The sequence below is a fragment of the Medicago truncatula genome, chromosome 7, assembly GCF_003473485.1.
Source record: "Medicago truncatula cultivar Jemalong A17 chromosome 7, MtrunA17r5.0-ANR, whole genome shotgun sequence".
Lineage (NCBI taxonomy): Eukaryota > Viridiplantae > Streptophyta > Magnoliopsida > Fabales > Fabaceae > Medicago > Medicago truncatula.
The window spans coordinates 49462912-49530998 of NC_053048.1; the positions used below are offsets into that span (position 1 = coordinate 49462912).

The 68087-nt window shown below is 34.6% G+C and overlaps 7 protein-coding genes, 1 long non-coding RNA gene and 1 pseudogene across 11 annotated transcripts in view; 5 read left to right on the forward strand and 4 right to left on the reverse strand.

The window, feature by feature from the left end:
- LOC11442020 (sm-like protein LSM2) overlaps positions 1–3210 on the forward strand; it is a 4284-nt gene extending 1074 nt beyond the window's left edge. Inside the window, exon 3 of the mRNA XM_003625783.4 lies at positions 2885–3210. Coding sequence (XP_003625831.1) covers positions 2885–3004 — 120 coding nt within the window. The 3' untranslated portion in view covers positions 3005–3210. The remainder of the gene's footprint in view (positions 1–2884) is intronic.
- Positions 3211–3880: 670 nt separating this feature from the next.
- LOC11434776 (uncharacterized) lies at positions 3881–6586 on the forward strand. The gene is made up of 2 exons (XR_003006800.2): positions 3881–5406; positions 6312–6586. It is a non-coding gene; the product is annotated as an uncharacterized lncRNA (long non-coding RNA).
- Positions 6587–8279: 1693 nt separating this feature from the next.
- On the forward strand, positions 8280–9845 carry LOC11436365 (uncharacterized protein At3g28850). Its single transcript, XM_003625785.4, has one exon. The coding sequence runs from the start codon at positions 8364–8366 to the stop codon at positions 9579–9581; it is 1218 nt and encodes a 405-aa protein (XP_003625833.1). The 5' UTR covers positions 8280–8363; the 3' UTR covers positions 9582–9845.
- Positions 9846–16646: 6801 nt separating this feature from the next.
- LOC25499396 (uncharacterized) lies at positions 16647–17992 on the reverse strand. The gene has a single exon (XM_013594656.3). It carries the CDS (start codon positions 17819–17821, stop codon positions 16952–16954), a length of 870 nt encoding a protein of 289 aa, XP_013450110.1. The 5' UTR covers positions 17822–17992; the 3' UTR covers positions 16647–16951.
- Positions 17993–31601: 13609 nt separating this feature from the next.
- LOC25499398 (F-box/kelch-repeat protein At1g57790-like) lies at positions 31602–34905 on the forward strand (annotated as a pseudogene).
- A 2144-nt stretch (positions 34906–37049) lies between these two features.
- LOC11433562 (F-box/kelch-repeat protein At1g57790) lies at positions 37050–40166 on the forward strand. Of its 3 annotated transcripts, none has more exons than XM_039828119.1 (3): positions 37050–37197; positions 37714–38560; positions 39870–40166. In XM_039828119.1, the coding sequence occupies exons 1-3, from the start codon at positions 37160–37162 to the stop codon at positions 39957–39959; spliced, it is 975 nt and encodes a 324-aa protein (XP_039684053.1). In that variant the 5' UTR covers positions 37050–37159; the 3' UTR covers positions 39960–40166. The 3 variants fall into 3 exon arrangements, with proteins under 3 accessions (XP_039684053.1, XP_024625252.1, XP_013450113.1); XM_024769484.2 differs by having other exon boundaries at positions 37051–37197; positions 37714–38833; positions 39823–40166; XM_013594659.3 differs by having other exon boundaries at positions 37051–37197; positions 37714–38833.
- A 1583-nt stretch (positions 40167–41749) lies between these two features.
- On the reverse strand, positions 41750–47876 carry LOC11433563 (heterogeneous nuclear ribonucleoprotein Q). 2 transcript variants are annotated; one of them, XM_003625790.4, is made up of 9 exons: positions 47625–47876; positions 45851–46271; positions 45669–45776; positions 45335–45475; positions 45011–45184; positions 43270–43477; positions 43000–43175; positions 42369–42454; positions 41750–42253 (listed from the first exon to the last, which is right to left on the reverse strand). In XM_003625790.4, the coding sequence occupies exons 2-9, from the start codon at positions 46235–46237 to the stop codon at positions 42100–42102; spliced, it is 1434 nt and encodes a 477-aa protein (XP_003625838.1). In that variant the 5' UTR covers positions 46238–46271; positions 47625–47876; the 3' UTR covers positions 41750–42099. The 2 variants fall into 2 exon arrangements, with proteins under 2 accessions (XP_003625838.1, XP_024625496.1); XM_024769728.2 differs by having other exon boundaries at positions 45851–46386.
- A 2512-nt stretch (positions 47877–50388) lies between these two features.
- Positions 50389–58028, reverse strand: LOC11433564 (DNA-directed RNA polymerase I subunit rpa49). The gene is made up of 5 exons (XM_003625791.4): positions 57863–58028; positions 56849–57251; positions 56605–56757; positions 52781–53095; positions 50389–51150 (listed from the first exon to the last, which is right to left on the reverse strand). The coding sequence occupies exons 2-5, from the start codon at positions 57245–57247 to the stop codon at positions 50728–50730; spliced, it is 1290 nt and encodes a 429-aa protein (XP_003625839.2). The 5' UTR covers positions 57248–57251; positions 57863–58028; the 3' UTR covers positions 50389–50727.
- A 5948-nt stretch (positions 58029–63976) lies between these two features.
- Positions 63977–66015, reverse strand: LOC120577118 (protein MAIN-LIKE 2-like). Its single transcript, XM_039828135.1, has 3 exons — positions 65582–66015; positions 64320–65051; positions 63977–64204 (listed from the first exon to the last, which is right to left on the reverse strand). The coding sequence occupies exons 1-3, from the start codon at positions 65984–65986 to the stop codon at positions 64040–64042; spliced, it is 1302 nt and encodes a 433-aa protein (XP_039684069.1). The 5' UTR covers positions 65987–66015; the 3' UTR covers positions 63977–64039.
- Between the last annotated feature and the right edge of the window lie 2072 nt (positions 66016–68087).

The window sequence follows — 68087 nt, forward strand, 5'->3', positions numbered from 1 at the left end:
ATCAATTTTAAAATTATGTTCGAATATCATTGAGGATAAAACTGAGCTCAAAGATGAAAAACGTAGCTCAAAGCTTCGGTTCAGCCAAACTCAAAATTTAAACATGAAATGGTTATGAAAAGTGATATTCAGATCATCTCTACATTCAAAAACTCATATTCTGCTAATTACTAATGGATTAAGAAAGATGGGTTTTCCATTATTTAAAGCATTGCTGTTGAAATATTCCAAAAATGCTATTTTGAACTGTTCATTTCTAATTAAGTATGCTACTAGGCAAGGACAACCACACGTGCACAATAAGCAAGGACACCATTATTGATTTCTATTGAAGTTTTTGCTATTGTTAAAGGTTGTAGATATGCTGATATTGTTTGATAACCTTTACTTTTGTGCATTAATTTTGCTGGCCAAATCCGTTGATGCATGATTTCCCTTTCTAGCATGTCAATCAAGCAAATTTATATTTTGAAGAACAAATATTCAAAATTTAAATTTGGATATTTGGTATTTGTGTCATTTTGTCAGCTTTCTCTATAGCTCAATAAAATAGGTTTTTTATTTTTTGTATTCTTAAATTTAATTTTGTTTTAGGGTTGTTTGTTGTTTGAGAAGGTGTTAGGAGGTAGGAATACAAGAGGCTAAGATGATAGTAAGAGCATAAGACTGAGATGTAACCACCAGAAAATTTTGTTTTGGTGCACCTTATGTGCTTATTTATTGGTTAATTTTGAAATTTTAATGTTGCTGTAGATCTTGGTTATATTGTGAATTGAGAAAAAAAAATACTTAATAAAGTATGCTAGTGTTTGAAGAAAGAAAAACTGCAGAGGAAGGAAAGGGGATTTTTCTGTTTAAAAATCTAGGGGATTTTTAAATGCCATTTTTTCATAAAGCTAAAAATAAGCAGAACTATGTCTCTCATGGTACCATGCTGTTTGGAATTATTGTTTTTGTAGGAATTTTGCCTTGACCTTCACATGAATCAGATTGTGTTATTTTTACTATTCTTCAATTCCTAACACTAGTAATGACTTTTAGAGATATTTAGCTTATGATCTGCATTAGGTTTCTGTTTCCATGTGAGCAAGAGGAGGGGTTCAGGGTTCTTGTTTAAAATCTGCATTAGGTTTTTGGGGTCAACATTAGGTTTCTCGTTTTCATGTTTGGTATGTTGCTTTATTACTCTTCTTCTACATGTATGTTCATCTGTTAATATGAAATGGATGTAGATTGAATGTATATGTGAGAATGTTTGCCACTGACAAGTTGCTTTCGTTATTTTTATCTGTGCTAAATGTTACTCTATGTCTTAAAAGTTTTATTCAAGGAGGCGATATTTTTTACTTCATCCACATTTAAACAGAGTTGGATAATCAGTAAATCGGTACAATTATAGCAATAATAGTAGGGGAAATTTGTGGTCCTGAGTGAGCCTACTAATGTTCATCTTTCCTATTTCTGTTATCCTAATTGTTCATGAATAGGGAGACATTGAAACGGTCATTATAACTTATTTCTTGAAGAGAATTTGAAATTGAGAAGTATATTTGGATTTTGGAGTAAGGCTTTCCAAATTCTGGTTTTCATCTTATGTAGGATCGTAATGAAGGTAAAATATCAAATGAAAGGAGCATATCATGAATAGTAAGATCATATAAAAAATTATGATAATATAACTAATTAATACCTATAATTATATAAACAAAATTTAAGAATTTTGATATTTATTTATTTATAGTTATGGTATGATGAATATTATATTATATATTTGATAGTCTTCATGAAAAGAAAAAATGTGCATTACAATAAAAGTTTAGTTCCTTAAAAAAAAAAAAAAATAGTTCAAATAGGAGCCTGAGAAGGAATGTGTTTGAAAGGTCTGGAACAAAGTCTCAACAATTGCGTCTAAAATAAAGAACTTCAGTTAAAAAAGAAGAAAAACAAAAGTTTCAGGTAGATGAGACAGAGTAAGAGAGGTTCAGAGAGGAGAGAAAGACAATGGGTTGGGAGACATGGATAGAGGTTGATGGACAGAGATAGGCAGATAGAAGTTGATAAATGAGAAACAGAGTCAGATGAAGCAATGTTGTCACTGGCTTTGTGTCATTATCACGAGTTGTACTGCAGCTTAACCTGTCACTTGTCTCACAAAACTATAACGATCTCACTGTTCCTACAAGTCTCCATGGAGATTCCACCCAATCTTTTCTATGTAACAATCCTCTATGTGGGATTGCACGACCCTACAAGTAAACAAGGAATCTTGACAGCCTTGTTTGAGCTTGTTTATATTCAATTAATGGCTTTGTGTTTGAATGGAATGCCCCACAATTTTTAAGTCTTATGGCCCTGAACTATAGGTTATTTTGGAATGCCATTAAAAGGAGATATCAACAATCCCCGTGAGCTTAGCTCAGTTGGTAGGGATATTGCATATTATATGCAGGAGCCGGGGTTCGAATCCCGGACACTCCACTTCTCCACAATTAAGTTGTGTGAGCTCTAGCCACTAGGCTACTTGACCAAAAAAAAAAAAAAGGAGATATCAACATCGTGAGTTTGATATGTACATAGAGTAAAGGATAAAAACCTAGGTATGCTGCTATCATAGAATAGATAAACAAGGGATGTTACAAGGATATTTGCAAAAGGTTTGTAGAAATGATCTTGGAGTTTGAGAGAGCTGAACAGTAGAATTAGCTAAAATATACCCAAATTTATCAAACCCTCGTATTACCTTATGCACTTATAAAGGGCAAACTGTATGTTATTTTCCGGTTGATTTTATTATATTTGACTCTTAATTTGATTGACCTAACTAGCTTCAGATTTGATTCTATTTTTGTTATGGATTAGTCAGTAACGTATTGTTTGATGTCAGCTTTCTGTAAGGAACTGCTTCATCAGAGGATCGGTGGTGAGATACGTGCAATTGCCGCCAGAAGGGGTGGACATCGAACTATTGCACGATGCCACAAGGAGAGAAGCCCGGGGTGGTTGATTTTGCTATTGTTGTAATGTATCTTCTGTATGAGAATTCATTAGGCTGGAATATCATATACGATATCGTTCCTGCTTAAGAAAGAAACTATTATGAACTGTCATGAATTTTATTGCGTCTATGTATAAGAGATTATATTTGATGTGCGTACACAGAAATACTGGATGATAAAAAATTCCATTGTGCAAGAAGAATATATTCCAACATGTGAATATTGAAGACATTACAAAAATGAGGTTTTTTTTTTACGCAAAAAACGAGGTCCTTTGAAATTGAATGTCTTAGTTCATTTATTTTACTGGAAATCACTTAATTCATTCCACAAAAAGAGACATAGTAGTACATATGATTGATGATGATACCAGTGGCATTTCTGAACCAGCAAATGCTGAACGGTGACGAAAGTTCACGAATTCAAAATCTCAATGCCTCCCGCAAAAAATAAAAAGGGGTTAAATGGACCTACCAAACAAATTATCCCTATCAATAACAACAAGAAATTTGTTTCAAATGGAGGGGGAAAAAATTGTGTTGTATTTTTTTTTTTTTAACAATACGTTAATCTATATTGCAATACATTTTTATTAGTATTTTACTATATTGCATGTTTAATGCTAATGAAAAAAAGTCGAAACATATATCGGGACTTTTTATGGTTAATATACAATATTCATAATTATATGTGTGAGTATAACTTACTTAACAAGGACGCTAGTAACCTATCGATAAGAAATTTGTCTTTTTTTTAAAATGAATAAAAGGGGTGCTCTAGAATTAAGCTTAAGAAGACATCCAAACTGTTTATTACTTTATCTTAAAATCAATGATGAGATTATTTTATACAAAAATAGAGTATCACAATTGAAAATTTTAAAAGTTAAAAAATATGTAAAATTTATTCGTGTAACACGCGAGACAATCGCTACCGACCTACTCGAGGAAGAAAATACGCAAAAATGAATCTGAAGTTCTAAACCCTTTCTTCCCTCTCTCAAAATTTCTCATTCCCTCGCAGGTTAGTGGTTATTTTCACTCTCTCATTCTACCGCATCTTTGTGGTTCGATGGAGAACACAACAGCGATTGCAACTAATGAAAATGTGAGCAATTATATTCACGATGATATAACATTCTCCATTATATCAAAATTACCTCTTAAATCTTTTAAGCGATTTGAATGTGTTCGTAAATTGTGGTCTCTCTTATCTGAAAACCATCATTTCATGAACATGTTCCGAGATAATTTCTTTTCTAATTTGCATTCTTGTTCTTATTATGACCAATCATCTCTAATCCTAAAGGTTTATGAACCCCATCAGGAAGTTTTATATTTTCTTTCTGGTCAGAGGTTCGAGAATAAGGTCAAATTAGATTACTCAAATCCATCTGCACATCCATTTGATTTTCGTATTTTTGGTTTTGGTAGTATTAATGGCACACTCTGTCTCCATGAATATGATAATTATGGCAAAATTGTATTGTGGAATCCATCTACCCAAGCAATCAAATTCATTCCTCTCAGTCTTGTTGAGTTAGTTGAGTCGTCTATCTCGGATGCTGGTGAGGATTTAGTTAGTATATTGATGTTTTGTCTTATCTTCATGGATTTGGTTATGACAGTGTTACAGATGACTATAAGGTCATTCGTTATGTATGTTTTGTATGTAACACCCATGGACGAGTGAACAATATATTTTTAGACTCTTTATTGAAAGATATCTCTTTAGACTCCTTATGGGAGATATATAGTCTAAGAAGTAACCCGTGGAGGAAACTTGATGTTGACATGCCTTATTCTTTGGAATGTATTGAGGGCACCCAAGTCTACATGGATGGAGTGTGTCATTGGTTGTGTGAAGATGACTATGAATCTTTGCAAGGGCATGATAGTCCATCTGGACCATGTTTGGTATCATTTGACTTGAGCAATGATGTATTCTTCACCACACCTATACCCTCAGACTTAGATGGTTGTTTCTATGTTGGAGAATCGTGGATAAACTTGGTTGTGTTAAACGAGTCCATTGCCTTGATCTCATTTCATGAAAAGACGGCTTTTTTCACATATCAATTTTGGGTGAACTTGCTATCAAGGAATCATGGACCAAACTCGTCATTGTTGGACCGTTGCATTGTGTTGAGCGTCCTATCGAAGTGGGGATGAAAGGAGAAATATTCTTCATTAGAAAAGATGGAGAACTAGCTTGGCTTGATTTAAGTACCAAGATGATTGAGGGGCTTGGTTATAAAGGAGGGGGTCCTACTGCTCGGGTAATAATATACAAGGAAAACATTCTTCCAATTGGAGGAATAATTAATTAATTGTTTTTCTTGTTTTCACCAAGAGGTATATGATTGTGGTTCTTGAGATATTACCTTGTATACAAAGTCCCTTGTCAAGAGGTATTTGCACAATTATTGTTAAGTAAATTAAGAAATCATTTGATCTTGCTTTATGAATTTTACTTCGAATGTTTAGTCTCTTTTCATTTGCAAACGAATCTGATTTCTATATCAATGAAAAGAATGATCTTTGGTTTACTTTATAATCTGATGAGCAACAGATCTATATTTGATCTGTCATTACATTCTGCCAGCAATATGCATACCATTTTGTTTAGTTTCCTGGTTTATTGTCTTTTGCATCCAAAATCCAAATTAATAAACTGATCTTGTTACATTCTGCCAGCAATAGCATACCATTTTGTTCAGTTTCCTGGTTTATTTTGTCTTTTGCATCCAAAATCCAAATTAATAAACTGATCTTGTTCAAGCTTGATGACTTAGTTCAAATCAATTAATATTCGTCATAACCCCTTTATTATTAAAAATCTTACCAATTTCAGTAAAATAGCCAAAGACCACTAGTTAATTTGAGTTCCACTCTGATTTATGTGATGTAAAATATCCGGGTTCATACGAGGTCTTGGACTGGATGGCCTGTATGAATTCCCCAATCTACTTCACCAGTCTCCCAATGTAGTTTCCTCATAACTCTATTGTGTTGTGCCTTATATTGTTCTTTTCAAATAACCACCTGACTCTAACTTCCAACGAGTTTTTGGTTGTGTCTGTAAACGGCCTATAGTAAGCGTAAGTGTTTTTCTTCAGATGATAGACTAGACTCTTTATTTCAAATGATGTCACTGTTACTAAATTCGATTTTTCTTACAAGTATCATCTCCCCTCTATACTGCCCCTATGCCACTTTGGAATTCAAATAAGAAGGATGCTACTCATTTATGTTGTGTCGTTTCTTTATTGAGTCGCTTGATTGATAAACTGAATCTTTACCTGTCCTTTAACAGGCAGCATTTTGTGCATGTGATGTTGATGATTTTCGGCATGCTGGACCACTTAAGTTGGTATTTTCTAATTCTATGCAGTGGTTGGGCAATCAAGGCTTGGAATAGCCTGTTACTTGGTCTGGTTTTTCGCATCTTATGCTTTTATATGGTCGTGATACATTGTAATTTTAGTGTTTTTGGACTTTCGGTGATATGGAACAGAGATTTTCATAGATAATGTTAGAGAGAACTGAATTTTGTTCTATGATGGATTTGGGAGTTTTTACTTTTTGCTATCTCATTGATATAGTACAATATCATCGTTTTGAAACCCTCCTTTTGATTGAAAGAAACCTCCTAAATCATGTGGTTTAATTTTAAATTGTTCATTTGATCACTATAGAAAAGTTGGACTAAGAAAGAATATAGATGCTCACTTGAGTCATTGAACAAACCAGTAAGGGCCGAAAATGAACTGTGTAATATATTTGTCTATTATAATTGCTACATTAATGTGTTTGGTTCACTAATTTGCAAAATTTGACAGCACAGTGGCAAAGAGACAACACTACTTTGCGGAATTCGGAACTGATAGAAAATTTGTAAAGTAGTACTAGTATTAAGACTGTAAAATTGATAAATAATGAATTGTTGTTTCAGTGTGAAATGTTTTCTTTTTTATTCTAGTTTGTAACTCTTTTTGGGCATAAGAAATTGAGGCTCTAACCTTATGATGGAAAGTCAAAATTGCACCAATTTGATATAAAGAGATAAAAACACATTTAGAACCACAAGCTCTGCTACTATATTCACTCTGCAGCAATCTCTTTCAACACCAAGTTGTCATGCCATGAACACAATACTTAGAGCAACAAAGTGCTTCCTGTTTGGAAGTTATGCAGCTTAACACATTACTGGATTTCTTATTTATTACCATATAGTACATGAAATCATCCACCGTTTCATGTTGGCTCGAAAATAAGAAGAGTAGTGGCAAAAGATATCATTGAGATAATTAGAAGTTCAACAGATACGGGATTTGATTGAAATCATCCACTAGTTCTCCATATTTCTTCCTCCGAACATCATTTCCTGGGTTGTAGTCCCAGCGGTACATAGTTTCTTTAGAATTGCATATTTTGCTTAAGAGTAAAATATGACCGGGTGCGCTATTCGCATAACGGTAAAACTATGACACTTATTTTACTTAAATTCAAAATTTGACTTAAATTCGATACAAACCTCTTCTTTAGCTTAAGTTTGATTCCTTTCATGTTTACGAGCAATTCGATCGAGCTTGTTAGATTTGGCTTGTTTGCTCGAATCTATAATTCAAAAGTCAATTTTTATTTTATAAAAAAAAGTCAAAGTGTTTATAATTTTGTTTATCTAATTGACCTAGTAGCCACACATACTAAATAAATAACACATCGAGGAGGGCAAAATGTGGTAACCCAGATTCAAACTTGGAATTCCACATAAAATATTTCAATAGTCAAACTAAGTTGTAACAACTAGGACTAAATATTGTCTCAATAGTCAAACTAAGTTGTAACAAATAGGATTAAATATTTGTCACGAACAAGAACAAGAAGTGTTTAAAGGATAGAGACAAATATAGAGTTCAAACTTGCATATATTGTATATCATTCCTAAATTATTACAATAGTTAATTAAATATTATGTTTAAAGCATTTTTTAAATATTTTATTTGATAAATTAAAGGTTAAGGCATATAATATTTAGATCCCAATTCTCGATCACTTTGAATGGTGTTTCAAGGGCAATATGGAGTGGAGTACTTGTTGAGATCTCAAAGTGTTTAACTGACAAAAGAAACAAGACACAAAACAACATTTCACGAGGACTTTTTTGTTTAACCGAAAAAATTCATTTCACTTTAGAAAAGATTCGAATTTTTTCGACCGTTGGGGCCCGTTGCAAACAAGGTAACGGTTAGGACATAGGTAAGAATAGCCGTTGTCAAAATCAACCTTAATAAAAGTAACAAACAAACATTAAGACACAGTTTTAGAGAGAGAAAGAACACAACACAAGAGAGTTTGTTCATCCATGGGTTGCGTTTCCTCTAAACACATCAAAAAAGAAATCAACCAAGAAAAAAATCCTTACATTAACCATGTTGTTTCTCTCACTTCCTCAACCTATGGAGCACTCAAGTTAGACAACAACAGCAACAACAATGACTCATCCAATTCCATTGTTTCAGAAACAGAGACACAAACAGAGTCAAAAACAGAACCCAAATCAAACCCATCACCACCCCACAAAGACCCAGAAACTGTCTTCAACATCAATGCTTGGGAACTCATGGAGGGTCTTGAAGAAGGGGTACCCATTTCAAATTTTCCCAAGAAAAGCCCAAAGTCCGCACCTTTTCTTCGTGGGTTTATGGCTTCTGACACAAGAAGTCCATTGAAGTTTCTTAGTCAATATGGGTCTCCAAAATCTACACTTAAGAAGCCATTGGGGAAAGAGAATAAGGTTCAAGTTACTAATATGGTAAGAGGTGGTGTTAGACGTTTGGATTATAGTCCTAAGGGAATTTTGAAATCTACCACAAATTCTTCTCCTAAGAATTTGAAAGGGTCTCCATTTTCTGCAAGAAGAAACAGTTTTGGGAATGAGAGTGTGAGAAAAAGTCCTGGTTCTGTTCCTAGTCCTTTGTTTGATCCAGAGATTATTGCATCCTATGAAAAGGAACTTTCAGAAGAGGAAGAACAAATCAAGAGAATTGTTTTTGCAACACCGAAAACACGAAGAGCGAGAAAATCTCTCGATTCAATTGCCCTTTTGAACTTGTTTGAGAACAAGTGTCCTCCGGGAGGAGAAAATTCTGTTGTAATCTACACAACCACATTGAGAGGAATCAGAAAGACATTTGAGGATTGTAACAAAGTTCGATCGATCATTGAATCGTATTGTGTGTGTTTGCGTGAGCGCGATGTGTCAATGGATTCTGGGTTTAAGGAGGAATTAAGGAAGCTTATGGGAATGAAACAAGTTCAAGTTCCTGTTGTGTTTGTGAAGGGAAGGTTTGTTGGAGGAGTGGATGAAATTATGAAATTGGAAGATGAAGAAAAATTAGGTGTTCTTTTGGAAGGGATTCCAAGGGCATTAGGAGTTTGTGAAGGGTGTGGAAGTTTGAGGTTTGTGATGTGTAAGGAATGTAATGGAAGTTGTAAGGTTTTGGATGAGAAGCAAAAGAAAACGGTTAAGTGTGGTTATTGCAATGAAAATGGAATAATTAGATGCTCTTTGTGTTGTTGAAGAAAACTGATTTGATGTGTGGTTTGTTAGTTTGGATTTTTAGGTTGATTTCTGATTCTTAATTTCTAGGAAGAGATGGAACAAGCATGTTGCTTGATCCTTTACATTGTTCCTAGGAGTAGGGTTCTAAAGCGTGTTTTAGTCCCTTATTTATTGTTGATTCTTTTCTGTCTTGTATTTGGGACACTAGATGATGTTCCTTCACGTATCATTAGCTTAATTTGTGATTTCACTAATCCAAAAGTTTAATTTATGCTTGCTGTGTATTTGGCTAAGATTTTGATTTAATTGTATAATTTACTTATCAGCTTCTATCATTACTTTAGTACTGTGTGCTGGCTGCTATGAAATGGATTGTGCATATTTTTCTCCACTAGTTATTCCTTTTTGGTGAACCATGTTTCCAAATGTCCAAGCAAAAAACAAAAGGAATATACAAAATTTTACCATGAAACATATATAATATTTTATTTCTTAAAGCATAAAAGACATTGTAAGCATTAACTGATTTTCTCATTTTAAATATTGATAAAAAAATATATCTTTATATATAAGTAGCTAAATAATAAATAATGACCAACTCTGTTTATATTACTAATTTAATATATCAGTAATATAAACAATACCTCTAATAATACATATATCAACAAATATAAATCAACGTTTTTTGCAAGGCAACTAGCTCAAGGGAAATCGGGATGGAGATCCAATGTTTGATACTAACTCTGGTTCAACGTTAACAAACACGTTCAGCAAAGGTTTATTTCATTCTCTTTTGTTCTTCCACATGTGCCTTTGGCAGCAAAGTGCATTTTTGGACAGTGAGTTTGACGGAACTAATGTGAGCCATCGTAATTTTGACAAACACTACACTTGAATCTTTAACAAAATGTTATTGTAATTTCGTCAAATTTAATGTGATTTTAAACATTTATTAAGTGATGAAAATTATTGGAGTGTGGCTATTAGGAGCGGCGGAGGCTTGTATGGGCTGAGATGGGCCATGGCCCACCCCCAAATATAGTGAAATTACAAAAATACCATCAGTTAATTACAAAAGTTACAAAAATACCACCCAACATTCCCAAACTTTTCCCCTCCCTCTGTTACACATTACACACAACTTGTTCCCCCTCTTTGAAAATGCGACCTAACAAACCACCATCAACCCAAATCACAGTGTCACCTCACGCCGATTTTCACCGACTTTTCGACCGCGAGACCTCCGGCGCCGACCACTCACTCCGGCACTCCCTTCTCTCTCTCTCTCTCTCTCTCTCTCTCTCTCTCTCTCTCTCTCTCTCATTCATAGAATATCTAACAAAAACCCTTTTTCTTGTTCACTCTCTGTTTTTCCAATCCAAATGGAAAGGTAATTGCTTGACTATTGTTGATTTTCTTTTTTATTTTAGAATTTAAAGGTGTTTGTTTGTTGTTGTTTTCTGCTAAAATTGTTGTTTTCTGGAGAACTTATAGTTCTTTCTTTATTTAGATAAACAGATGAGGACCCCAAAGCCAGCGACTATTCTTTAAACCATGAATAAATTCATAGGGGTAACTTGGATTTCAAAGGAAAATGTTAAGACAGAAGTGGTAACTTCTAAATAAACCGAATTTCAAGAATCAAGAGTATGTAGCCGAAAGATTAATTGTAAATATTGTTGACGTTTGAAGAATGGTATTATTGTTAGCCTCAGTCCTTAGTACCTTGATTAAATGACAGTAAACCAACTCTCCAAAAAGCCCCTTAAACTTAGTTATGTTATATTGATAAAGTTATCAATAATTTTTCTTATGTATCAGTAAATTAAATTAGGTTAGTTTTATAATTTACATTGCATATGGAATTATGGACTTATGAAATTATTAGTTTTTTTGAGAACAGAAAAGTTAAGAAGAAGAGTATAACACTTAATCATTTTTATAAGAGGAAACTTTGTGAGAGTGACAGAGATGAACAAGGAATGACTCTTCCATCTCATCCTGTTAAAGTTCTCAGAATTGAAGAAGTGATAACTTCTACATCTCAACCTGTTGATGTTCAAAAAATTGAAGAAGACATATGTTCAAAGAATTGAAGAAGACATATGTTCCCCGTCCCCATACCCTATTTGTGCTTAGCGTTTATTACAACTGAATAAATTATGTTTACATATTAGAGTATATTTTGTTGGCCCACCCTCGATATTTTTTCTAGCTCTGCCACTTGCTATTAGTCACAAATAAGTGAACATAGGTTTGATGGTAGTAAAAACTACAACCGGTCACTTTTATGAAAGACGTAAAACAATTGGTTAAATCTGACAATAACTTATGCGTTAGTGGTTGTGGTTTTATTGAGACGGTAGATCACTTGTTTGTTGTTTGTAATTTTTTGGGAGAGTTTGGGCATTGATATGTAATTGGCTCGGGATTTCTTTTGTTTCTCCTGGTTCAATTAATGACCATTTCTTCCAATTCACTCATTTGGCGGGTATGCCGAGATCTTCATTTGTTTTTTTCAAAATAATTTGGCTAGCTTCTTCTTGGGCAATGTGGAAGGAGAGGAACAACCGTGTCTTTACAAATGCGGTCATCGATCCTCACAACATCCTTGAAAAAGTAAAGTGTAATTCTTTTCTATGGCTTTCTACAAATGTTGTTCCTATTGCTTTTAGTTTCCATGACTGGTGGAGGCATCCGTTGTTATGTATGGGTGTCCTGTAATGTTTTATTTTTGGTGGAGGCAACCTTTGGTTTTTGGTGTCATTTTCTTGTAACAGATATTGTATGATTCATCACTTTTAGCACACCTTATGCGGGGTGAATCACTGTTCGTTTGAGCAATATATTCCATTTTTATTTGTTCAAAAAAAAATTTGGTTAAACTATATGATTAGTCCTTCATATTCTTGTTAGTACATTTTATTCATTTGTTTTATTTCGAGTCAAATTTATTGTTCTAACAAAAATAATTAAAAAATAAAGATATAGACACGCCAAATTATGTTTTCAATTGTTATGTTGGGACGGATTGAATTCTCTTTTGTGCATGCTTAAAGGAAATGTGTTGTGAAGTTGATCTAATTTGTATAGTGAAGAATTCTAATCTCTCTACGTATTTTAGAGGGAGATTCTTCTACAAACAATCAAGGGTTAAAACTCATGATTTTTTTAACAAAACATGAATTTAATATGAATTTTTATATTTTGTACGGTTAAAAATTCATATTTAATTTATGTTTTGTTAAAAAATTAATTTTTTTTTAGAATTGTTTTTACAATATTATACAATTTCTGCACTATTTCATTAAAAAAAAATACAAAAATTAAAGTAAAAATAGGAACCAAATGTAATGATTGAAAATTTTATAGGACTAAAAGTTGAAAGAAAATTTTAGAGGGACTAAAACGAAAAGTTGATGTATTTATAGAGCCCAAAAACATATTTAACCCTTTAATCATCATCTTATTTTATCCCCATCTCTCTTTTTATATCACATCAACAACTTATCATATTTTTTTTTTTTTTTTGAATCAGCAAATATTATTAAACATCATCCCCGCAAGACGCAAGATATAGACGAAACAAGGTACAAATGGTGCCGCATATAGACAGTACACCATAACCACCTAAAAAAATCCTTGAAGATAAACCCACCAAAACACATCCTTACCTAAAACAGACTAAAAAAAAAAAAAACAAACACGGTATCCACCACTACCCATCGTCAGTGTTCACCCCCAAACAACAATTTATCATATCTATCGCATCAACATCTTAATTTGACAAAAACATTAACTCGTTAACATGTTTTTTTTACGAGAGTAGCAGTTAGCTTGTTTTGTAAAGCTGTTTCTTTAACTGAAAAAATGAAAATAGATAATGCTTGTTTTAGAAAATATTTTTTCCAAAATATTTATAAAATGGTTCTTAAAAGCCATACCACAGTCAAACAAGTTCTAATATTTTTTATTTATTTTTTCATATAATCACTTCTGTTTTTTTTCTCTCTCCATAAAATACAAAGACAAGTAAAATTTAGTTTCTTGTTCATGAGTTATTAATTATCTCAAGTTTTCAATTTTTAAATTTCTTCTTTTCGGAATTAAATAGGGTGGAAGATGGGTAATATGTAGTTACCTTTTGGGTTGATGTCGAATAACATTTAGTTCTTGTGCTTTCAGTGACATTTAATTTGGGAAAGGAGACTTCTTTTCTACCATGGGAAAGTATTTTTTTGACCATTAGATCAAATATAGACCATAATGTTATCATAGACACTCACCATAATATTTTATTCACTCTCATCCATATCTCTCTCACTCACCACTCACCTCCCATATAAGACAAAAAATCAAACTTGAAAATATTCATCTTCTTTGCCCGTCCCTGCAAATGGGTTAAACAACCCGGATTTTGACCCGATTCGATCACTATGTACATGCAACCGTTTAATTAGGGATGAGTGTGGCACCTCTTTATTTATTTTTATCCATTAAATTACAAGCATATATATATATCTCTCTCTCTCTCTTTAATCTAATCTACAATACGTCATTTATGTTTTTATTTTTTAATTTTCAATTCTGAATTTTTAATTGGATGAAGATGATATGATGTTGAAGATGATAATACTGTGTTGTTGATATGATGTTCAGAAAAATTTAATTCCTTGGCCATCTCACAAAGCCCAGCAAAAATAGCAATAGAATAATGCTTGCAATTATCATAGACAATCATTTTTCTGATTTCACTAAATTCCACTTTTAAAATAAGATCTGGTTTTTAGGAAGATGAGTTTGTTCTTCAAATTAAGAAATTTGGGATCCCACTTTTTTATTCCACTTTCAATTGATATGGAAATTGCAAGCATGATTTGAGTTTGATAGAGCTGGAGGAGTAATGAGATGAAGATTGCTCCTGGTGCTTTGAGGGAAAAATAATGAATATGGTCCATAATAAAGATGTGTTCTACACTCGATTCAATGGTCAGAAAAAGTTTTTCCATAGTGGAAAAAACTAGCCTTTCCCAAATTAAATGCCACCTGTGCTTGATGGTTAATCTTGTGGTGGCATTTCACATGGGAAAGGTTAATCCTTTCCCACCACGGGAAAATTGGATTCAATGATTAAATTAAGTGAAGAACATATTCTTAACATGCTCTCTCAACACTAGATTTTTCTTCACACTATCTTCCAATAATTTAAAAATTTTGAAATTTAATTTTCAGAAATTAAAAAAATCGTAAAAAATTCTGTAATTCATTTATTGAATGTTAGAATTTTTTTTTTTGAAAAAAAATATTTCCAGAATTTTATTTTCTTAGAAAAATAAAAAACTTCAATTTCAAAATATTTTTTTAGGATTTTTATTTTATTTTTCAGAATATCTTATTTTATTATGAAATTAAAAAATATATTCTTTTTAGAAAAATAAAAACTTATCTTAGTTTCCAAAATTTTATTTTTATTGAAATAATTTTATTTTTTCAAAAAAAAAATTCTAACATTCAATAAATGAATTACAGAATTTTAAAAAAAAAATATCTGATTTTTTTTTTTATATTTTTTCGATTTTTTTAATTTCTGAAAATTAATTTTCAGGAATCTTTAAATTGTTGGAAGATAGTGTGAAGAAAAATCTTGTGTTGAGAGAACATGTTAAAAATATGTTCTTCACTTAATGTAATCATTGAATCCAACTTTCCCATGGTGGGAAAGGATTAACCTTTCCCATGTGAACACACACCTAATCGTGTTAGTTTGTTTTGTTTAAAAAATAATAATCTTGTGAATTATGTGGTGTTACAGCGAACTTTGTTTGTTAGAATTAGAGTGAACCAATAATTTTTGCAAAGGAGCAATGCTATTTCTAAGAATTGTTTGTCATGAAATTTCAAGAAGATTACATGTTGGATTTACAAGACACACAAAAGTGGTGACACTTCCTTATATGGTGGAGAAAACATGAGCAAGAAGAGGTGATAAAAAGTCTATCAACAGCATTCATGATCTATTCAGGATAACAAGTCTCGCGATATTCAGCATTTTTCTTTGTAAAATTATATTTTTTGAAGGATGGATGTATTGACTCATTTGTGATCTCAATAAACCTAACAAGATAGTACTCCCTCCGAAAACTATATATAAGAAACGATTTACTTTTTTGATTCATTGAATAGTTGATGTATTTGGTCTATTTCTAAGCTAGGTACATCAATTATTGAATAAATCTAAAAAGTTAATTTTTTTTTTTTTATAAATAAAATCGGAGGGAGTACAAGGGTAAACTAATTAAGATGTTGATATTCAACTTTTCTAGTCGCATTAAATATTGAAATTGAAATATAGATGCAAGCTTTGACACTTTGATTTAAATTTATTTTAATATCGATCAAGTTTGATTTTTGATGATGATAACAATTTTTTTTTTAGACTTTGTTTACCTTCTCTTCCGTTTGGAAGTTCAAAAATAAAAAGACTTAATTGCGGTTATGATTCCCTTATTTTCTCTTTTTTGTAGAATTGGTACTTCTATTTTAAAATTCAACAGTTTTGATCCATCCATCATATTTTTTAACTATAAAAATATGATGTGATAAATTTTAAATGTTATAAAATATGGTATGGAGATAGAAAAAGATCAACATCAATAAAATTGTAATAAAATTTCATTTTAAACATATCATATCTCAATATTTTATACAAAATATATGATAGAAGAACCAAAATTGTCGAAGTTTAAAATTGAGACAACAATTTCGCAAAATAATAAAAATAGAGAGACTCTCAATTTCGCAAAATAATAAAAATAGAGAGACCAAAGCTAAGCTGTAATTAAGCCAATAAAAAAATAGTGTCATTTCCGCATAACTTAATACTTTAGCCTATGGGCTCCGCTCTTATTTCCTTCAGGTAGATACAATACAAGTAAAACAAAATCATATCGTTACTTGCTTTTATTTTATTTTTGACAAAATCGTTCCATTATTTTGTTTAATTAAAAGGTACATGTTAGTTGAAACTACTCCACCAAAAACTATATAATTATTGAAACTAGCATTTGAAAATTATCAACTGTATGTTAAAAAAACACTCAATGGCTCTTGTATATTCACAAAACTTGTATTCAATCACAATATACAAAACAAAAATAAAATGAAAAAGAAAAAGAAAATTGTTTCCCATTAGAACGGTAATAACAGTCGCACAAATCTGATATATTCAACGCGCCACTTCACCCTTCCACACGCTTGGGCCCCACGAAATTGACTCGCGAGTCGCGTGATGTTTATCAGCTACTTACTCCATTCACATCCAGAGACAATGGGTCCCACTTCGTATTAGCCGTCGCGTAACGTAACGGAACGGTTACCAACTACGAATACTATCTCGACACGTGGATTTCAGAATCATCCACCCACGACTCAGACCGTCTTCCTGACGTGAACCGCATCATCACACCCAAACCGGGCGGTTCACCCTCCGATACGCTGTTTCTCGTCACCGACTCCACAAACGACACGTCGTTTAAGCTCGCCGTGCTGTCACGCGCTTTTGAATCACTTACGCTGTTCGTGTTCTTCGTGATTGAACTTGAATCCAACGCCGAAGAATCGTTCATCCGGTCATGTTTATTCCTTCCACCGGAGCGGAAAATAGCACGAAAACTTTTAAAGAAACTGTGTTTTGATTGTTTTCTCTCGGTTCTCGCTGTTTTTTCTTTCACGGCGGCTTTGGCTGCGGCGGTGACGGTGGAAGTTTTACCGCGTTTAGATCTGACTTTTCCCATGCAAGACACTTTTGGTGACGAAGGTTCAACAAACGATTTCCCAACGGAGGCGCTTCGCTTCGGAAACAACTTGATGTTACTCGGCTTGTGATTACGAAGATTCTTAGCGTCGAAGGAAGGTTTCTGAGGTTTAGGCAAACCAATCATCGACGTCTTCGATTTGAGATTTGCGAATCGCTGAGAGTTGGAAGTCGAATTGGAATTGGAGTTGGAATTAGGGTTTAAGTTTGTTGAACTTGAATTTCCTTTGGTTGATTCTTTGCGTTCGTAGATGAAATTGCGATCCAACCACTCGTTTTCTTCATCTCTAGATAGCCAGAATGATTCCGGTGGAGAATCGGGATGATGATGAGAGGATTCCGGTGGAGGATCCGTTTTGAGATCGTCAGCTTGTGTCTCGCAGGCGATTTTCCGATCGGTTGAACCACCGGCACAGGCTGAAACCAGCGTTTCCACTTGTAGCATATCCTTGAGAATTGAGTTGGTCAACAAGCTATAGTAACAGAAAAGAATGAAAATATCAAGTTTCTAGAGAGAGAGAGAGAAATATAGGTTTTATGTGTGTTATGGTGAGAAGTGTGAAGAGGAGAGAGAATATATATAATTTGGAGGGAGAGAGATTTCAACTTGCTTGCGCATTAGTCATCATGCTATAGCGGTGATTTTGTTTCGTTTTGAATTTTTTGCATATGCCAACTATTCGTGTTCAATGATCATATATTAAATTATATTTTTTTCTATATTTTCTTGTCTTATGTGTATAACTTAATGTATATTAGTATATACTATATATGTTTTTATTAACAAAAAAAAAAGAGAGCATATACAGCATATACTAAGTGATTTCCCTTTACTGGTTTAATTAATGGTGAGAAAAGGAGGAAGAAAAGCATCTTCTATTATTTTCTTCTCTTCAAAAAGTATACGAAAGCAACCGCGAAACGCATAATTTACTCCGTAGTTTGCATAATTATTCATTTAACACGGTGACCTAAAAAATTACTCTATCTGTATTGACCAAAAAAAAAAAATTACTCTATCTGTATATGAAATAAACAATAATAATAAACTAGAACAATTCTTATCTTTTTTGGAATAAAATATAAGCCATAGTTCAATTATCTCCATATTTATAAGAGAAATAAATAGGATGAGAAAAATAATAATAGTGAAAGTTTTTTTTTTTTTTGAATCGTCAAATATATTAAACCCCACGCATCAGAAGTGCTAAATGGGTACAGCAAAAAAACAACAGAAAGTCTACTGATACACAGAAGCCAGAGGCAATACAGAACTAGCACAACCCAAAAAATCATAGGGAAAGGTAAAAAAAGCCAAAAAAACACACTATACAAAACCCAATCCTATAGCCTAAACAATAAACCAGCTGCACCAGAGAACAGAAAAACCAAGCCACTCAAGCCTCTGTAGCAGATTCAAAAAAAGGCAGCACCTTTCATCTTCTATTTAGGCACTCTCTAGGATTCCAAGTCTACTCATAAAAGAGGAACGATGCTATCTTTAGCCTGCTCAGTATCCACACCCAAGACACCGCTTTAATCTCATCCACTAACTCCCCAACATCCTTCTCTTTTTGATTGAAAATCCGGGCATTTCTTTCCTTCCAAATCAACCAAATAGTGGCATGCCAAATCAACAAAAAACCTTTCCTAATCCTTCTCGAGACCACCTCATTATTCCAACACTCAAAATGCGCAAACAAATTATGAGGGGTAATAAAATTCATTCCGAGCCAATTTAAATACCACGCCAAATTAAAGAGGAGAAATCACAATGCAAAAAGAGGTGGGTAGAAGTCTCAACACACATTCCACACAAAACACAAAGTAAGGACGCACTCGAATCCAAAATGTGACGAAATGCGAGATTATCCTTCGTAGGAATGCAATCAAGGAGTAGTGCCCAAGAGAACGTCACTACTTTGGAAGGAGCCGGACTCTTCCAAATCGAGGAGAACACCCCCTCATACATAGCACTCACCTCGTCTATTACAAGAAATTGATTTTCCAAAATGGGATAAGTTGATTTGACCGAAAACACGCCATTATCCTCCGGATTCCACACCCACTTATCTTCCTCACCTCCAAAATCTACCTCCGCCGACAAAATCAAAATCTTCATATTATGGATAAGATCAAGCTCCCACAAGAACGGATCCCTCCGCCACGTAATATTCCACACACGCCCCCCTTCTTGGACCGCCGCCACCTCCCCCACCTTGGCCTCCTTTTGATTTGATAAAGCGAAAAGTCTAGGGAATGACAGGTAGAGAGGAGCTCCCCCAACCCATCTATCCATCCAAAAGCTAGTACCACTCCCGTTTCCTACTTTCCTCGTCACCCTATTTGAGAACCAATATCCACCTTCCTCACCCTCTATCGACCTTAAATTTCTCCACCAAAGAGAAGTGAACCTCGGCCATCTAACAACCTCACTATGTACCAACCATCCAACTTGATTGTAACACCTCGTTTTCCCAACATAAAAATTTCACATATAATCAGAGTATTCAACACATAAACAGAATGTCACACTTCATTTCATAAAATCGTAAATGGAAATAAATAGTCATTTATCCTTCAAAATTCAATAACATAATATTTAATACTTCGCAGCGGAATTATTCAACATCTAAAACAGTCTTTGGCACGAAGGCCTCATCATAAACATCTCGTAAATCCAATCTAAAACATAGTCATGAAACTTCATAAAGTAATACGTAAGGAATAGAAAGCAACAACAAAATCCCGTTACGTATCAGAGCACCTAAGACACACGTGAGAGAGAAACCACTCACGACAGCAACTAACAACAACTATTCTCGATCACCTGCAAATTACCCATACGAAGAGCAACATTTCCAAGCAGAAGGGGTGAAATTTCACAAACAATAATATTAAGCATATAATTCATCAATTATATTTAACAACATAAATATCATCAACACATCATAATAATAATTCTTCATTAAACACTTCATTAAAACATATCAACTTAATAACTTGACTCGACAATGAAACTTCGACTTGACTATGCAACTTTATCTTCTTAATCATGCATGTGGTACCAATCTAGGGCATCAAGCCCCCATCTTATTTGAGCATAAATACACTCCCAGGGCATCAAGCCCTCAACTTATTTGAGCAAAAGCTCACAGAGCATCAAACCCCCAACGTGTTGAGCAAAGGCTCCCAGGCATCAAGCCCTCAACTTAAATGAGTATACATGGACTCAACAACGTGTACAACTTGGATAACATCAACAACTTAAGACTCCAATACATTGGAACGACATCTTACATCTTAGACCGACACATGCATCTTAATTAATATACAACAGCAACATAGGCAACACATAAACATCTCAAGATATAACAATATCAAATGATAATCAACATCAACTTAAACATCTTATATAATCCACATAATGAATATACAACTATATCACATTACTAACAACATCAAATTATATTATATCAGACTCATTGAACATCAACAGTACTATAATCAACCTTCATTCCTACCCCAAGGGTCAACTCATAACCTCATGTGCGACAAAGATTGCAAGAACCCTAAACAAGGCTGACTGGCACTGTGCAGCTCGCGAGGCGAGGCACTCTACTCGCTATGGCGAGTTCAGGAAAAAGGCTACTCGCCTTGGCGAACAGAAACTGGGTGCTCTCGAGAACTTGACATTTTTCACCCAAAAATCCCATTTTTAACTTCCCAATGTTCAATTTCAATCTAAAAACTTGCCTAATCATTCTTATACATGTTCAGGCACCCAAAAATATCTAAAGCTCGACTAAAGGAGTTAATTCTCAAAATCAGGTTTTCTTCACTGGTCAACTCACTATGGCGAGTGATCTGCTCGCTATAGCGAGCTACAAGGTGCAACTCGCGAGGCGGGGGGGATTTGCTCGCTAGGCGAGCGATGAACTTCATCCCTCGCGAGGCAAGACTTGCTGCTCACTGAGGCGAGCGATGAATGTCAGCTCGGGCAGAATGCAGTTTTTCACGAAAATGCATCAAATCACATGGTTCTAAGCTTAAAACTGATTCTAAACATCACCCTATGGATTATCTAAGGTCTATACACACTTTCAACATCAATTCTACAAGTTTCCATCATCTAATCCTCAATTATCACTCTTAACCTTAATTTCCAATTCTAAAAAACTAACCCTACAACATGTTAAATCTAATCATCAGAATCATAGGCTTAAGAAGATTGAATGTTAGTCCCACCCTTACCTTAGTATTTCGATTGGGCAGCCTCTTCTCTTGGTTCTCCTCTCCTCTTGTTCTCCCTTTTCTCCAAAACTGATTGTACGTGAAAATAATTCTAAACCTATTTTCTCCTATTTATCTCTTCTCATCTATTTTATCTTATTTCCTCTTTTCTCATAAAACTCTCTAAATTCCCAAAACAACCCCTCATCTCAATATTTATTTTATTTTCAAATCTTATTCTATCAAATAATAAAATAAGGCCTCTTAAATAAAATAACACACATCGCATAATCACTTGAATCACATCAATCATATAAATCATATAGTAAACTCTAAACTCTATAAAAATAATCAAATAATTAAAGAGGGCATTACATTGATCACCATATTTATCTTCCAACACCCTCTTCCAAAGAGGTTGATCTTCTTGGAGCAAACGCCATTTCCATTTTGCCAAGAGGCTCAAGTTGACCAACTTCACATTTTGAACTCCTAGTCCACCCTTGTTCCTCGGGTGACACACCTTATTCCATTTAACCCAACAAACTTTCCTCCCTCCACCAACCCCTCCCCAAAGAAATTCTCTTTGGATTTGATTAAGCATAATGAGGTGGTTCCCCAACAACTATTCCAACCATCCGAAATAAAGGCTCTATCAATCCGACTCATAGATCTACCATTTGTATGATACCAAGTATACCTCCTACCAAGGGGATTAAGATCTAGGAACTCAACCTCCACGATAAAAGATTTAAAGAAGTCCATCTCTGACACCCTCCAAGAGAGCACCTCCTCATTAGTCCCTCTTCTTTCATCCGCATAGCGCATAAAATTAAAATCACCAATACAGCACCACACACCGTCTCCAAAAGTATTTCTTAACAAAGCTAAATTCTCCCACAACCTTCTCTTGCCCGCAAGGTCGCATTTAAAGTACACATTAACCACAAAGCATCTCTTCTTAAGAGCACCCCACTCCAAACAATCACACACAAAACCTTCCCCCATGCACGAGAAAAGTATAGTAGACTTAGACTTCCTCCAAATAGAGAGAATGCTCCCACTATTTCCAACGGACGGGAGATAACTCCAATCACAATCATCCCCTCCCCAAATGTTAAGACATACCTCATTTGAAACAACTTCAAGTTTAGTCCCTTGAATAGCCAAAAAATCAACATTATTATTTTTCACAAGTTCCCCAATCATATTCTTCTTCACCCTACCCCATAGTCCACACACATTATAGGACAACACAATCATGGATCACCATTAGCTCTCCCCGTTACTTCATCTTTTGCAACTTCTAAGACTTCAAGCTCGGCCAATCTTGTCACTATATCTTGGTCCACCACATTAAAGGAAAAACCATCCTTTTTTTGCAAGCTATAAATACGTGACGCATCTAGCACATTTTTGCTTGGGCCATCCCCCACCACAGGTGACTCCGGTACCCATGTGCCAAACTCCTCCACAATCAACCTAAGCCCAGATGAAGGCATAGAACTACCCTTAAGGCGTAGAACGCAAACAGAGATGCTCATCTTCACCCTTCTTGTGTTCCAACAACTTCGTCCTACTAGAAGTTCCCCCAACACCTACCTCCTTACATTCACCTCCCTGCAATTTGCCTTTGTGCTTCAGAGCCTCCACAAATTGGAAGCACTTTGGTGTACCGTAATCAAAGGGAAGTTTCTTTTTAATGCTTTTCTTATATAGCCTCCTTTTATTAACTACCCCTTCCAGCAAAGAGGAGTCTAAAATAATCTCCTCAGAATCCAGGCCCACTTCTGAGCCCAATCCAGCTAAACATAAGTTATGTCCAACCTTTTCCACCTCTAATGGCACACGTGGAGGATCCACTAGCAGCACAGGACCCACCACAAGGTTAACAGGGGCCTGTAAGTCCCGCGCCTCACTAGTTGAAGAAGACTTTTCTCTCTGTTGGGTCCCACCAAAAAGCCTCCACCTTTCAACATATGATACCTTTCTGCTAAGTCAACTTCAATCTGCACCAAATCCTGACCAATTAAGATCTTATTCACCAAAAGGTTGTCTTGTGCCTGCTCCTCCAAAAATAGATGTTCCATCCTACCCTCCGCCCCCTTTCACCCAGTACCAACTTAGGGGCCCCATCTCCCACAGCTAACCCTTCTGACCCGTCACTATCCATGTCCTCCTCGTCTTCGTCGAAAAAGTGTTCTCCCATCGGTACCTCTTCCCCACTCCTAACCGCTGCCGACTATACCCTTTTGTCCCCTTCCTCCTCTTCCGTTGATCTAAACCCTCCATCAACCTCCTCATATTCCACTGGTAAATCCATCTCCACCATCCAAACCTTATACACCGACCCCATCACCCTAACACAACAACACTCATCAATCCTCCCCATCCTCTTTGTAGAGATAAAGAGGTTAGTGTCTTCTTAACAGTTCCTCGTCGCCGTTGGCTCATCATAATCAATTAATTCTCCAAATAGAGAACATAGTTTTTTGAAATTAGATTCTTCCCAAGAATGCAAAGGTAAGCCTCTAACCTGGATCCAAACCTTCCTTGAATCTGATACCAGTTGTGGTGCCCACGGCCTGATGTTAGCAAAGGTTGAGTCCCACCATAACTTCTTCTCCTTCATCGCATCCAGCACAATTCCAGGAGCCTCGCCTCTCAAAAGAAAACGTTTGTCCCCGATTGAAGCCACAGAAATCCCCCTCCACCCTTCCATGAACAATCTTGTTTGTAGAGACTTGACATCCATAAACAGTTTTAAAACTCCGACGAAGGTCCGTTTGAGATCCTCCAAGACCTCCTCAGACGACAGAAGTTCTAGCACCGGTTTAACTCCCTCCTTCACCGAGTCTTGGATAACATTGTAGTTCCTCTGCAGAGCCTCTTTGAAAGATAAACCTTCCTCCACCTTCCTCTTCTCTACATAAGGTCTAGCATTTCCCTGCTGTTCCTTCCTTCCTCTACCCTCCTCAGACACCTCCACCCTACCGAACCTTGCGATGTTAACCTTCAGCTTCTTGTCGCCCCACCACACATCCTGCAACTCAGCCTCCAACGCTTCCAAATCCACCTTCTGGAAAGTTACTAACAAAAAACGAAGAAGTTACCTTATCAATGTGCCGACCACCGCTAGTAGACGGTGGCACCACCCTATCTCTCCTCTCTAGATCTGTGTCCCTTTTTGCCCCTGACGGTCCCTTTCCCTCTCTCCTCACACCCTCTCTCTCTTCTTTCTCACTCATCACTTATTAGCGAATCTTTTTTAGTGAAAGTTTAATAACTCACTTTTCAATAGGATGAGAGTAGTCTCAACGAAAAAGATGAATACTAGCAACTCACTTTTCAACATTCTCTATCACTCACTTTTTCATTGGATGAAATCAATGTGTATGTCCCACTATTTTGTATGAGCTTTATTTCCAATGTGTAGACCCACTATTTTGGACATAGGCTAATTGTTATTTATTTTGTTTTGTTTTGTTTTTGTATAGCTTCTAGCTTGTAAAATTGGTTGGACACTGTTTGGACTCTTTTGTTTCTTCCTTTGCACACCTTATGCTACGAAAGACTTTTTGATGGAGTAATATATTTCATTTTACCTTCTTAAAAAAAAAATCACATTTCCCTTTTATCTAATCGTATTTTACTTATATGTTGATTCAGAATCTAAAGATATGCTTAACAGGCAGGTCTTAAATTAAATTAACTCATCACACTCCCTCCTTATTAACTAATTTGTCTAATTACCTTCTCATAATGCTCACCCTGCCCATCCTAAATTTAAAAACAAGGGAAAGAAGAAACACATGCTATGGGTAAATTTTACCTTTCCTTTGATGTGCACATCAGGATAAATATTGAGTTAAAATGGTCTGGAGAGCTATGGGTCGATTTTGGACTCACAAAACGAAAGAAGAATTAAGACTGTGTATTCCTATACTTATAAATACGAATCCAATATATACGTACCTAACCAATCCGGTAGATATATACCAGACGCTCAAATTAAGGGTAGATAGGGAAATTCAGAAGGCATTAAAGATTTTTTATTTTTTTTGGGGAGATAGGGGTTGATAAAGAAGTGTTTCATATCGATTTATAGTCCAAAATGGAAAATTGGGCTTCGAAACAATGGCAGGCCCATAATATAAGATCTGGTGTTGCTCACTTGCACGTGACATTTTATTATAGAAGAATCTCTCTAGTCTCTCCTAACGTCATCGATCGCACGATGTCGGGGAATAGAAGAAGGAAGTCGAAATTATTGTAAGTTTTCTTCATTCCTAAATTATAATTATAGAGAAATGATATTTGTACAACCATTTTTTAATAATTTTTAGACAGCTTTCTCCCTCATACTCACATTATATTTTTACTCTCTCTCTTCATTTTTCTCTCTCTATTGTTTTTTTACCAATAAGAAGAGAGAAAAAAGAGGTTGTCATTGAAGTTATTAGCAAATGGTTGTTCAAATATCATTGTTCATAATTATAATTCAACTTTCTAATGGGTTATTTTATTGTTTAAGCCACACTGGTTGTCTACGGGTGTTTGACCCAATTGAATATACTTGGAGCGTTCTCGTTGTACCTCCGCCCAAATGCCTATTAGAGAGTTCTACTGCCAAAAACTCGGCGAAAGAGAGCTTTATGATAGATCACAAAGGAAATATATTTGTCATTCATATATGTTGTGGTGAGGACCCAATAATTTTCAAATTAGATCGGACACTAATGGAATGAAAAGAGGTGAGAACACTAGATGGAGTGACACTTTTTGCTAGTTTTTTGTCATCTCATTCTAGGACTTACGTCACTGGAATTATGAGAAACAGCGTCTACTTCCCTAAAGCCCATTTCTATGGAAAGCGTTGCATATCATTCTCTCTCGATGACCATAGATATTATCCCACTAAACAGTGTCTTGACTTGTAGAACCAAATGCTTTTGAGAACTTATGATTGAACCACCAAAAGACTTTGCTGGCTGGATGTAAAAAAAATTAGCGGAGCAAGTAAAGCATTTATATAATCAGTTTTGTGTAGACATTTCTTTGTCATTTGAAGCTTTAGACTACATACAAGTTATTCCATGATACACTTATAGAGCATTTCATTTTGTCATTGAAGCTTTCGAGCATTATAGGATATATTCTTTTGTAGGCTGTAAACATTTATGGAGCTACTGGTCTATGCTTTTCTTGTGATTTTATTTATAAATGTTCAATTTTTTCATAGATTTTCTTAGTCTTTTCTTAGCTGCGTGCAAATTATTCCATGATGCATGCAATCTTATTCTTGTTGAGTCATGCAAATCTTAAGGTTTTTCCAATGGTTACATGTGCTTTAGTACGTAGCATCTCGTATATGGAGAAAGATCATTGTCTAACAAGATATCTATATTTGAATGCAGCATTTTGATTCGTAAGTGGATATTTCATCTCACAGGTTTAGAGTTAATCGTTACCGCTCTTTGGCTGTAGGAGTAAATGAGTAAAACTTATTTGCAAGTTCTACATATAGGAGGTTAATATATTTGCATGAAAATAGATATATGTGAAGGAATGGATATCTGTAAGGAGGAGACAAAAAGATTTTCTCCAACATTGTTTAGCTGGAAATTAGTGTTTATACTACTAATCTATAGATTTAATCTTTGATTTTGAGCACGGTCGGTCAATTTAGTATTTCATTTATTATTTGTCTTCCAGTTTTGTTCATTTACCAACTTCGTTTGAATGGTGAACATATGTCATGGTGGACTTCAGTTGGAACCTATGTGTGGTACATGTTCGAATCTTCTGGGCACATTTTCTTGTGAAGTATAGAGGACAAGATTTGCCAATAAAGACTTGAGTTCATCATATGAGTAAAACAAGGGGAAGAGTTTTCTATTTCTTTTTGGTTATAAGAGTATTCTATTTGTGTTTTTATTCTTGAAGGTTAGCAATAATTAACATTTTGACTCAATCAATGGTCTTTAATTTCTTAAGGGTCATCTTAACCGGTACCCTAGGACACGGGTTAAGGAAACTAAAAAGGTAAATTTTAAAATGAAAACAACACTTTTTATGTTATTAAAGAGTGGACATCACAAGTTTCAATTTAATACTTACTACATTTGATTCCTTAAACAGTACCTCGGAGGCACCAGTTAACATTTTCATTTGTTAACCCTGATCTAATAATGAATTTATGGTGGTCTCAAATTCAAACCGATCAAAAAAAAAATTGCATAAAATAAAAAATCATTTAATGTGTTCAGATGTTATTTCATGAATACCACTCAGATCCGATTTTAGATTGATTTTTTAAAAATTGAACCAAGTTGAATCAAACTGCATATATGTATTTTAATACTTTTTTAATTATATTTTATTATTAGTATGATATTTTTTAAAACAATATTAATATGATATATTCGTATGGGATGCAAATCCAGTGGTATCCTCAATCTATTTGTGATTATTTTGACAAAGTTGCTTGTAGATTTGTTTGGAAGGGGTCAGAGGACAAAGGTATTCATTTGGTTAGTTGGGATAAAATGAGTCGCCACAAGAAATTAGGTGGCATTGGTATTCGCATTGCTAGATTCCAGAATGTGGCTCTCCTTGGCAAGTTGGTGTGAGATATTCTTAACTCTGAAGATAAATTATGGGTCAAGATGCTTAAAGATATTTACTTGGGGGAAAATTTGGTCTTAAATGTTACTAGTAGAAAGGGGTCTCCTACTTGGAACTCTATTGTCAAAACTATTGAGCACCTTAAAGATGGGTTTCAATTCAAATTGGGGGATGGTAACTCTAGTTTTTGATATAGCCCTTGACTAGACAAGGAACCTCTTTGCACTTATGTGCCTTATGTTCACTATCATGATATGAACTGGAGTATCAAGGACCTTGTTGATGGGAATGATTGAAAACTTTCTCGCTAATATTCCATACTTCCCACCAACATTATTAATAAGATTAATTCGGCTCCTCATTTTCTTATGCATGGTGTTCCTGATGTGTGGGTGTGGACCAACTGCACATTTGGCATATACTCTATTCGAGAAGGCTACCAGTGGTTAATGGGAGCTCAGACTTCATTGCTTGGGGAAGAAAGTTGGAATTGGATTTGGCGCCTTTGTGTTCCTTCAAATATTCAAATTTTCTTATGGCAAGTGTGCCATGACTCTGTTCCATTCAGGTTCGTTTTATTGTATCGTAATCTTATCTCTTCTGACCTATGCCCTATTTGTAATTAAGGTAGTGAAAATATGTTTCCTGCTTTGTTCTCCTGCCCGCGTGCCAAGGATGTGCGGTCCTTTTGTCTCCACAAGTCGGTCACTCCTCCAAATCGAGATAATTTGCGTACTTGGATGAAAGATTTTATTTCAAATATTGGGCCAATTGGTCCCATTATCATTTGAAAGATTTGGTATTGTCGCAACAAATGTATCTTTGAGGATATCAAGCATTTTGTCCAAGAAATTGGCGCTCAAGTGTTATCTTCTCTGCATCATATCTTGAAAGCTTTTGCTCATCCTACCTCTCATAGTGTTCAGCAGCCTGCACGTATTGTCAGTTGGCAACATCCTAGTATGAATTCAGTAGCTCTTAATGTTGATGGCAGTGTATTCCTTGATTCCAACTTGGGAGGTTTTGGTGGTCTTATTCGGGATCATACAGGTTCTTTTTTGCATGGTTTCTTTGGAAAAATTAGTAGACCTTGCATTCTCCATGTTGAGATTTTAGGTTTGTACCATGGTTTGAAGTTGTGTTGGGATACTGGATTTAAGCATGTGGTGTGTCACTCTGATTCAACTACTGTTGTTGACCTCGTCCAAAAAGATTTGAATGTTCATCATAAATATGGAAATTTAATCATGGCTATTAAACAGCTTCTTCGTAGAGATTGGGTGGTTAGTTTACGACATACATTGCGTGAGGGTAACGCTACAACTGATTTTCTAGTTGCTCTTAGTGATAGTACCCTTGCTATTTTGAATGAAGCCCCTCCTGATATAGCCTCTGTCCTCTTAGCAGATGCAATAGGTGTTGAGTTTGTTCGACCCTAGTATGAGTGTTTTTTAGTGTTTTTTTCCCTTTTTTTTTCTTCCCTTTTGTTACAAAAAAGAGAGTCTATTTAGCACACTTTAATCAGTATTATTTACTTTTCATATATTTCAAGTGTAATTGGTCATTTCATAATATTAATTAGCTCAATTTAATCGGTATTATTTACTATTTCATATATTTCAAGTGTAATCGGTCATTTCATAATATTAATTTTTAATATATTATATTTTGCAACAAATACATTATTTTAATTGTCATTGACCATCAAAGACCAAATCATGTTGCGCTCGACCAACACTAATTTAATGGGTGAGAATATCTCGAGGCTTTGCTTGGGAGTTTGGATGGGAGGGGAAACTTTAGGAAAAAAAATGAAGGAGCAAATGGAAGAAATAGAAGACGTTGGGAGAAGATGACTAATTGGGCCAATTTTTTATTTACATTCGGGGGAACACATAAATTGTATTGAGGAAGAGTTTTTTTTTTTTTTTTTTTGGGGGGGGGGGGGGGGGGGGGGGGATTTGGAGTGTTTATATGAATTTTTTAAATTCAATCTTTGTTGTTATAATATTTTTAAAATATATTAGTCACAAACATTAGTTTATCATTCTCTAAAAAATTATTTTTTCAAAAAATCTAATTTTTTTTTCTTTCTATTTTTCTATATATTTCTCATTCCTCAAAACCCTTCTTCCTCTTCTCTCGAAGCTCCCAAACATAGTCTAAATAAATGAAACAAAAGGATAGATAAGTGAGCACATCACACTTCAAGTTTTTTTTGTAACTTGACTCACCAATAACAACTTATGAAATAGATAAGATAAGGAACGTGTAGTGTGCTAGATAGTAGAAGAGATGGTGATAACATCACAATTCCCTCTGCTCTAGCGACAATAAACCAACACTGAGGTCTAAAGCGAACTCTAAAAATATGAACTTTTAAAATTTATATTTTTTCAAAAATGAAATTATGTAATTTTTTTGTTTCTCGCTTTTTTAGATGCAATAGAGTTTATTTAATTATCATAATCGATATCATTTAACATTTATTTTTTCACAGATAATAAAACCAACTCTTTTAATCTTTTTGGCGTGAAATAAGTATCATCTCTGAGTATTTGAAGACAATAGTCTCTCAAGTCAAGTATGAATGCAATGAGTGAAAAAACTCTCGCTCAATGAATTTGACACTGCTACATTTTCGGTGTTGGATTCAAGTGATACTCGGTTAACCATTTCAATCATTGTTGAAACATTATCGATTTTAGAAAAGATTTTATGAATTTTAACTTTAGAAAACTATGTTTCAGAGAAGCAACAATTATATGAATTTATAACATTATTCTATAAGAAATATATGTACTTGAATTTTTTTTCTTTTTTCTTTTTACACGGTTAAGTATAGACCGCCATAATTCATATAGGACCAATAATTCGGCCCGTCCTCTTGTCCTTACTCCCAAAACAATCGAATCAAGGCCTTCAAGCAGAATATTTGGCTAGTGCTAGGATTTGCACGCCCTCCGCTATAAATGACTTAAGGAGTAAGCATAGAAAGGTGGAAAAATAGACTAAAAAGACTATAGATTACACCCTTGGGATCATTTCCAAGACATGACCAAATCACATACCAAAACCCGAATCGCTTAGCTTATTCTCGAGCTTGGTTTTCATAATGTGCACACTGCAAGTAGACAAAGTATCTGAATTGGTGTATCAATTTTTACTTATACATACACAAGGAGTGTGAATCACAAAATTATTATTTGGAGTGAGTACATTTTTACTACCATTGGATGAGTACACTGAAAGGGTTAATTTGGTGAAATCAAACATTGCCTTTGGAAAATTGGCTCACTCGCACGTGCTCTCCACGTGTCTTCACTACTTAACATTTTTATTTTGCTGTTTTGGTAGCAAGCAACTCAAGATTCGCATGATGTCGGGTAAAAGGAAAAAGAAGTCGAAATCATTATCGTAAGTTCTCTTCATCCCTACCTAACCCTAAACCCTTATTATTATTATTATTATTATTATTGCTAGGGACGGTTTATATATATCTTACCGCTCTTAATTTTGTTCAACAATTAATTGGTTGCTCTAACTTCAATTTTTTTTTGTTTAATAATGGTTGTTCTTACTGTTAAGTGATAATAATTGATAAATGTATGATTTCTATCTCTAATTGGGTCAAATTTTTCATCTATATTTCATGTTACACTATGACCAGCTTTATTGTGAATTAATTCATAAATATTTTTAAGTTGATGATTGCGGAGTTTACGTGTACATTCGTTCAATGTGAGGCCAATGTTACTCTTCTGTTTACTTTTCATTTTTCTCTATAGTTCTTCATTTCAAGTTTAGATTGATAAACATATTTGGTGGGGTGGATTTTTACTCTGTTCTGATTTTTTTAATCTTCCTGCTAACTATCTCAATTTTACAACTTTAATCTTGCACATGTATATCTAATACTTATTTTATTAAGTAGAATCAAAGACAATAGAAGAGCTGCTGCTGAGGTAAAAAGGGACAATTTGGAGCTGCAAACATGGGCCGATCTCCCTGCTGAAGTCTTGGAATTGTTCTTGTCTCGTTTGGATGTTGGGGATAATATCCGTGCTTCAGCTGTTTGCAAGAGATGGTGTTCAGTTGCCACTTCTGTACGTGTAGTGGACCAATCACCTCGGCTTATGTATTTCCCAAAAATTGGTAATTTTTATGATTTTTATGACCCTATGCAGCGTAAGACTATTCCCTTGAGTTGCCAGAGTTGGATGGATGTCGTGTTTGCTATGCAAAAGATGGTTGGTTATTGCTAAACCGGCATGACTAGCGGAGGTTGGACAGAGATCGCATTTTTTCTCTCTTTAATCCCTTTACTAGGGATCTGATCACGCTGCCAAGCTTTAAAAGGACATACCGAAATGCTGCCTTTTCTTGTGCTCCAACATCAACTGGATGTGTTATATTAATTTTCGGACGTGTTGGTTCTAGTGTTCTAGCTATAAGCATGTGTTATCCTGGGGCAAAAGAATGGACCACTGTTAATTATTACGCGGTACTCTCCTGTAGCATCATGTGCAATAAGCTTATCATTTCGAACGGATTATTTTATTGTCTTAGCCACACAGGTTGGCTAGGGGTGTTTGACCCACTTGATTGCACTTGGAGTGTTCTCGAAGTACCTCCGCCCAAATGCCTAGTAGAAAGTTCTACTTCCAAAAACTGGTCGAAAGAGAAATTTATGATAGAGCACAAAGGAAATATATTTGTGGTTCATATATGTTGTGGTGAGGACCCAATAATTTTCAAGTTAGATCTGACACTAATGGAATGGAAAGAAGTGAGAACACTAGATGGAGTGACACTTTTTGCTGGTTTTTTGTCATCTCATTCTAGGACTTACGTCACTGGAATAATGAGAAACAGAGTCTACTTCCCTAAAGTCCGTTTCTATGGAAAGCGTTGCATATCATTCTCTCTTGATGACCATAGATATTATCCCACCAAGCAGTGTCGTGACCTGGTAGAACCAAATGCTTTTGAGAACTTATGGATTGAACCACCAAAAGACTTTGCGTAAAAAAAATTAGCAGAGCAAGTAAGCATTTATATAATCAGTTTTGTGTAGAGCATTTCTTTATGTCATTGAAGCTTTAGACTACATACAAGTTATTCCATGATGCACTTATGGAGCATTTTTGTACATCATTTCTTTTTGTCATTGAAGCTTTTGAGCATTATCGGATACATGCTTTTGTAGGCTGTAAACATTTACGGAGCTACTGGTCTATGCTTTACTTGTGATTTTATATATACATGTTCAATTTTTTCCTAGATTTTCTTAGTCTTTTCTTAGCTACGTGCAAATTATTCCATGATGCATGCAATCTTATTCTTGTTGAGTCATATGCAACTCTTGGTTTTTCCAATGGTTACATGTGCTTTAGTATGTACTGGCTACTGAGTACAGTTGAATGTTCATTTCTGACAGAGTACAACTTACCTATGGAATATTACAAGTGCATCATTACAGTCAAATATTCATCATCCTTAGTTTTGGAAATGAAAAATGGTCAAAGTTAGAGGTTAAACTTGAACTACGAATATTTGGGTGCGTGCATGTATTTATTTAAACGTAATACACGAGTCATATTAAATGAGGGCACTTGTTTGTTGTGAGAATGGGTGAAGTGACCATCATAGACAAAGTCCTGTGTGTGCATTAGAATCCATAATCTTGATTAAAGTTAAATACTAATTTATACAAACTTGATATTTTTTATGAAAAGTTGGGTGTGAAAATTGTCAACTGTAAGCTTTGCATTATACCTTGTTACCTAACTCATATTACAACTGGATTTTACTTGCAAAACCTGTTTGTAAGTGAATCATTTTGATAGAATGCCCCTGGGAGCTTTGATAAAAACCCAAATACCTCCATTCCTGATAGCTCGAAAAGCTAGTTGGGACATGTTGCCTATTTTTATAATGCATTAAAAGCTCAGTGCTGAACCGATATATGATTGCTAAATGATTATTTAGCTGTTTGTTAAACATGTTGCCTGTTTGATCATTTGTTTGATAAATATGTTGATGATCATTTATTCATTTATATCTTATTTTCAAATGAGGATTGGGGAAATTGATCTTGGTTTTGTCAAATTGAAATAGACATTTGAGCATTGTAAAATTTTCTCTGCTTTGTCGTATATGGAGGAAGATCATTGTTGAACAAGATATCTATGTTTGAATGCAGCATTTTGATTCAGCAAGTGGATATTTCATCTCACAGGTTTAGAGTTAATCGTTAGTGCTCTTTGGCTGCAGGAGTTAAAGAGTAAAACTTATTTGCAAGTTCTACATATAGGAGGTTAATATTTGCATGAAAACAGATATATGTGAAGGATTGGATATCTGTAAGGAGGAGACAAGAAGATTTGCTTCTTTGGTTATTGTCTTTGCAGATCCTGAATTTCAAGATTTTCTCCAACATTGTTTCGTTGGAAATTAGAGTTTAGACTACTAATTTATTGATTTAATCTTCTATTTTGAGCTTGGTCGGTCGGTTTAGTATTTCATTTATTATTAGTCTTCCAGTTCCGTTCATTCACCATCACCAACTTCGTTTGAATGTTGCCAATATGTTCTATTCTGCCGGGGACATTTTATTGTAAAGTATATATAACAAGTTTTGCCAATAAAGACTATGAGTTCATTATATGAGTAAAACAAGGGGAAGAATATTCTATTTTTTTTTGTTGTTACAAGAGTATCCTATTTGTGTTACTACACTTAACAATTTGACTCAATCAAGTTTCTTAAACAAACATTAATCCTTAATCTGTTAAGACTGTGATCTAATAATGAACCTAAGTCGGTCTTCGAATCCAAAACGAACGAAATTAAATCTGCAAATCGATCCAAAGCGGTCATTTTATAATATTAGTTTTTAATATATTTTTCAACAGGTATATTATTTTAGAGTGGTGATATTTGTACATCCAATTGATGACAACTTTGGCGACAACCTTGTTTTTTTCTCTTTTTATTGGTCAAAAACAACGGAGAGAGAAAAAGGAATAGTATGAGAGAGAAAGTTGTCCAAAAATTGTTAGAAAAATGTTGTACAAATATCATTTCTCATTATTTTAACGTGTCTTGATAATAATAATAATAATAATAGAGAAATGATATTTAAACATCCAATTTGTAACAATTTTTTGGGAAAATTTCCTCTCTTATACTCACATTATTTTTTACTTTATTTCTCCATTGCTTTGTTTTTCGTGCAAATACCTAATTTCTCTATTGGCAGAATGGCGTATTTTTTTACTTGTATGTTTGTTTTTTCTGAGGGGTAACATTGGCGTAACTGGTAAAGTTGTTGTCATGTGACTAAAAGGTCACGGATTCAAGTTCTGGAAACAGTCTCTTGTGTAAAACAAGGTAAGGCTGCGTACAATACACCAAATGGTGGGACCCCTTCCTAGGCTCTGCATATGCGGGAGCTCTAGTGCACCAGGTTGCCCTTGCCCTTATGTTAGTTTTTTTTTTTAAGAATCTAAATTAGTCCATCTAAACTGTCACTATAGAGAATCGAACTTGAGACATTGAAAAAGATGACACTTTTAGGTCTCAAGTCAATACCACTAGACCAACCCAAGAGTTACTTGTATATAAGAAGTGTAAATCACAAAATTATTACTTGTATACAAGGAATGTACTTATTGAGAGTGAGTACATTTGGTTAGCAGCATTTGGAATTTGGATGAGTGGGCTATGGACTGAGTACTTGCGTAGGTCACTAAAAGGGTTAATTTCGTCAAAGTCAAACATGGCCTTGGGAAAATTGGGCTCAATCGCACGTGCTCTCAATGTGCCTCCACTTCATAACATTTTTATTTGAGCAAATAATCAATTTGGTCCTTGACTCTGCACCTCGTTGTCGCATAGGTCTCTGACTCAGGATTAAATACAAATAAGTCCTGACTCTGCACTTCCGTTATCATTTTAATCCCTGACGTTAAAAAAATATGTTAAGTGATGATGTGGCGCATATGAGGTGTCACAGGGACCAAAGTGAAAGTAGAAAATGATCACTTTGGTCCCTGAACCAAAAACTAATATTCCCATATTGAATATCAAATTCCTAAATACTTAAATCTCAAATCCCTAAATGTCATCTAATTCTCTCTTTTGTTCAAAATTAATCTTCCATTAAGCACAACTTAATGTTAGGTCCCTGACTGTGCATACTTACTATCAGTTAGGTCCCTGACAATGAATTAGCAAATCTATTAGCATCTATTACTCTTGATTATTGTTATATTCACATGATAATTCATATCTCTACCCCGTAGGTCTGAGCATACAATAATCAAAAGCTCAAAATATATTCAAATGATAATTCATTTATGTTGAATTTCTTTTAACATAATTTCTAACTCAAAATTTGTTCTACTGAGTAGGTATTAGTGCTACATCTAACATAAGTTGTTTATGTTTTCAAGTTTATTATCAAATTTCTCACTTTAATTTTTTCTTTCACGAGCTAAAGCAACTAAAGCATAGGTTCTTTCATGTAACTTAATAACATGAATATGATATTTGATACTATTGAATCAACACCTTCTTGTATTAGATGATATTTAAGGATTTAAGATTTATGGGTTTAGGGATTTGATATTCAATTAGGGGATATTGATTTTTTGTTCATGGACCAAAGTGACCATTTTCTACTTTCACTTTGATCCTATGACACCTCATATGCGCCACATCATCAATTAATATATTTTTTTAACGTCAGGGAGTATATTTTTTTAACGTCAGGGAGTAAAGTAACTATTTGCTCATATGTATCAAATCTTGAGTCAGGACCTGTGTGACAGCAGAATTAGGGACTAAAGTAACTATTTGCTCATATGTATTTTGCGGTTTTGGGCAGAAAGCAAGCAAGCAACTCAACATTCTACGCATGATGTCGGGGAAAAGGAAAAAAAAGTCGAAATCATCGTAAGTTCTCTTCTCTTAATCCCTAACCTAACCCCATACGTATTATTATTATTGCTAGGGTTTATATATATCTTACCACTCTCAATTTTGTTCAACAAATTAATTGGTTGCACTGACTTCAATTTTTTGGTTTAATAATGGTTGTGCTTACTGTTAAGTGATAATGTTTGATAAATGTATGATTCCTGTCTCCAATTCGGTTAAATTTTTCACGTTTCATCTATATTTCAGATTGGTTACACCATGACCAGCTTTATTGTGAATTAACTCAAACATTTTTAAGTTGATGATTGTGGAGTTTACATGTACATTCGTTCAATGTCAAGCCCACTGTTACTGTTCTGTTTACTTTTAAATTTGAGAGTTTAGATTGATAAACATATTTGGTGGGATGGATTTTTATAGTTAAAAAGTTTTGACTTTTTTAATCTTCCCTTCCTGCTAGCTAACTTCATTTCTTCAATTTTACAACTTTATTCTTGCACATGTATATCTAATACTTATTTTATTAAGTAGAATCAAAGACAATAGAAGAGCTGCTGTAAAAAGTGACAATTTGGAGCTGCAAACATGGGCCGATCTCCCTGCTGAAGTCTTGGAATTGTTCTTGTCTCGTTTGGATATTGGGGATAATATTCGTGCTTCAGCTGTTTGCAAGAGATGGTGTTCAGTTGCCACTTCTGTACGTGTACTCGACCAATCACCTTGGCTTATGTATTTCCCAAAAAAGGGTAATTGTTATGATTTCTATGACCCTGTTCAGCGTAAGACCTATTCCCTTGAGTTGCCAGAGTTGGATGGATGTCGTGTTTGCTATACAAAAGATGGTTGGTTATTGCTAAACCGGCAGGACTGGCGGAGGTTGGACGGAAATCACATTTTCTCTCTCTTTAATCCCTTTACTAGGGATCTGATCACGCTGCCAAAATTTGACAGGACATATCAAATTGCTGCCTTCTCATGTGCTCCAACATCAACTGGATGTGTTATATTAATTTTCAGACGTGTTGGTTCTAGTCTTGTAGCTATAAGCACGTGTTATCCTGGGGAAAAAGAATGGACCACTGTTAATTATGACGCGGAACTCTCATGTAGCATGTGCGATAAGCTTGTCTTTTCTAATGGGTTATTTTATTGTCTGAGCGACAGAGGTTGGCTAGGGGTGTTTGACCCACTTGAACGTACTTGGACTGTTTTCAAAGTACCTCCGCCCAAATGCCTAGCAGAGAGTTCTACTGCCAAAAATTGGTCGAAAGGGAAATTTATGATAGAGCACAAAGGAAATATATTTGTAGTTCATATATGTTGTGGTGAGGACCCAATAATTTTCAAGTTAGATCTGACACTAATGGAATGGAAAGAGGTGAGATCACTAAATGGAGTAACACTTTTTGCTAGTTTTTTGTCATCTCATTCTAGGACTTACGCCACTGGAATAATGAGAAACAGTGTCTACTTCCCTAAAGTCCGTTTCTATGGAAAACGTTGCATATCATTCTCTCTTGATGACCGTAGATATTATCCCAGTGAGCAGTGTCGTGACAAGGTAGAACCAAATACTTTTGAGAACTTCTGGATTGAACCACCAAAAGACTTTACTGGCTGGATGTAAAAAAAAAAAAAATTAGCGGAGCAAGTAAGCATTTGCAAATCAGTTTTGTGTAGAGCATTTATTTTTGGCATCGAAGCTTGAGACTACATATTATAACTATTGGATACATGCTTTATTAGGCTATAAACATTTATGGAGCTATTGGTTTATGCTTTACTTGTTATTTGATTTATACATGTTCAAATTTAATTTTTCCTAAATTTTCCTAGTCTTATTGTTAGCTACAAACAAACTATCCCATGATGCATGCAATCTTATTCTTGTTGAGTTATATGCAAATCTTAAGGTTTCTCCAATGGTTACATGTGCATTAGTAGCATCTCCATTGCTGTTGGTACTGAGTACAGTTGAATGTGCATTTCTGACAGAGTACAATTTTGCTATGGAATATTAAAAGTGCATCATTACAGTCAAATGTTCATGATCCTTAGTTTTGGAAATGAAAAATGGTCAGAGTTAGAGGTTAAACTTAAACTACAGTATATTGTGTGCGTTCATATATTTATTTACACATGATACACTAGTCATATTAAACGAGAGCACTAGTTTGTTGTGAAAATTGGTGAAGTGACCATCATAGAAAGTCATGTGTGTGCATCAGAATCCATAATCTCGATTGAAGTTAAATACTAATTTATACAAACTTAATATTGTTTTTATAAAAAGTTGGGTGTGAAAGTTGTTAGTAAGTTGTAAGCTTTGACTCTCCCTCCTTATTTTATAGAATACCCTTGTGGGCGTTAATGAAAACCCACACACCTCCATCCTCGATAGTTTGGAAACTGGTATATGATTGCTAAATCGTTATTTAGCTGTTTGTTAAACATGTTGCCTGTTTGATCAAATGGTTGGATCAATCTGTTGATTATTATTTATATCTTATTTTCAAATGAGGGCTTGGGAAATTGATCTTTGTTTGTCAACTTGAACTATGACATTATTTAGCTGTTGTTAAACATGTTGCCTGTTTTTCTTTACTGTTTTGCTAATTGGCTTCCCTGCTTGTCGTGTAGGAACTAGGAACGTTATTGTCTAACATGATATATATGTTTGAGTGCAGCATTTGGATTTAGCCTCTCGAATTCTTTGCGATTCTCCATGCAGAATGTGGTCCTTTCATGTCACAGGTTCAGAGTTCACAGTTAATTAGCAAAACCTATTTGAAGGTTGTACATAGGAAGTTAATATGTGAAGGAGTGGATATTCGTGAGAAGGAAGCGAAAATATTTATCTCTTTGGTTATTTTGTCTCTGAAGATCCTGAATTTCATGATTTTTCTCCCGCAATGCTTTTGTGGAACAATAGAGTTATTTATACTTCGTAGTTCATACTACTAATCTATAGATTTAATTACTTATTTCGAGCACAATCCGTTGATTTCTTAATATTTCAATTATTTTTAATTTACTTATTCAAGCATAATCCAGTTTCATTTGTTTACCAATTCAACAATAGCTTTGTTTCAAATGTTGAAAATGTATCATGACGGAATTCTAAACACAAACCTTCCTTGAGTCGAACCGTTATTGTTACTAATCTTCAATGTCATTCAAGGAGTGTCATAAAGGCAATAGAATACTCCTTCTTTTCCTCCTTATGAGCACAAATTGGCTATACCTACACTTAGGATATGTTTGGTATGTTCTATTGTTCATGACATTTTATTTTGAAGTTTTAGTGTATGTTTGCTCCTGCGGTGAAAAGAATTGATTTTAAGTGAATTGATTATGTAAAATTGATTCTGAAAAAAAGTGAGTTGAATGTAAAATGATTTATGTTCGGATGCATTTATCTAAAAACAAAATAATCAAGATGCCTCTAAAAATAACAATAAATTCAAGGCTAAGATCAATTGTAAGAGCCAAAAACTACAAATTTTAACTTCAACTTCAAGCAAAATCAATTTTACAAGCAAAATCAATTCTCCTTTAAATTCAAGTAAATTTTACAACCTCTATAATCACTTTTGATCCTCCCAAATTGAAAACTGTAGTCCATCTTAACGCTAGTATAAATAAAGGTATCTTGATAAAAAAATATTAATGCACTTTATAATTTAAAAGGAGTCTTACAATAATGTATAAAGAAGAAACTTTCGGACGGAGGTAGTGCACTTTTTTTTACCAAGAAAATATATTAGACGTTAAATTGAAATTACGTTTTTTTACAAGAAATTGAAATTATACATGATAAAGTGTCATATAATTTTAAAATCTTCTTATTATAAAATTGTTCTACTTAATAAGTATATTAAATTGACGGTCAAACCGATGAATATGATGTCTACAAAACAGAGTATCTTAACAGAAGTTATTACTATTAAAATCAGTAGATCCCTATTCATTTTTAATATATTAATCTCTGTAAAAAAAAAAAAACTTTAATATTTGTCAAATTAGTGGTTGTTAATTTCCTAAATCAATTCGGGTACCTTCTTATAATTCCTTCAATGTTTTTTAGCTCCCCAAATAAACTACATTTGCAAACATGACATGTTCTTGTAAACCACTATGACAAATTCTATACACTAGGACTGAATTAGATCTGTTCTATTAAATAGTATGTTTATTTTGGGGACTATCTAACAATGTCAATACTAAATAAAATTAATTGAGTTTCTAATTAATAGCTTGAAATTGTGGATCAAATATGTTAACCGTTGGTTAAACACTTTAAACACCCAATAACTTGTCGTCGATCTTTATAGATCCATAACACCAATGAAACATGTGAGATATTAGACTGATTCTCTTAGTTTGGTGGTTGGTGATGCATGCAGCTTCCGAACTAAGAGAATTGTTCTAATATCTTACATGTTTCATTAGTGTTATGATTGATTTCTTCTTACCCTTCATAGGATTTGTATTCTATGAAAAACTCATGGAGATACTAAACTGAATCTTAGACTTTTTTTTTAAGTTAATGCCAAAATTGGCACCGTTCAAAACCTTAGACTTAAATAAATAAGTAGATGTATATATTAACCTTACAAATTACAAGAATAAAAAAAAACTTCACTCACGGCCCCTATTTGTTTGAACTAGTTGAGTAGCCTGAGTCATCGCCACTGCCCTAAGCCTACAGATGGGAGTAAGATTTTATCTTGCTTAATAAATTGTTTCCCATCATAGGAAAAGATAAGGGTGAAAAATGCAAGGCAGCAGGTGATAGTTTTAGCAAATATACATTTTACACAATTAGTTTTACCTATGCCTGTTCTGCAAATTTTCTCATACATGCCATAAATTAATTTTTGGCTTTGAGGGAGGTAACTAGTAGGAACAATTACATTAGTAAGGATTATATCGGCAATGACCACGATTACGGCTATTATCGTTACTGCGTTTTTCACCACTTGAGCTGACACCACTACTCCTACCATGCCGGGATACTGGTGATGGAGCATGCTGTTGAAAGCTTGGCTGTTGCAAACCTGGCTGTTGCCTGCAGTCACAAACAAGAAGATAGAAACTCAACTATAGATGGAGCCGTTGTAATGCTAGTGGAACAATATAAGCATAAACAAATAAAAAACTAGAAAAACCAAGATGACACTTACAATACATATGCAATCCTTCCATCCGGTAAAAGCATTGGCATCATTGTCATGCCAGCAGGAGTTGCTCCCGGACCATACATCAGTGGCTGCACATTTAATGACCTCTTATCAGAGAGAGAGAGAGAGAGATAGGACCATATAAGCACCAAGTTCTTTTAGTGTTAATAAAGCTAATAAATGAATTTTCTCTTTCTTATTTGCCCCATAAAGATATTCAATAGAATAAACTATTTTCTTTCCATTCAAATTTCAAAAATGAACACTTAAATATCAATATAACTGATAATTAATCAAGAGACACTAAATCCAAGAATTGATGTTAACCTCTTTCACCCTATGATGAGGGGAGGGAACATAAGCCCGTCAACAATCAATTGAAGAAACAATTCACCGAAAGTTCAGAACCACTTACAACCCAGTGAAATTGATACAGTTCAAAACATAAATCACCCAACTGGATAAAACTTTCACGATTTGCAATTAGAATTTTTATGTTTCTTCTGAATGTGAGACATCATTGTAGCCAGAGTACTGATTGGAAGCATCTTCTTAGCCTAGGCCCCAACCCTCATTTTTTTTTAGAATAATGAATGCAAAAAAGACTAAAACTAGAAGGTAAAGAGCAAGTTACCGGTGCAAAGCCAGCAGCACCATATCCTGCACCAACAGCACCATATCCACCTCCAACCATACCATAACCAAGAGGAGGTGGATACGCAGGAAGTACAGCAGAGTTGAATGAATTTGATGCACCAGATGACTTCTGATCTGCTTGTGGCTTAGCAAGTGAGCATTCCAAAGTTTGACCTGTCCATTCCAGAAAACTTGATGGTTACCAGTTCACTGTCATTAAGAAACATAGATTGGAAAAATAGGATTCAGAAAAGGAAAGAAAAAGTACCATTAATTTCATACTTCTCCGTATTCTTCAATGCCTTCATTGCACTTGACCTATCAGCAAAGTGAACAAAACCATATCTGCTCTTTTCTTGTCCAGCTTTAGCAGGAGGGAGAGCCACTTTTGTGATCTTTCCATGATGTTCAAACAGCTCTTTAAGACGATTCTGAGTTATATTTTCTGGAAGGTTCTTTACATATACTGCTTTCACCTGTACTAAGCACCAGGTCACGGTTATAAAACTTATTTAGTATGAATAATTCAATTTACAGCTTATGCACTAGAAAAGAAATCAATAATTCATTAGGAACAACGGGAAAGCACACCATTTGGTTCAACTAATTGCAGTTGCAAATAGACAAAAGACGGTATAAAATATAAAATGAAATACAGCCAAAGAGATTTCGCTTCTTCCAAAAACACAGAAAGCAAACATTAATGTTGGCAACAAAATAGGATAAATGTATTATAGATACAAATTTCCTGATCTAGTAAGAGGACACCTCCAATCAGCACACACAATGGAAAAATAGAGCATCAAGCAGTGGTGTATGCCATGCTAATTAAGATCATGTAACCTAGCAATTTACTGGTGATCCATTATTAAGGTTAAGGTAAAAATGGCACAATACATCCAATTTATTTCTAAATTTATTCTAACTAAAACAAATTAAAAACTTCAGTAAGTGATCTGAGTCCTCCTTTTTATGTCTTACTTTTAAAGATTTTCTACCGTGTTTGTTAAATATTTCAAAATAATCAGAATTTAATTAAATTCAAAAACTTAATGAGAAGTTACTTTAAGCAGCTTCAAAGAAATAATTTGATTGCGAATGGTGGGTGAGTCATGAGAAAGAATGGTAAAAAGTGATATTTATATAAATAATCATAAACTAGCTTTTGCCTTACATAAAAATCACAAATATATTATCAAATTTCATGTAGAAGTAACTTTTTTTTTTATGGTGAAATGCCGACCCTCCCCTCTCAACTCAGCATTTTATTTTTAGTCTTGCCACTTTCAATAAATGGAAGAATATCCCAAAACTTCAATTTGTCACACGATATTAAAGAAACATGTCAAAATGTCAGCAAGTGATTGGCATGACAATTTTGTCCTTTGACAGTTGATGTGGTTAGAGTTTATGATGTTCTTGGATATCCATGATACGTATTAGAAAAAGTCTGTTGGAGTAAGCCATAAACCGCAAGGTAATTTCAGGGTTGTGAAAATTGTTCATTTTTCAAAGCTCGGTGTAAGGGATAATGTCAAAGTGGGTTTTATAATGGTACATTGGCCAAATTGCCTACATCAGCCATTCATGTACCCCTCTTTTTTTCATGTCAAGTGACTGGTACGTCCTGATTTTTGTCCAAAAATTAACAAAGCCAATGGTTTTAGCCATTTAGGGTAATGTACACAACTGAAAGTTGGGGAAAGTTCCTGCACATTTTGAAAATTACATGACTAAAGTGTACTTAGAGCAAAGTTGAAAGGGGTTGTACTTTCCTTTTACCTTCTGCTATTGTCTATGCCTAGGTTAAGATCGAAAAAAGGGGTGGGGTGGAGTAAAATGGAAGTAGAATAGGTTATGTTGTTAGGAATGTTCGAAATATGGCAGTGAAATAATATGGAACTTGATGTGATGCATTCCATTCAACCACACACAGACACAGATATAACAACCTACACTTAAGTTTTTTCTCATGTAATCTTTGGTATAAAACTCATGTAATAGGTCACCTGAGAGGATGATGATGATTCAGAATTCCTTGGGTCAGCCCAGCTCACTATTGCATCGTTATTGTCAAGTTTAAAGTTTGAGTTTGACATCTTCTGCCTTGAATATTCTGCACAAGCATGATTGTGATACTCAATAAAAGCAAATCCCCGATTACGGCTAGAACTTTGTGGATCCTGTAAATATGAAACAGCTAGCTAGGTCAAGGCAAATATTACCCAACATGCAACACACTTCATAGTTTAAGTAACAAAAAAAGGAAAGGCATTAAACAACACATGTTAAATCAAGCAACATAACATATAATAGAAAAATTGTTGGCGAACCTTCAACAATTCCACCGAAATGACTCCAGGGCCAACCTTGGCAACAACCTTCTTCATATCTTCTACAGTCCACTCTTTAGGAACACTACCAATGAATAACCGATGTTTAACTTGAGATGGTGAGCACTTTATTTTTCTTCCCTGGAAACGCAGAAAGGAGTGACTTAATTCAGATCATTACGCTACATGCAACCAGCGTAATGGATAAAATATTTAGAAATAAAAAGACAAACAAACTAAAAATAGACACACATCCATGACTTGTTAATAATCAGTTAATAGTATAACCACCAAATATTACAGAAAATGACAATAGTTAAGTGCTCCAAAATACCTTGAATTCAGAGTTGTTCAGCTCCTTGAGAGCCTTGGATGCTAATTCCTTTGTCTTGAAGGTCACAAAAGCATAACCTTTTGCTTCTTTCCCCTTCATAACCCTTACCTATACAAAAGTCAATCGGTTTAGACAGTCATGTAAAAGGGGGAAAAAGTATAGAAGAATTTCATTTATCTTACCTCTGCCACTTCTCCCACAGATTGACAAAAGACCCTTAAATCTTTTTCAGAAGTTTCGTGAGGAATTCCCCCAATGTAGACCTCTGAACCATGAGGTGGAAGCGCAAGAAGCTCAGCGTGTTTCTTTTTGTCAGCCTCATCTTCTTCATCTAAGGGCTTACTCTCTTCCTCTACTTCTTCCTCTTCTTCCTCCTCTTCTTCCTCTTCCACTTCTTCCTCCACCTCTACTTCTTCATACTCAACTTCTTCCTCGCTTGATTCCTCTTGATCATTGTCCCCATCAAGATCTACCTGCTCACCAGAATCTGTGGGTTTTTCAGGTTCACTGTTTCCCCCTGGTGACTCTGAATTTCGGGCCGTTGCATCTTTTTGTCTTGTCCCGGGCATTCTATGAATCTAGAAAAGCAGGCTTGCAGGGCAACTATGAAGGAAGCACAGAAGCCAGAAGCATACAAAGAAGAGAGTTTGCAAATGTGGAAAGGTGGAAACAATATGAGTGGCCAGATGGAATAGCAGAGTAAGAATTTTGATTGAAACTGTTCCATGAGGTATGGACCAAGGAGTAGCATAGCAACAAAAGTAAGAAAGACAGGCAAGATAGAATTCTGAATGAAAAATCAAGAGGATAACAATGCTCAAAAGGCCGATCAAAGACATAAAACAAAATCAATGAATTTCAGAGTTTCTCGAAATTTAGATGCCGAGTTTCCCAGAAAATTTTGGCCAGTTAAATTGTGGTATAACTATTTGTCAGGAGACGAATATACACAGAGGAAGAGAGGGGAAAGGAACAAAAATAACAAATAAGAAATTGAACCACATATTTATAAATGAAAAAAGAAAACATACGTAATTACAATAAAGGAGATTCAATTTTAAACAATATATCATACAATGAAGCTCATATGATAGCCTATTTGGATAATGGGTTGCAAACCATGGGAGTTGAATTGTGGAGGGTTGAGTCATTTGAAATTTGAAAAAAATTGAAAGAACAACATGACACATGAACATATAGTATCTTGTTGTTCTTACATTTTTTTTTTAAATAGCATATGTATATTAAAATATAGACTTAACCCTCTAAAGTCCTCCCCTCCAAAATCAACATCGCAAACACACCCTAAGGAAGCGTTCTTTCTTGAATATACTCAAACCATTCTTTGAGACTTAAGAACCATGTCTAAATTTAACCCGATGTGATTCTGCTAAACAAGTTAAGGGTGCGTTTGTTTAGGATTTTTTCAGGAAAAAAAAATATCATCAGTTTCGTTATTTTGAAGTGTTTGTTTAGAATTTTTTTTTTTTTTCTTTCAAAAACAAGGAGGTAAGGTAACACATGAACTAGTTAAAAATCTTTTTTTAAAAGTGATTTTTTTTGTTGTAGTAGTAAACAAACAGAAATTGCTTCAGATTTTTTTTTTTAACATCTAAAAAAATTTCTAGATTACAGTATGTGCAAAAACAATTTTTTTTGTTAAGGTAAAACTCAGTTTAACACAACAGGATGAGGTTTGTGAGGTGCAAACCGTGATCCAGACATGAACTTAAACATTACAAAATGAAATCAAAATATAAAAAAATAAAAATCATGTTTATCATCAAAAAAAAAAAAAAAAAAAAGCTATGTACAACAACAGCATAAATAATCTCATTGACTACTAACATAGCATGATTGTTCTATTTAGTTTGTGAAATTTATATAAGAAAATCAAGTGACATCGTAGAATGATTTGAGCAATATATAGAGCTTAAGAGAGGAAAACGGAAGTACCTGATTGGAAGTGAAATCGAAGTCGAAATAGAAGCTCTACAACTACAATGGCGAGTTAATTTTGAAACCCTAAACTCGTAATCGTTGGCGCGTGCTTTGTTCTTTTGGTAGACGAATTCACTATTTCTCGGCGGTGTATGTCCAGATGGGTTTTGCGTTGGGCCTTATGGGTCGGGCGAGCCTTTATACATCAACATCAACTCGTCAACTATCGCTATTTTTCTCACCTAAAACGACACCTGCTACTTTTTATTAGTTTTTTTTTTTTGTTATTATCCAAGTAGCCTATATTAGATACATGGGATAGAATCAAATGACACCATGGTGTCAAAATTAGTTTGACACCAAATCTTATTCATTCATTTCATTTAATCCAAAGGCTTAAAACTATCACCAAATTAATTAACATACATCAAATACTCTCTATCACCTGATTAAGAAACATATATATCATCATTAATTCATAATCAAACAATACCTTCTTGTTTTTGGTAGATTCAAACCCTTTTTATTTTCCCTTAATTTTTTTCTTTTGGCCATAAGCACAAACTCAAACTTTATAATTTTTATAAAATCATGATAAATCTTAATTCAGTTAAACATGAGACACAACGAGTCCTCTAAAAAAACATTAGACCTATGAGTGAAAAAATAATCTAATTAGCATGAACAATTCAAGAATCATTTGTCGAGCTTGTTGGTTTTTTTCTAATACAATTTAATTAATTATTAAAAAAATATGAGTATATGAGATAAAGACAAAGAAATATCATTGATGGTGATGATGACTCAAACAACCATAGGTATATGAGTTCAACCATTCATTTTATAAAAAAGTTTAGAAAAAAAGTTTGAGTATGATTATAGAAATCTAGGAAAATTTATAAATTTGGGGAAATAAAAAAGAGGAACAAATAAATTTGGGGAAATAAAAATGGAATGTTTGATTATAAATTAATAATGATAGATATGTTTCTTAATTTGGTGATAGAGAGTATTTGGTGTATATTAATTAATTTGGTGATAATTTTAAACCTTTGGATTAAATGAAATGAATGGATGAGATTTGGTGTCAAACTAATTTTGACACCATGGTGTCATTTGATCCTATCCCTAGATATATATGATATATATTTTTATTTGCATAGACTAAACGACGTAGGATTATAAAAAACTTACATATATAAGTGGAGAGATATTGATATATATTTTTATTTGTATAGATGAAACGTCATAGGATTATAAAAAACTTACACATATAAGTGGAGAGATTGAGGTTTAAACCTCGACCATGATTTTTGACCTAATAATTTTAATATTTTTATCAATTGAACTAAGACTAAGACTCGTGGACATATTCCTATACAAAATATTTATCGTAGAATGTATGATTATGCATAAATAAAACTAGAAACTAATATAACTCTGGATATGATTGAGTTTAATGTTAACTTTGCGAAGATTTTTTTTTTTAATTTTATCTCTCCTCTCCTCTCCTTGAGTGGATTTTCTTCTTTTGGTCATTTAGAAGTCCATTGACTAAACTCAGCACTTTAAAATATAAAGAAACAAGAAATTTGGAGTCTAAAACTCAAATCCGACATGTCAATGTTCATGCGACAATTAACTGAATTGTACTAATATAAGACACTTGAGTAGATATTCTATCCATAGTTTTTTCCATGTATTTTTTTACTTAATAAACTTAATTTGTCAAACTAAAAAATAAACATGTACATTTTTTTAGGGGATTATTATTATTATTATTAATGCACTTTGATATTTATCAACAGAATAAATTTGACCCAAAATCACCCCTCTAACTCGTTTTTCTTTTTCCCTTTTATCGAAATAAGTGATTTTTCACATCTATTTCGTTCTTTATTTTGTGATTTCATCGTCTTCGTGTGACGTTGGTTTGTTCGTTGCCTTTGTGCGACATTGTTTGTTTTTCTTGTTTCTCTCAGGTATTTGATCGGTTCAGACTGTCAGATCAGCTTCGATCTAGTGCAGATCCAGTCAATGACTGTGGCGTCATCCACGTTGCAGATCCGGAGACACGGTTATTCCGGATATTTAAATATAGTAATATGTGTAGACATTTGTACTTTGCCGTTTTATGCTATTAACATGGATGTTGTGAGCCTGTTCACAAATTTATCCTTTTGTTTTTAGCGAATTTGCATTATGTCGATGTACTCTATCAATTTGAATGAATGAATATTTTTTTATTTTGTCAAAAAATATTTATCAACAGAATAATGGACTTTAATATCAAAGGTAAACAATTAACGGTTTTCATAATCCTCCTTTACCATAGTATCCTTCACCAACTAACTTTTAAGTTCTTCCTTGAATCCTAAATGCATTTCTCAAACTTCTTTGTTTGCCTTTAATATCTTTTGAATCAAGTATAAGGAAAAAAATATATAAATTTTTAAGTTCGAGGGACATTTTGCACATAAGTATAAAACTTCAGGGGGGTATTTGTAAAACGTCGTGTTGACGAACGACTAACAGAAGAATTTAACGGAGAGGGTAAATTGATTAACGTTGTACAATTTTAGGGGGGTAATTGCCTATTTACTCAAATTCATTTTGAACACAGTGCATATTATGAAAATCAAAGAAATCATAGTGCTCAGCATAAGCAAATGCCATGATACAGATTTAGATCCGTTCATGTTGAAATTCTACAAAAGATATCTTCTTTGATTATCCCACCATTAAAGTTTACTTGTATATTTCACAAGACATGGAACTCTAAAATTTAAGTTGAGGTATCGATATAATCCTCTCGTTTTGAATTAATAATCTCTCATTACAAGAGAAAAGAAAGGTTACACATGCTCTAAACTAATTGACCAATAACAAATATTTATCTCATGTATGATTCATAAAATAAATTATAATTAGTGTATTAATCACTTCCAAATCAAAAGACAAAGCAGACATGGTTCAAATGTACGTGCAGATTATAAAAAAACTATATCCAAAAACTCCTAGGGTTGGATAATAAAACTTGACATCACTGCATCAGAGTGACTGACAAACAACTTGATTTGCAACAGTCAATAGTAACAAAAACAGACTATGAAAGTGATCATAACTTGTTCTTGTTCTTCTTCTTCCTTTGCCTTATCTGAGGAAATGTAAGTGGGATAGGAAGTGTGGCATAGGAAACCTTCTGAGAGGATATCAATTTGCAACCCAAATGCTCAAAGATTGGTCTCAGCGTTAGCGTGGTCATCCTTAGATCCTTTGCTATATCTCTATAGTCGGTGCGGAAATCGTCAGAGAAAAGTGTGAGCACCAAAACATAAGAAATGAGAAGATTCAGCTTTTCAGGTGGCAGCCTTCTTGATTCAGAAACATCAAACATTGCTGTAAATCTATGATGCAGAGTGTAGGGAAGTTTCTCGAACTTTGAAGAGGAAATACCATCCATGGAGTGCTGATCTTTAAACTTGACAAGATAATTAATGAATAAAAGTATGCAAGAAAGCTTCTTCTTTTCGGAATCGTCCTATAAATAGAAAAAATACACAACGTATATCATAATTTAATCAGCAAAAACAAATCTCAAAGAGAACTTTATTTTAGGAAAGAAACCAAAACCAATACACATCCAAACAAAACAATGAAAAAACAGAACTCAACTCAAGCCTACTAATACAATAAAAGTGCAGCCAGATAATAACAGCAGAAACAGACCCCAACCCCGCAAAAAATCAGTCCCCTATCACTGCCAGACACCAACCACCAGCTCCAAACAGAGAAACAATAAGGACCATAGCCAAGAAAAAAAAACATGGCACAACAAACCACTAAACACCAAAACCGTGGCATCCTGAAGCAGGAAAAATAGCAACACAAATTCAGATTAAGAGATTGACTACTACTGTGGTGATAAAACAAAAATAGCCGCAAAATCACCCCAGACCCAACACAGCAGTCGCCAAATTAACTGTTCAGTACAGCAAAAGAGAATGACCGAACAGTAGGCAAAATCGAAACTGATAAAGCAATCTAATCAGAACTTAACAAACCCGCAATACACCTGCCCCAGGAATTCGAAACAGCAAATTTTCTACCTCTGAGACAAATCAATGGATCCCACAAACATTTGTAATAGAAGCCCCGATTCTTTGCCAACCTACCAAGATACCAACGCCAAGCCAACACCTTAATTTTGTCAACTACTTCCTCAACAGACTCCACCTTATTATTGACAGAAGATCGTTTCTAGACTTCTATATTGTGCATTTTCCATTCGTATCCACATGAAAGTTTTTTAAAAAAAAAGGAAGTGAAAAAAATACAAAAGGCATACAGTTCATGAATTCTCATGAATGCATGTATGATACAGAAATGACAAGATATAGTTTCCATTATGAAGTGTCCAAGCTTCCTTTACTTTCAAAGTATTGATAAAAAGAAATATAGAATAAATAATAACAGGTCCAGAAACTACTATAACAGTTTAATTAATTGGCTAACTACAACAGACAATCCCCCAGGGGTGGGGTGGGTTGGGGGTCACCAAATATTATAGACAACATCTCCTAAATTCAAGAAATGTTGATGATAAAATATATTCTTGTACTCCCTCCGTCCCACAATAGATGACCTATTTGACAATGTGCGCGATTGACCTAACATACTTTGACCATATTTTTCTACTAATATACAAAGATAAATAATATCATGTAAAACGTTGTTGAATTCGTCTCGATGAATATTTTTAAAATATTAAATTTTCATAATTTTTTTTGGGTCTTGTTAGGGGCACTCTTTAAGGATTCCAAAAGAAGAAATTATTTTGATAAAAAAGTCAAATATTTTGATTTTCGATGCATTGATTACACATATTTTCATGATAAGTCAAATATAGAATTAAAGATATTAAAGATAAAAAATATACATTGATATGTGTGACAGAGTCAACTGTGTCATTTAATATGGGACAGAGGGAGTAATAAATATTGAATGAGTAGGGGTCAAAACATTTCTTACCCTTACATATTAATATATGCAAGTATAGTATCACCGGTGGTAGCAAAACTATTCTTTTCAACTCTGAGGGTTCCAAATGGCCAATAATTACGAAGTCTACAATTATATTTTAAGCGAAAAGGCTATATATGTATAAGTACCTCAATCTTCTTTAATCTGTTTATCCTGTTGCGAATAAAAGATGGATAAAGACTGAAGTTTGCTGCTTCTTCCTTTTGCAAACTATAATAAATGTCTTGAAGGTAATTCCATTCGTCTGCAAGGATGATTTTGTCCAATACATAAGCCTCCTGAGGTGTAGTTGCAGAAGAATTATATGGTGGTATATGGCGAGTAACGTGAGCTTCTGTATTTGCAAGAGCAGTTTCTTTTACTTCAACATTTTTCATTTTCTCATCCAAATTCTTTTTAGCTTCAGGTTCTTCATCTGCTGTCATTTCATCAAGCCAGATAAGCTGCAGAATAATACAAATTCAAAGATTAGGTTAGAGCAATTCCAATAAATATCAGGTATACCTAGTTGAATGATAATTAGCAGAAGACTCAATCACTTAAATTCAACAGTACTATCCTCACCTATAAATACTAGCTAAAAGGTTATTTAAAATAGGTTGTAAATAATAAAATAATGGACAAAATATAAAATGGGGCAAGTCAGTACCTGTCCTCAGGTTTATTGTTTTAAGATAACACACACTGGCGGAGCCACGTGTGTGTGAGCGGATGCTGCATCCCCTGGTTTTCTAAATTTCCACCAAATAATGTGGTTTTTTATATTCATGCACCTTCCAAGACTCCCTCACTTCAAACTTGCCGACACACTCTACTTTTTGGAAAGCACTTGATTGACATTGGGGTATTAATGTCATGTGACATTGGCAAACCACAATGTCACAAGTGGCTTTCTTCTCTCACTCACAAGGATTTTTAATTTTTTTGTATACTTGTAACATTGTGGTTGACCAATGTCACATGACATTGGCACCACAATGTCACCCAAATACTACCCCTATTTGTTTAGGTTTTCAACACTGATGACGTTGTTATAGATGGCAGTCATACCTTATTGCTTTTACAAACCGACTTTTTTATTTTTATTTAATGTTGGTGATTTGTTGTGTAACCAGAGTTTTTTATTTAATATAGTTAATTGGTGTTTCATTGTGAAGTTTTTCTTTTCAACAAAATTTAAAAAGAACACAAGGAACTAGAATGCATGTCTTGAACTTATTTGTAATCCTTAATTAATTACAAATACATATTAACACTTATAGTCTTACTACATTTATCTTTAAATATTTAACGTTTCTTTTATCTCTAAATTGGCAAACAACTATGTTGGTCTCTAATGTGTGAGATACTTTTATCATGCTCCTTAACGGTATCGAAATTGCAAACACATCTTTAATACATCTTTTTTGTTAGCAATTTTATAGATTAAATTGAACAATGACAAAACATATTCTAGGATAAAATATAAAATTGAATATCTAAAAACTTATTCCATAATCAAAACGACAATAAAAAAGGCATTTATGTTCCTTAAAAAAACATTTATGATTGTATTTACAATTTCGATACATTTAGAGATCTGACAGCAAAATACACATTCAAGGTAACAATTTGAAAGGACAAAATTTTGAATCCCCTAATCCAAAATCTTGGCAACGCCACTGATAACACAGTATGTACAAATTATATAAAAAGCATCTTAATGGTTTACCAAAATTGTAGCCTCTGAGTGAAATAAGAAAACAATCACTAAGCGGGATGACATAGACTATAATCACTACTCACTAGATGGCCAAAAAGTATGAACTAGCATAGTAGCATCTGTGCAGAACCCCATGGAGAGACCCAATGATATACCATTGATTAATCCATGATAGAGAGCAGAGCTCTACATGCTTCAGAAACACAGGTAAAAAAAAAAGGGGGCAACGGGGTGCACTAAAGCTCCCGCATACGCAGGGTCCGGGAAGGGATCCTTACCCTGTTTTTATACAAGAGGCTGTTTCCAGGACTTGAACCCGTGACCTTTCAGTCATATGACAACAACTTTACCAGTTGCGCCAAGGTTACCCCTCATGCTTCAGAAACACAGGTAACCAAAGAAAATCATGTTGATGACAACTAAGGCAAGTTAAAGGCTTTTTAAAATGCCCTTACACGGCTCAGTTCAACACACACACACACACAACTAAAACTTTCAACAGAGGAACTATGAGAAAGAGGACAGGGTGAAAATGTGAAAACTCAAAAACTGCACACTGTCAGTCTTGGGGTAGGAACTGTAATTCTTTTTTTATTTCATCTTTAGTTCATTTCCTTCAACCTGAAAATCCGAGACGCCGTGTTGTTCAACAAAACTTAAGTTTATATCCATTTTATAAATATGATTACTATATCTTTCATCTATGATTCTCCTCACAAACCAGTAATTTATAGAACATAAGCCTAAGTCTTCATATAGTGATTATAGAAACAAACTATATTCATGTTTTAAATTCATTTCCCTCTTTTTTCCTTGGATGTCTTTTTCTCAAGGAAATTTATGATTTCCACATTGACAAGAATTTGGGAGTTTCATGGTCTATTTGTTCTGATTTCTTCTAGACAGTTAATAATCATCAAGCGCCATACTGATTTGGCACCTTTCAATGTTTTGCTTGAGAATTAGTTTGACCATTGTGGCTGCTGATTAGCTATTGTTGCTAAGAGAATGGTTATGGCAGGATTATAATTTGGGAATTGTAAGTGTAGATAAAATAAGGTTTAGTGAATTATAATTCAACATGAGAATGTAAGTGTAAATAGGGTTTAGTGAATTATAATTCACCATGAGAATGTAGGGCAATGTTATTGATGTCAGACCAGCGGAAAGCCAAAACTTGACATATCCAACGTATAGCGCCATGGCGCTGCCATCCTTCACAAATAGGTCGTGGCAGTTTTCCAAAAATCCGCCACCGACATCCGCCATGACTAATATTTGACAACACTGATGCAGGGTATATTGTTCTTATACAAAACATGGTTATAGTCCTAACAAGACTGGGAGTGTACCCATCTGATACATTAAACCTTAGCTTTGCTGCATGAACATGTTTATAAATTATTATAAATCTTACCTTATGGTTTCCATTTTTCAGCTCATGTGTGACATTGCATAATATATGTCTCCTATTATTCTGTTCATTCATGTATTCTGACCCCTTCTAATAATCACAAGATAAAATATGTATTCTAGCACGGTTTCTTTATCAAAGAAATGATATAAGGAGAAAACCATAACTGACAGCCGTTGCCCAAAGTTTGAGTTGTAGAATTCATGCAAATGAATTGTGTTATATAATGGAGTCAGTTCCAATTAAGCTAAGAGGTGGTACACTCTTGAGTTAAAATATGTAAGATTTCCTAGAGTTTGGTTTTGGACAGCTTATCTTCAACGCAACAAAACTTGAGATGTAGAGGTTAATTTGGCCTGATTCTAGTGGCTTGTAAAACAGAACAAGCTCAACAGTAGAACAAATTCTTAATGTTGAGATCCCACATAAACTAGAGATATGGCCAAAATAATCCTTGCAATTCTTGAGCTAAATCTCGAGATTGAGTTATACCTAAAGCCCAATTTGAAGACTGAATATACAGCATTAAGTTGCAGACTCTTATCCTACGAAGGGTGTATTTTGCCGTGATCAAAATGGGCAGGTCAAATCATAAAATAAACAATTGGTTGGCAATGTTGAAAGTGAAGTCCAATGACTTCAAAGTTTAAAGTGTATTTCCAATCCAACCATAAACTTGTATTCTATATATTTTCACCTCTAAGCTGAGATTCACGCATCACTTTCTAAATTTTCAAAAAAATAAATAAATAAATCACATTGAAATAAGGATGTTGTCATGTAATTACTTATTAGCACAGCTAGCAAATAAGGGTTAAACATGAATCTAAATATACCATCTGTTTTGACTTCTTTGTTCCCAAAGCAGCATCAGCCTTTCGCTTTTTCTCTGTCCACTGTTCCGCAGTCAGCTCTTCCACCATCTTAGTCGGAGTCGGAGTGGGCTCCTTATATTCCACACCTTTAACTCTTGGTTCCAATCTGAATATCTACACAACACCAACAAATTAACACAAACACCCACCGTGATTCCAAATCATCAACACAGCTATTTCCTTTTCATTTTTCTTCACAATTTACCTTATTACCACCAATAGGCACAATCTTAAGCGTCTGAGATTCCTTATCAAAGACACCAAGCATATAAGTCGCGGGGTTTCTGGCCACGGCCGCAGCCTCTCCCTCATAACTCGTTCCGACAAATTCAACCAAGGACCCAGCTGGGCTGACAACAAGCTCAGTCCTCTTATGCATAACCTTGTTTCGATATACTTGAACATCGGTCGAACCAGAAGAGCTCTTAACCGGATCAAATCCAGAAGTAAAATAACCAACAAAAGGAGGCATTTTGGTTGGATTGGAACTGACAACTTCAATCTTAGCTTGAACCGTTTCATGAACCGGTTCAGGTGGTGGTTCAGTATCCATTTTCTTCTTGGTTTTGGCTTTCTTCTTGGATTTTGGCTCAGGGGATTCCATTATGCTGCATCATAATATAGAGAAATTAATGAGACACAAATTATTTTGAAGTGTTTGTTAAGGAATTTTTAAAAAATCATTTTTGACTCTAAAATAAAAACTATTGGGATTATTCTTTCCCAAAATCTTTTTTTTTTTCAAAAACAAAGAGGTAAGACATGAACTAGTTAAAAATCTTTTTTTTTAAAAGAGATTTTTTTTTTTTTGTTGTAGTAAACAAACAGAAATTGCTTCAGATTTTTTTTAAACCTCTAAAGAAAATCTCTAGATTACAGTCTGTGCAAAAACAATTTTTTTTGTTAAGGTAAAACAAACGCACCATCAATGTGGAAGAAACTCAGTTTAACACCACAAGATGAGGTTTGTGAGGTACAAACCGTAATCCAAACATGAACTTAAACATTACAAAATAAAATTAAAATATAAAAAAAATAAAAATCATGTTTATCATCAAAAAAAAAAAAGCTATGTACAACAACAGCATAAATAATCTCATTGACTACTAACATAGCATGATTGTTCTATTTAGTTTGTGAAATTTATATAAGAAAATCAAGTGACATCGTAGAATGATTTGAGCAATATATAGAGCTTAAGAGAGGAAAACGGAAGTACCTGATTGGAAGTGAAATCGAAGTCGAAATAGAAGCTCTACAACTACAATGGCGAGTTAATTTTGAAACCCTAAACTCGTAATCGTTGGCGCGTGCTTTGTTTTTTTGGGAAAGGGCTTTCAAACCCGGATAATCCAAAATAAAAATATTCCACCGATACACGCCGATATGCACCCCACGATCAAAATTTTAGAGAATTGTTGTTCCCACATGTGATAAGGTTGTGTCACACCAGTAAAATACGATTTTACCCCTTCGACAGTTAATTGCCGAGGAATTTGAAATCCGACTGCAGTTAACTGCCGAGGAAAACCTCGGTAGTTAACTGCCGAGGATATGTTTCATCAGATGAAACAGTCACCTGCTCCCCCTACACATTATTTTCTTCATCAACTTCATTTTTCATCTCCATTCCAATCCAAAAATCCAATATTTTTTCCATCAATCCTTGATCCAAAATCATTGAAGCATCAAGCATAGGAGGTATCAACACACATTTGACGTAAAAAAACAGGTATTGTGCATTTTATTCGATTGATTTTTTTATTATTTTATAGGTATCTACGTGAGTTACGTAGAACTGCCGAGGAAAATCTCGGTAGTATAGTGCCGAGGAAAACCTCGGTAGTAAGGTGCCGAGGAACTCTTGGTGAAAAATTTCACAACGAAAAAATGGCAGCTACTGCCAAATTTTCAAAAAAAAATTTCTTTTGTTTTTTTTTTTGTTTTTTTTTGTTTTAATTCATTATGGCATTGATGTTTATACATTACTTAGTTGTTAATTCATATTTATGTGTTGTTTAATTATAGTAATGGTAGAGAATGCGAAAGATGTCCCGGGAGAGACAAAACAAAATTTTGTCGAAAATTCCGGAGATGTCAAACCGCCTAATGTTGAAGCGAAAACAAACATAGATGGAGCTTCCGTCCATGTTGAAGCTTCAAAGTATGTTGGCGGCTCCGGTGTACTCCCACTTCAACCCCACGAGGTTGACACGGCTAAGTTTTTTTCAGACGACGTTAAGTCGAAAAATAGAGATGAATTGCTTGAGTTGGTGCGTCGACAAGCAAATAAGGCGGGATTTACAATTGTCACACAAAGATCAAGCTTGATCAATCCAATGTTCCGGCTAGTGTGTGAAAGGAGTGGAAGTCACATAATTCCGAAAAAAAACCGAAGCATGCGAGAACGGGCTCAAGAAAATGCAGTTGCTTATTCATGATTAGTGGATATCAAAGTAAGCAAACAAAGGAATGGAGATTGAACATTCTTAATGGAGTTCACAACCATCCCATGGAGCCGGCTTTAGAAGGAAACATTCTTGCCGGTAGATTAAAGGAGGACGACAAGAAGATTGTACGTGACTTGACAAAGATCAAGATGCTTTCAAGAAATATTTTGATACATTTGAAGAACCAAAGACCACATTGCATGACAAATGTGAAGCAAGTGTACAATGAACGTCAACAAATATGGAAGGCAAATAGGGGTGACAAGAAGCCGTTGCAATATCTAATCTCGAAGTTGGAGGAGCACAACTATACTTATTACTCAAGAACACAACTTGAAAGTAATACTATTGAAGATATTTTTTGGGCTCATCCAACATCCATTAAGTTGTTTAACAATTTTCCAACGGTTTTGGTTATGGACTCCACGTACAAAACCAACATGTATAGGATGCCAATGTTTGAGGTAGTTGGGGTGACTTCAACCGATTTGACATATTCGGTTGGGTTTGGATTTATGACACATGAGAAAGAAGAAAACTTTGTTTGGGTTTTAAAAATATTGTGTAAACTTCTTTCGTCAAAGATGAATATGCCTAAGGTGATTGTTACCGATAGGGATATGTCTTTGATGAAAGCGGTTGCACATGTTTTTCCGGAAAGTTATGCAATGAATTGTTATTTTCATGTGCAAGCTAATGTTAAACAAAGGTGTGTCTTGGATTGTAAATATCCTTTGGGCTTTAAAAAGGATGGGAAAGAGGTGAGCAATCGCGATGTGGTGAAGAAGATAATGAAGGCATGGAAAGCTATGGTTGAATCGCCCACTCAACAGTTATATGCAAATGCATTAGTGGAGTTCAAAGATTCATGTAGTGATTTCCCAATTTTTGTAGATTATACCATGACCACCTTGAATGAAGTGAAGGACAAAATTGTGAGGGCATGGACAGACCATGTGTTGCATCTTGGTTGCATGACCACAAACATGGTCGAATCGGCCCATGCTTTGTTGAAGAAATACTTGGACAATAGTGTGGGTGATTTGGGTACTTGTTGGGAGAAAATACATGACATGTTGTTGCTTCAGTTCACCGCTATACAAACATCATTTGGTCACAGTGTTTCCGTGTTGGAACATAGATTCAAAGATGTCACCTTGTACTCGGGGTTAGGTGGTCATGTGTCTAGATATGCTTTGGACAACATTGCTTTGGAAGAGACACGTTGTAGGGAAACATTGTGCATGGACAATGACATTTGTGGTTGTGTTCAAAGGACATCTTACGGGCTACCATGTGCATGCGAAATTGCTACTAAACTCCTTTAAGAGAAGCCAATTTTATTGGATGAGATATACCACCATTGGCTTAGGTTATCTATGGGTGAAGAAAGTAATGAAGTAGCTTTTTGTGTCGAGGTTGAGTTGAAGGCTATTGTAGAACGTCTAAAGAAACTCCCTTTCCAAATGAAGCTTGAGGTCAAAGAGGGTTTGCGGCAGTTGGCATTTCCTGAAACCACCTTGATGTCTCCACCACCACGAAAAGTACCAACCAAGGGAGCAAAGAAAAAATTCGACATTGCGAGGTCTAAAGGAAAAATTACATCGACTAGTCGGATCCCTTCTTCTTGGGAGGTTGTTGATTCCCAAAATCCGGATAGCCAATCGTCACCATCACCAACAACATCATCGTATAAAAGGAAAAAAGGTGTTCGTCTTGGTAAAACATCACTTTCCCCACTTCCACCACCTACTCGGTATCCAAAGCCTAAGGCTATCCCAGTTATGCGTCCTATTGATTATATGCCACGCTTCATGCTTCCATTTATTGAAAAAGTGGTGGATGTTATCGGCGACGGACATTGCGGATTCCGGGCTATAGCCGAGTTCATGGGGTTGACCGAAAAAAATCATCTCATGATCCGCACACATCTTATTCAAGAGTTGATGGATCATAGAGATGATTATGTTGAAGTATTTGCGGGTGAGGATCGTTATAACTACATTTTAAACGGATTACATCCTCCCGCAAATACAAAAACTTGTGCACATCTTGTTGATAAGTGGTTGACTTTTCCGGACATGGGACACCTTGTTGCTAATTATTACAAAATGTGTGTGGTGGTGTTGACAAATCTTGAAGTTGGAAAGTCGGAATCGTTTTTCCCACTAAGAGGGCCACCACCGCCGGGTAATCAAAAAACTCCCATCTTGTGCCTTGGGGCAATTCCAAATCATTTTGTGCTTATTTCCTTGAAGAATGGTTGTCCACTACCTCCATCATCTACGGAGTGACACAATCACAAGAAAGAAGATGCGGTGACTTGGGAAGATGAGTATTTGGATCAACATGAGTTGTTCCGAAAGCTCATGGCTATTGAAAGTGGAAACAAACCGTCCAAACCATAAAAGGAGTCAAACAAAGCGGTGCCTATTTTGTTGGACACTCCCGAAAAACCAAAGCCAAAATTTGAAGTTATTGCGGAAGATGAGGAAGATTCTATGTCACTTGATCTTCTCCAATCACTTGGTCTTTAATGAGTGATTTTTTTGTCGGTGTTAGTTCTTTTTTTTTGTAGAAATTACACCGATGTATTTTTTGGGGTCGAAATTGTAACGCCAATTTTTTGGTGGCCAATATATAACTAACATTATGTAATTTATATTGATATATATATGATAATATGACTTTTATGTGGTGAAAATAATGCAATACTTATTTATAGCTTTTTAATGTTTACGCATTTCATTTATTCGTTATTACATTCCATTTAATTTTGTTCTAATATATGATTCTTTTGTTACAAAAATTTTCAAGTGAGACATGTCTGAGGTTGCACAAATTGAAGGGCGGGTTAGGTACTCCGCGTTTAAAAAGACGGTTAAGGTTATGATAACGCCGACGGACTCTCTTGACAATTTGAAGACACAACTTAACACTTATTTTGAGCATCTTGGTGAAAATCAATATACACGTCACTTGTTTGGTCAAATGCCATGCATAGACCTAGGAGAAGATAGAGATGAATACGCATGGAAAACGGCAAGCTACATGCCTTTGCTTATTCGCGACGACGGCGACGTCGGATTTATGTTTCGGAATATGGTGGAAGATAATATATTATATATGTATGTTCGTTCCATATGCAATTGTGTTGAATGTAAGTAGGGATTTAATTTAATGATGTGTAATGAGTAGTTTAATTATGGACACTTTGTAATGTTTTGATGAATTTCAAACGTTTGTTTAATTTTAACCAAAATGTTGGTTTAATTTAATCATGAACAATTATAAAAGATATTGTATTTATCTTGATTATGACCGAGTTTCAATCTTGCATGAATTATTTAGCCTTTGGAGATGCTCTGGTTTAATTACAGGTAAAAACTGGCCGAAAAAATAGCTTGGAAATGTCTAGAATTATGCAGAACTCACTGTCTGCATAATCAGTTTTCCTCGACAGTTAACTGCCGAAGTTTGAAGGAAATCGGCGGCAGTTAACTGCCGAGGAAAATGTTATAAGAACAACACAACATAGGAGTTTCCAAAACTCCATTGTTGCGTTTTTGAGTATCCAAGTTGCGATTTTGAGTCATTTGAAGACATTAGAAGTCAATTTCAATCACAAAAACAAGTAAGTTTTTTTAATCCTATTGCATTGTTGCTTTGTGATCGAATTGTATGTTAATTTTTGTTAAATTTCGATTATATAGGTTCGATTATATTGATTTGTTGATTTTATGATATTTTAGGATAGTTTAGGTTAGAATGGTTAGAATTGTTAGGATAGTTTAGGTTAGTATAGGTTGAATTGATCGCCATTTTGTTTTGAATGTATATATGTCTCAGAATCAAAATCAGAGTAACGTTCAGGGTGATGAGAAGAAAAAAGAAAAATCTCCTATGACGTGGCATGGAATTGTTTGCGATGGTTCCGAAAAAAAGAAGGGTTCGAAGGTGCCAGTGTACAATCACTCGAGGTTGAGGAGGAGCGGGAGGACATGCTATTTCGGTCCTCAACCAAAAGAAGGTACCGCAGGGACTGTAGCGGACAAGCCAATTGATTTGTGTGACGAGGAAGAATGACAGTAATGGCTTTTAATGCCTAATTGTTTTGGATTTTTTTATGTTTTATTTTTGTGTCGCGCACATTTTGTTTGACATTATGGTATTTAGAATAAAATTGCATTTTGAATAAATAAATTTGAAAACAAAATAAGATAATTATTGTTCCATTCAAAACAAAATATATGTTATCACATTACATTGCATTACACATTAGATTCTGAAATTTTCCTTCCAGCTGCAAAATCTTCGCCAAATCTTCTTTCACGAATTGCAAGCAAATCAACGGGACACTTATATTATATAGTAGTGTTCAGGTTTGACTAGACAACTAAAACTTTCGGCGCGATCTGCTCCCTCATATGGGTCATGGCCTCAAACCACTGCTGAGGGGTCATGCTCATGACCTCCTCCTGGCCTAATTGCGCATCAGCGTAGGCAACAACGCCACTAACCATGTCATAGGTGTCAGGCGAGCTTCTCGCCTCATACCGCTCCCACTGGTCTGCAATGATCTGCTCTTCATTTGCAGGCCTCGGAAGATCTCCTGGAATAGGCAGCAAGATATGAGGGTGAGACACCCTAGTGTACCATATGACATAGCCATCCGCCACCCGCCATGTATCCTCTCCTGCCTGCTCACCCCGATCGTCCGCCTTAAGCGTGTGAGTGCGGAAGTCGACGAACATCTGCACAATGAAAGGCGGTGGGAGGTCCCTAACATCAGTCGGATGTCTGGGGATGGTCTGCACGTATCCGTACTGCCTCAAAACCCTCTTGGGCAAGTGACGGTACACCCTACGGACACCGCACATAATCCATCCAGAATACCAGAAAACCTCCTCGAAGTCCTGGATCTCTCTGTGCTCCTTGTACGGCTTCTAGCATACATCATCTAACTGTATACGATCGAGCAGTGACCAATACGTGATCCCCTCCCCATGACCCTTCGGGAGCTTCCACCTCGCTGCAACCGGATAGTTTTCCAGGTAGTCAGTGTTGAGATCAACACTGAAAAACCCTGGAAAATGCGCCAAAAACCATGTCTGCACAAACCAAACAAATAACATTTATAAATTATTACGCACGGAAAAATATAACAAAAATAAAAGTTAACAAAAAAATAAAGTTAACATAAATATAAAATTTAAGTTTTCTTACAGTGAGCAGTGTCACGCTCCCCCCAAGCGCTCTGTGTCCAGGCCTACATGCATCCGCCAACTCGCCGTATAGGTAGGCGAGGGTCATACCTCCCCAGGAATAATTACGCATCCCTGCGTAGCCGTCCGCCATGGTCGTCAAATATATCAGCTCGATGCGCTTGTTGCTTCTATCGCCAAACAACAAGCATCCAACCAAGTACAGAAGGTAACACCGGACGCAGTATGTCCTGACCCTCGCCAGCTCCTCAAGCTCCTCAGGATCCTCCGTACCCGCCAATACGTTGGCCCTACCAAGGTACGAGGTATAGAAGTCCCTCAGCCTCGGGTAGCTAATGTACCCACCGTACTTCTGGTTGCAGATCTTTTCAGCCTCATGCTGGGACACACCCAGATACGTCATCAGCTGTGCCGCTCCCTCATGCTTGGGCATCTTCTTCCCATGATCCAACATCCGCCCCTCAATAGGAAGATGCGTGAGACATGCGACATCATCCAATGTCACAGTCATCTCCCCCATCGGCATGTGGAAGGTGCTGGTCTCCGGATGCCACCTCTCGCATAAAGTCAGCAGCAGGGCATGAGGCACGGTGGAGTACCCCAAGTAAACCAAATCATGTAGCCCGCTCTGCTGAAGCGCATCCCAAAACCAATTCTCATTCCCGTTAGGGCGTCCGAGAGTGAGAATCTTGGCCCCATGATTAATCGGTTTAAGCACGCGGGTCTTACGAACCTGAAATAATAGAAAAATAAATATGGTTTAAACAAAAACACATATAAAGAAAACAATTAAACATAAAAAATAGAATTAAAAAAATAAACATATAACAGTGTATATAATAATTAAAACAAACACACATTTAAAGAAAATAATTAAACATAAATAAAAAGAATTAAAAAAAACACATATAGAGGTGGATATAATAATTAAAACAAACACACATTTAAAGAAAATAATTAAACATAAAGAAAAAGAATAAAAAAAAACACATATAAAAGTGCATATAATAATTAAACAAACACACATTTAAATTAAAGAAAATATTTTAACATAAAGAAAAACCAATTAAAAAAAACACATATAAAAGTGGATATAATAATTAAACAAACACACATTTAAATTAAAGAAAATATTTTAACATAAAGAAAAACCAATTAAAAAAAACACATATAAAAGTGGATATAATAATTAAACAAACACACATTTAAATTAAAGAAAATATTTTAACATAAAGAAAAAACAATTAAAAAAAATACACTTACATTATTTGAATTATACCAGAGTGGCAACGCCACATGACCGGCATAAGAGTGGAGCAAGGACAAGTTAGCCGGTCCACCAGGAAAGGGAGGGTCCGTAGGTAACACCTCCGGTGCAGCAGCTGCTGCAATGTCATCCTCGTCTCCTGCATCCTGCTGCTGTGGTATATGATCCTGGTCATATCCACCATCCGTCACATCATGCTGTACCTGATCCTGATAGTTCAGGTACTCCACCCCAGTCTGGTCAACAGGCTGTGACGGGTCAACAACTTGTGACTCCTCAGGCTGTGTAGCCTGAGAGCTTCCTGAGCCATCTCCCCTCTGACCTCTACCCCTCTTTGGGATGTGGCCGCTCTGCCTCTCCCTGCGGTGGCTCTGAGTCATGGCGCGCCTACCACCAATCATCTTCGATGGATCAATGGGGTCCTGATCGACCATATCTACAAAAAAAAAAAAAAAAAATTAACATCATTTCAATAACCTAATCAAACACATTAAACCTAAACTAAACATAAACATAAACCTAATTAAACCTAAACTAAACTAAACATAATTAAACCTAATTAAACATAAACATAAACACATTAAACCTAAACTAAACATAAACAAAATTAAACTCATTAAAAGTACAACAATGAACATAATTCTCGTGTAACCTAAACTAACTAAAAAATCAAAATAAACTTAACCAAACTATAATTAACATCATTTCTATCATTTCCATAACTAAACTAACTAAATAATCAATAAAATTGTCATTGAGACATTTTATCAAACACTTTGTGTGCAAAGTATAAAACATATTCAAATTGTGTTCATTTGCCACCATTCAAAGCCACATTATGATTTAAACTACATAGGCAACAACTACATTCATTTATCAATACATAAACTACACATGCAATGATGAAATTGTTAATTCATTTATAAAACCTAACCACATGCAAACTAGTCAATTTTTTTAAAAAACTTAACATAAACAAATTAACATTAACATTAAAATGTTTGACACAAGTTACTTGTGATAATGTGCACTTGATTTGCTTGCAATTCGTGAAAATGGATTTGGTGAAGATTGGAGAGAAATTGAGAATTTTGAATGTTTTTTTGTAAATGAGAGGTTCTGGTTCTGCGTTCTGGTTATGTCCAGATTTCCTCGGCAGTTAACTACTGAGATTTTCCTCAGCAGTTAACTGCCGCCGGTTTCCTAAAAACTTCGGCAGTTTACTACCGAAGGGCATTTCCGTATTTTACTCGTGTGGCACAGCCATACTATATGTGGGAACAACAATTCTCAAAATTTTATTATTTTAAGGGTTAATAGAGTTTTACCCTGAAATATAGGTGCTTTTGATTTTGCCCTGTAATTTTTTTTTTTTTTTTTTTATTTCGTCCTTGTAAAATAAAGATTGTTCCTGACTTCCTATGACTCAGCAGAATCTCTTACGTGGCATTTAAGTGGATATTTTTTTTTATTTTTTCATTGGTCACATGTATAATTCATTTAACACATCATATTTAATTAAAAAAACCCAAAAAATAAAATATAATTAAAAAAATCTGAAAATTAATTTTTGAAAATTTGAAAAAAAAAATCTGGAACTTAATTTTCAAAATAAAATAAAATAGAAAATATATTTGAAATTAAAAAAGTTCAGATTTCTTTTCAATATAAAAATTATGGAATAAAAAGTCTAAACAACCTTTTTTAAAATAATTTTTTTTCCAGAATTTTTCTTTTCAGAAAAATATATATTATTTTCCAGAATATTTAATTTTTTTTAGAAAAAATAAAAAAAATTATATTTATTTACCAGAATATATAATTTTTTTACAAAAATAATTTTATTTTTATATAAAAATAGAAATTTATCCTATTTTCCTGAATTTTTATTTTTTTAGGAAAAGTAAACAAAACTTTTTATTTAAAAAATTGAACGTATTTTAATTTCGGATTTATTTTTCTAATTTTCAAATATATTCTCCGATTTTTTTTATATATTTTTAAAATCAAGTTCCATGATTTTTTATTATATTAGAAAATATAATCTGAAATTTTTCTATTTTTTTTTATTTTAAAAAACTAATTTTCAAATTTTTAATTTTTTTTTAATTATAAATGATGTGTAATATGTTTTTTACAAGGACCGAATCGAAAAAAAATATTTTACAGGGGGCAAAACCAAAAGTGCCCTATATTACAGAGGGTAAAACACTATTAACCCTTATTTTAATTTTTAAAAAATATCTTATCAAATACTTATAGAATACTCCACATATACAAAAGGATACCTCGCATATATATATCCTAGACAAGATGATGGGTAAAAAAGTGAGACAATGTTGTAAAAATTCAGTAAAAATATATAATTCAATTTTAGACATGCATTAGTAGAATTTATTGATGAACCGTTTAAAATTACTTCTTATGGATGAAGGTAAAGAGAGATGTTTCAATTAATCAACATTAGATAAAATTTGTGTTGAGTTCTTTTAATGATGCTTC

Excerpts from the sequence above, each read along its gene's own strand:
- LOC11433563 (XM_003625790.4), bottom strand. The coding sequence starts at position 46,237 with ATGCCCGGGACAAGACAAAAAGATGCAACGGCCCGAAATTCAGAGTCA. Across the intron at positions 45,185-45,334 it reads TTTCGGTGGAATTGTTGAAG|GATCCACAAAGTTCTAGCCG; the intron begins GTTCGCCAACAA and ends TCATATTTACAG. Across the intron at positions 43,478-45,010 it reads AATCATCATCATCCTCTCAG|GTGAAAGCAGTATATGTAAA; the intron begins GTGACCTATTAC and ends TGCTTAGTACAG.
- LOC11433562 (XM_024769484.2), top strand. The coding sequence starts at position 37,160 with ATGATGTCGGGGAAAAGGAAAAAAAAGTCGAAATCATC. Across the intron at positions 37,198-37,713 it reads AAAAAAAAGTCGAAATCATC|AATCAAAGACAATAGAAGAG; the intron begins GTAAGTTCTCTT and ends TTTATTAAGTAG.
- LOC120577118 (XM_039828135.1), bottom strand. The coding sequence starts at position 65,986 with ATGATTGGTGGTAGGCGCGCCATGACTCAGAGCCACCGCAGGGAGAGG. Across the intron at positions 65,052-65,581 it reads TCTGGTATAATTCAAATAAT|GTTCGTAAGACCCGCGTGCT; the intron begins GTAAGTGTATTT and ends CTATTATTTCAG. Across the intron at positions 64,205-64,319 it reads GGAGCGTGACACTGCTCACT|ACATGGTTTTTGGCGCATTT; the intron begins GTAAGAAAACTT and ends TGGTTTGTGCAG.
- LOC25499396 (XM_013594656.3), bottom strand. The coding sequence starts at position 17,821 with ATGCTACAAGTGGAAACGCTGGTTTCAGCCTGTGCCGGTGGTTCAACC.
- LOC11436365 (XM_003625785.4), top strand. The coding sequence starts at position 8,364 with ATGGGTTGCGTTTCCTCTAAACACATCAAAAAAGAAATCAACCAAGAA.
- LOC11433564 (XM_003625791.4), bottom strand. The coding sequence starts at position 57,247 with ATGGAATCCCCTGAGCCAAAATCCAAGAAGAAAGCCAAAACCAAGAAG. Across the intron at positions 53,096-56,604 it reads CAAAGAAGTCAAAACAGATG|CTTATCTGGCTTGATGAAAT; the intron begins GTATATTTAGAT and ends ATTATTCTGCAG. Across the intron at positions 51,151-52,780 it reads ACAGATTAAAGAAGATTGAG|GACGATTCCGAAAAGAAGAA; the intron begins GTACTTATACAT and ends TTCTATTTATAG.